Source organism: Dryobates pubescens, chromosome Z (genome assembly GCF_014839835.1).
Source record: "Dryobates pubescens isolate bDryPub1 chromosome Z, bDryPub1.pri, whole genome shotgun sequence".
Lineage (NCBI taxonomy): Eukaryota > Metazoa > Chordata > Aves > Piciformes > Picidae > Dryobates > Dryobates pubescens.
This window is the reverse complement of record NC_071657.1, coordinates 134,610,662-134,682,750: the sequence shown is the minus strand read 5'-3', so window position 1 is coordinate 134,682,750 and position 72,089 is coordinate 134,610,662. Positions and strand designations below refer to the sequence as shown.

Here is a 72,089-nt window from a genome sequence, read left to right as displayed (position 1 = left end):
TTATCTGTGTGTATGTCCTCACTCTGCTGGCTTTGGAAAGTTATGTTTTAAGGGGTTTACATTGTGGTTGCCTCCTGTTTAATCTTTACTTTCATCTTATTTTATGCTAAACCACACTGAAATTGATTCCTCTCTCAGATCTAACAAAAGCTGTCTGAGGCCACAGGAAAGAGAAGGCAGGAATTGCCTGCTCTGTCCTGGGATGTAACGGGCAGTGGATTGTGTGATGCTGCTGCCTTTCACTCATATAAGATTATGTGTCAGGAGAAAAACTGCAGCAGCACAATTTGGTTGTGAGACTCATAATCATCTACCTTGTGAGCCAAGCATCTGCCAGCCTACCAACTTCTGCATAAATCACATTGGGACTTCAACTACCAGAGGCAACTCCTCATACCTAAGCCTGCCTGACTGCATCAGGCAGATGGGATCATGGAGCAGGGAAGTGTCAGAATGCAATACTAATGCTGTTACAGGGAAACTTGAAAGTGAAGGAAGAGTGGGATAAGTAATCCCTGATAGGAAGCTAGGCAAAGAGTGGAACAAGTTATCCCTAATAGGAAGCTAGGCAAAGATCTTCAGTGTCTGTCATCTGGGCTAACAGTGCTCAAATTAACAGACTTCAGTTTAGGTAGTTTAGCTTAGTTTAGCTTATCTTAGCTTAGCTTAGCTTAGCTTAGCTTGTTTTAGTTTAGTTTAGTCTAAGCTGAGGGGAGATCTCATTGCTCTCCACAACTACCTGAAAGGATGTTATGGAAAGGCTGGTGCTGGTCTCTTCTCACAGGTAATTAGTGATAGAACAAGAGGGAATGGCCTTAAGCTATGACTAGGTAGGCTTAGACTGGACTTTAGGAAAAGATATTTGCTGCCCAGGGAGGTGGTTGAGACACCAAGCCTGGATGTGTTTGAAGGTGGTTTGGATGGGGAGCTTGGGGATACAGTTTAGGGGGATGAACTTTGTAGAGTTTTCAGTCGAACTTGGTAAGCCTGAGGCTCTTTTCCAACCTGTGTTTCTGTGATGTTTCCACACTCTTTCAAAAAGAGAAGAGAGGAGACTCGAGGAGAGGAGACTCGAGGAGAGGAGAAGAGACTTGAGGAGACTCGAGGAGAGGAGAGGAGAGGAGACTCGAGGAGAGGAGACTCGAGGAGAGGAGACTCGAGGAGAGGTTCGGAGAGGAGAGGAGAGGTTCGGAGAGGAGAGGAGAGGTTCGGAGAGGAGAGGTTCGGAGAGGAGAGGAGAGGAGAGGAGAGGTTCGGAGAGGAGAGGTTCGGAGAGGAGAGGAGAGGAGAGGTTCGGAGAGGAGAGGAGAGGTTCGGAGAGGAGAGGTTCGGAGAGGAGAGGTTCGGAGAGGAGAGGAGAGGAGAGGAGAGGAGAGGAGAGGAGAGGAGAGGAGAGGAGAGGAGAGGAGAGGAGAGGAGAGGAGAGGAGAGGAGAGGAGAGGAGAGGAGTGGAGAGGAGACTCGAGGAGAGGAGACTCGAGGAGAGGAGACTCGAGGAGAGGAGAGGAGACTCGAGGAGAGGAGAGGAGAGGAGAGGAGAGGAGACTCGAGGAGAGGAGAGGAGAGGAGAGGAGAGGAGACTCGAGGAGAGGAGACTCGAGGAGACTCGAGGAGACTCGAGGAGACTCGAGGAGACTCGAGGAGAGGAGACTCGAGGAGACTCGAGGAGAGGAGACTCGAGGAGAGGAGAGGAGAGGAGAGGAGACTCGAGGAGAGGAGACTCGAGGAGAGGAGACTCGAGGAGAGGAGAGGAGAGGAGAGGAGAGGAGAGGAGAGGAGAGGAGAGGAGAGGAGAGGAGAGGAGAGGAGAGGAGAGGAGAGGAGAGGAGAGGAGAGGAGAGGAGAGGAGAGGAGAGGAGAGGAGGCTCGAGGAGAGGAGAGGAGAGGAGAGGAGAGGAGAGGAGAGGAGAGGAGAGGAGAGGAGAGGAGAGGAGAGGAGAGGAGAGGAGAGGAGAGGAGAGGAGAGGAGAGGAGAGGAGAGGAGAGGAGAGGAGAGGAGAGGAGAGGAGAGGAGAGGAGAGGAGAGGAGAGGAGAGGAGAGGAGAGGAGAGGAGAGGAGAGGAGAGGAGAGGAGAGGAGAGGAGAGGAGAGGAGAGGAGAGGAGAGGAGAGGAGAGGAGAGGAGAGGAGAGGAGAGGAGAGGAGAGGTCCAATTCCTCTCACAACAAGATCCTACAGGCAGCATTTCCTTATGCTGTTTATGTGCTGGTGATTTCCCATTCTCAATGTCAATCTATACAGTAACTGGCAAAGTTAAAACTCATATATTTCACATTAAAAAATCATATATTTGCCTTTTGAATACACATTTCAAAGTATGAATAAAAAATCTTTCTCGGTTTAGTAGCTGCACTAGCAAACTGAAGTGGCTAAAGCTGTGTGTACTCATAATGTGCCAAGGACTCTTTGGAAGGACTTGTAGAGATAGGGTGAGGGGCAGTGGTTTGAAACTGGAGCAGGGGATATTAAGGTTGGACATAAGGAAGAAGTTCTTTACAGTGGGAGTGGTAAAATACTGGAACAGATTGCCCAGGGATATGGTTGAGGTCCTGTCCCTGGAGACATTCAAGGTCAGACTTGATGCTGCCTTTGGCAGCCTGATCTAGCTGGAGATGTCCCTGCTGACTGCAGGGAAGTTGGACAAGATGAAATTTGAGGGTCCCTACCAACACAATGCTACCTGGGGAAAGTCAGACTAAAAAGAAGGACACTGTCCACTAGATCAGGTTGCCCAGAGGCACATACGGTCTGGCCTTAAAAAACTTCCAGGGATGAGGCTTCCACCACCTCCCTGGGCAACCTGTGCCAGTGTCTCACCACCCTCATGGAGAAGAACATCTTCTAAGCTCTAATCTAAATCTCCTCTCCTCCAGCTTATGTCCATTCTCCCTAGTCCTATCACTACCTGACACCCTAAAAAGTCCCTCCCCAGCTCTCTTGTAGCCCCCTTCAGATACTGGAAGGCCACAATAAGGTCTCCTTGGAGCCTTTTCTTCTCCAAACTGAACAGCCCCAACTCCCTCAGTCTGCCCTCATAGGGGAGGAGCTCCAGCCCTCTGCTCATCCTTGTGGCCCTTCTCTGGACATTCCAGCACCTCCAGATCTTTCTTGTAGTAGAGACTCCAGAACTGGATGCAATACTCCAGGTAGGGTCTCACCAGAGCAGAGTAGAGGGGGAGAATCACCTCCCTCAACCTGCTGGCTCTGCTTCTCCTGATGCAGCCCAGGATGGGATTGGCTTTCTGGGCTGCAAGTGCACACTGCTGGCTCATGTTGAGCTTCTCATCCACCAGCACCCCCAGGTCCTTTTCTTCAGGGCTGCTCTCAAGCCACTCACTGCCCAGCCTATATCAGTGCCTGGGACTGTCCCAGGAAGAACAGGAAGTTTATTTTCCACCCCTCTCCTGGTGAAGGCAGAGTCCCACACGATCATAAAATTGAAGAAATTAGATTATCAGGATATTGTAGTTCATAAAAGCATTATTTTGACATCTTCACCAAGGTGAAGTTGTAGAACACTCCTGTTACATCAGACACTGCAAGATGGCTCTGCTTCCACTCCATAGTCATGTATATACAAACAGTTTCTCCTTTCTGAGTCTTGTGGAATTTTACAGCAGTTAAACAGTTACACAAGTAGAGGACTTGGCCTTTCTCTGAAAGCCTGTTGCATAGCTCAAATATTGACTTAACTACAAGCACTCTCAGCCTGTAATTTTAGACATCCAACCCAAATATATGAAATATGTCATCGAAAAGAACACTGAGGGCAGCAGTAGTATGAAAGTGACTAATCTGTAAAGAAAAGGAATAGTGAAAAGAAAAGAAAAGAAAAGAAAAGAAAAGAAAAGAAAAGAAAAGAAAAGAAAAGAAAAGAAAAGAAAAGAAAAGAAAAGAAAAGAAAAGAAAAGAAAAGAAAAGAAAAGAAAAGAAAAGAAAAGGAAGAGAAGAGAAGAGAAGAGAAGAGAAGAGAAGAGAGAAGAGAGAAGAGAAGAGAAGAGAGAAGAGAAGAGAAGAGAAGAGAAGAGAAGAGAAGAGAAGAGAAGAGAAGAGAAGAGAAGAGAAGAGAAGAGAAGAGAAGAGAAGAGAAGAGAAGAGAAGAGAAGAGAAGAGAAGAGAAGAGAAGAGAAGAGAAGAGAAGAGAAGAGAGGAGAGGAGAGGAGAGGAGAGGAGAGGAGAGGAGAGGAGAGGAGAGGAGAGGAGAGGAGAGGAGAGGAGAGGAGGGGAGGGGAGGGGAAGGGAAGGGAAGGGAAGGGAAGGGAAGGGAAGGGAAGGGAAGGGAAGGGAAGGGAAGGGAAGGGAAGGGAAGGGAAGGGAAGGGAAGGGAAGGGAAGGGAAGGGAAGGGAAGGGAAGGGAAGGGAAGGGAAGGGAAGGGAAGGGAAGGGAAGGGAAGGGAAGGGAAGGGAAGGGAAGGGAAGGGAAGGGAAGGGAAAAACAGTGGAAATAAAGCAAATAACAACAGTAAAATAGTACTTAAAAGAATGAAAGAAAAGAAAAAGAAAACCAGAGGAAAGAAAGCAAATAACATCACTCCACTTGTGCTAAAAAAAAGAGGAAAAAAAAAAGGCAAGCCAGGTAAAGATCAACTTGTTAAAACAAAGTCCTCCACAAAGAAAGGGAGGCTTCGAATCTACAGAAGAAACAAAGAATAAATCTCTTGCATAGTAAAATCCTCATCCAGATGGCAAAAATAAGCAATGCTGAAAATGGTAAATGTTCAAGAGGGGTCATCGTCAGTAGCAGTTTCATAACAGCTCTCCCAAGCTTTCAGCCTGCAGCATGCCACAACAGTTTGAGTGAACATTAGCTACTCTGTGGATTGCTAATCTCTTATTCCAGAAATGTGTGACTGTGTAATAGAGGCCTGGGTTTATGATTGACCTGGCCCTGTTTAACATGGAAATACCAGCAAAGAAATATGGGTTCAGAATTCTTTTTGTTTTTTCTTCTTCTTCTTCTTTTTTTTATAACTCCTCTGCTGTCAGAATTCAATGCAACTATAAATAAGGTAGGAAATATTTTACTCAAGACATTCCTATGTTATATAAAAGCATATTCTGAGCCATTTCATTATGGGTTTTTTTTCTTTCCATACATAAAGGAGAGGAAAATTAAGGGCAATTTACTACACGCAAACATGATTCTGCCACTCTGCTCTGCTCTGGTGAGACCTCACCTGGAGTACTGTGTACAGGTCTGGAGCCCTCAGTATAGGAAGGATATGGAGCTGATGGAGAGGGTCCAGAGGAGGGCCATGAAAATGATCAGGGGGTTGGAGCATCTCTGCTACAAGGAGAGGCTGAGGGACCTGGAGGTGTTCAGCCTGGAGAAGAGTAGGCTCTGGAGAGACGTAATAGCTACCTTCCAGTACCTGAAGGGAGCTATAATATGAATCATAGAATCAATAAGGTTGGAAAAGACCTCAAAGATCATCAAGTCCAACCTGTCACCCAATACCTCATGACTACTAAACCATGGCACCAAGTGCCACATCCAATCCCCTCTTCAACAGTTCCAGGGACGGTGACTCCACCACCTCCCTGGGCAGCACATTCCAATGGCCAACAACTCTCTCAGTGAAGAACTTTCTCCTCACCTCAAGCCTAAACCTCCCCTGGCACAGCTTGAGACTGTGTCCTCTTGTTCTGTGATGGCTGCCTGGGAGAAGAGACCAACCCCCACCTGGCTACAACCTCCTTTCAGGTAGTTGTAGACAGCAATGAGGTCTCCCCTGAGCCTCCTCTTCTCCAGGCTAAACAACCCCAGCTCCCTCAGCCTCTCCTCACAGGGCTGTGCTCCAAACCCCTCCCCAGCTTTGTTGCCCTTCTCTGGACACCTTCCAGCAACTCAACATCTTTCCTAAATTGAAGGGCCCAGAACTGGACACAGGACTCAAGGTGTGGCCTAACCAGTGCTGAGCACAGGGGCATAATGACTTCCCTGCTCCTGCTGGCCACACTATTTCTGATGCAGGCCAGGATGTCATTGGCCTTCTCTGCCACCTGGGCACACTGCTGCCTCATGTTCAGCCTACTGTCAATCAGTACCCCCAGGTCCCTTTCTACCTGGCTGCTCTCCAGCCACTCCAACCCCAGCCTGTAGCGCTGCATGGGGCTACAATCTTCAGCTTACAATGAATACATGCATTGAGAAATAAGAACTTGAAATATAGCTGGCCTGAAGCAAATCAGGAATGAAGAGAAGCCAAAAGTTTATGATATTTTATGTTGGAAGAAATTCTGAAAAGAATCTGGTCTAACCACAGAGTAACTCAAAAAAACAACTAAGTGCAGATATGAAGGTACTGGAAGTTGCATGGAGATGCAAATGCATCAGATTGGTAATTGTTTAGGTAAAGTGTGAGTCACATCACAATCAGGGAAAAGGGTCAGATGAGCTTTGCATTAACACAGCCTGTGGCAACCTGCAAAAGCACTGGAATTACCGTGAACAGTGAGTATTTTCTGTCCCTGTAGTCTAACACAAAAGGAATCCACACTGCTTTCTAGGTCATGAATAACAGAAGCTCTCTAAAATCAAAAGGTCCCTCTCTGTGCCTAGTGAAAAAGAACTGAATATAGACAGAAAGGAATTAACAGCTACTTCCCCATGCAAATAACTCTCTCCCAGCATCTGTAACAGAGTTGCTGACATGCGGTATTCTCAGGAAGGTATTGAAGTGCTCAGATACTTTTCTATCCTGTGTACTCCTCAAATAGTTGAGAACAACACAACTTTTTTATCATAGCAAGTTACTCTATGACTTTCTCCATAGTTAATATAAGATCATTGGGCAGCATTCTGCACCTGGGCTGGAACAGTCCTCACTATCAATACAGACTGGGGGATGAGGTGATAGAAAGCAGCCCTGTGGAAAAGGACTTGGGGGTGCTGATGGATGAGAAGCTGGACATGAGCAGGCAGTGTGAGCTTGCAGCACAGAAGGCAAAGCACATTCTGGACTGCATCAAAAGATGTGTTGCCAGCAGTTCCAGAAAGCTGATTCTGCCACTGCTCTGCTGAGACCTCACCTGGAGTACTGTGTACAGGTCTGGAGCCCTCAATATAGGAAGGACATGGACCTGATGGAGAGGGTCCAGAGGAGGGACACAAAAATGATCAAGGGCTTGGAGCACCTGCTATGAGGACAGGCTGAGGGAGCCTGGGGTGTTCAGCCTGGAGAAGAGGAAGCTCTGGGGAGACTTAATAGCAGCCTGCCAGTATCTGAAGGGATCCTACATGAGTGCTGCAGAGAGATTGTTTGCAAAGGCCTGCAGTGACAGGACGAGGGGCAATGGCTTTAAGCTGGAGAAGAGCAGATTTAGATTGGATGTTAGGAAAAAGTTCTTTACTATGTGGGTGGTGGAACACTGAAACAGGTTGCCCAGGGAGGTGGTTGGGGCCCCATGCCTCCAGAGCCTGGAGAGGGCTCTGGGCAACCTGATCTATTTGAGGATGCCCCTGCTGACTGCAGAGGGGGTTGGACTGGATGACCTTTGAAGGTCCCTTCCAACCCAGAGCATTCTATGATTCTATCATGCATCCAACTTCAATACTTCATAGCATTAAACTGAATTTATAGCTGACAGTGTACCAGCTAGCCTTTTGACTTTGTCTTAACTGGATCCTAACAAGCTGATCCCTGCACGGTTCTTAACAAAGCAATTCCTTTCTCACCAGAAAGCATTATGATCTCCTGTAAAAGGGATACCAGTGAATGGATTGAACATCACAAGTTCATTTTTTCTAATATTTAGGTGAATTAAAACCTCAATCAACAGGCTAGACAAGCAAAATAGGCACAGAGTCATTGCATAAGTAAAAACTTGTGTTTACATGCACAAAGGCTGTGTCTTCCCACCCTTATGTGGGGTTCAGCTGAAAATCTAGTGCAGTCAACAAGTTCTTTCTGCAAATAGTTTTCAAAATAGGCTGATTGTTTGGTTTTTTCTGTATGAATCATTGATGCAAACCCCCTCAAATGCCAGATGAATAAGATGGAAAACTTGTAGGCACTCTTGTCACAAACTGAAGGTCCTTATTTGGGAATGTTTCCTGAATTAAACCTGGAGGCTTGTAAAACATTATGAACAGCTCCCTTTGAAGTTAGTGCCTGGATTCCAGTTGCACTTGATCTGTCAGAAATCATAGAAAGATAGAATTATTTGCTTCGGATGGGACTTCCAAAGGTCATCTGGTCCAACCCCCTTGAAGTCAGCAGGGACATCTTCCACCAGGTCAGGTTGCTCAGAGCCTTGTTGAGCCTGATCTTGAATATCTCCAGGGATGGGGCCTCAACCACCTCCCTGAGCAAACTGTTGCAGTGTTCCACCACCCTGATGGTAAAAAATTTCTTCATAAACCCCAATGTAAATCTACTCTTCTCTCATATCAAACCATTTTCCTTTTTCTATCACTCCAGGCCTTTGCAAACTGTACGTCTGCAGCCTTCTTGGAGACCTCCTTCAGGTACTGGAAGGCTGCTATTAGGTCTCCTCAGAGCCCTCTCTTCTCCTGTTAGGTCTCCTCAGAATCCCAGAATCACCAAGGTTGGAAGAGACCTCAAAGATCATCCAGTCCAACCTGTCACCACAGACCTCATGACTAAACCATGGCACCAAGTGCTATGTCCAATCCCCTCTTGAACACCTCCAGGGATGGGGACTCCACCACCTCCCTGGGCAGCACACTCCAATGGCTAACGACTCTCTCAGTGAAGAACTTTCTCCTCACCTCTTCTCCAAGCCACAAATCTGATTCTATAAAATTCAGACTGTAACCATTTCTCTGAACAGCCATAGTTGGTGTGAGGCATATTAAATAAATATTAGTATCTGATAAGTATTAGAAAGACAATCTGGATGCCTGTGTTTTATATACCAGCAGTCCTCTATTTGGAAGATAATTTCATTCCTGGACAATTTCATTTTAGAAAGGACTATGAGATTTTTAAGGCCAGGCTGGATGTGGCTCTGGGCAACCTGATCTAGTGGAGGGTGTTCCTGCCTATGGTAGGGAGACTGGAACTAGATGATCCTTGAGGTCCCTTCCAACCCTGTCAATTCTATGATTCTATGATTTTTCACAAATTATAATATATTCTGAGTTCCTTCATAAATGAAAAGCAAAAACCCAACCAAACACAAGTTCTTCACCTTGAGGGTAGTGGAACACCGGAGCAGGCTGCCTAGGGAGGTGGTTGAGGCCCCATCCCTGGAAATATTCAAGGTGAGGCTTGACAGGGCTCTAAGCAACCTGATCTAGTTGAGGATGCCTCTGGATAATGCAGAGGAGGCTGGACTAGATGATCTTTGGAGGTCCCTTCCAACCCACACCATTCTATGGGGCTTCAGCTACCACCCTGAGCAACCTGTTCCAACTAGGCAATGTGAAATGGAAATTAGATGATTTTGGAGCAGCGCTTGTTCCATTACATCTATTTCTGCCTTTGCACAGTTGGAAATCTGCAGAAACAAATAAGGATTCTGGGCATGTAGAGAAATGCAAAGCCTATTAATCTCAGGAGCCTATAGCTGCAAGTTGAAACCCTCACTTATGTGCATTTCAAACTGTCAGTATCATACAATCTGATACCCTGTGTGTGCAGGTATGGAGCATGAGACAGCTGCCAGCCAGGAAAAGAATCCCTCAATGCACAACCTGAAGCTAAATAATCTGCAAATCCAAAGTGACAAATGTTTCTGGAGGATTGCTCAGTTTTGCAGGGAGAGGAGAGGGAGAGGGAGACTCAAGGAGAGGAGACTCAAGGAGAGGAGAGGAGACTCAAGGAGAGGAGACTCAAGGAGAGGAGAGGAGACTCAAGGAGAGGAGACTCAAGGAGAGGAGAGGAGAGGAGAGGAGAGGAGAGGAGAGGAGAGGAGAGGAGAGGAGAGGAGAAGGACAAAAAGAAAAAAAATACAAGAAAAGACAAAATCTAAAAGAAAAAAACAAACAAGGAGAAAAGAAAAGAGAAAATAAGAGAAAATAAGAGAAAAGGAAAGAAAAGGAAAGAAAAGGAAAGAAAATAAAAGAAAAGAGAAAAGAAAAGAGAAAAGAGAAGAAAAGAGAAGAAAAGAGAAGAAAAGAGAAGAAAAGACAAGAAAAGAGAAGAAAAGAGAAGAAAAGAGAAGAAAAGAAAAGAAAAGAAAAGAAAAGAAAAGAAAAGAAAAGAAAAGAAAAGAAAAGAAAAGAAAAGAAAAGAAAAGAAAAGAAAAAAGAAAAGAGAGAAAAGAAAAAAAAAAGCAGTAATTCTATAATTACAGGGTAATTTTAAAGAACATAAATGGATGGTAAATACTGTGAGTTTATATATAGCCAAATGATAACTATGTTTTATATTTGAAAGAGTCATCAAGGAACTGAAGCACATAATTAACCTTCAGCAAATTTGTAAAAGTACCTAATAAAGTCAGGCAGAAACATGAATTTGGGGTATATGCTGCCTTCTGTGGAAATTCATAGATTCAAAGAATGGTTTAGGTTAGAAGGGACCTTGAATATCATGTAGTTCCAACCCCCCTCCCATGAGCAGGGACACCTTCCACTAGACCACGTTGCTCAAGGCCTCATCAAGGTTGAACACCCCCTGGGAGGGGCTATCCTTTTCCAGTGTCTCACCACCCTCACCCTAAAGAATTTCTTCCTGACATCCAGGCTAAATCTGCCCTCCTCAAGTTTAAAGCTAATCCCTTTTGTCCTATCACTACAAGCCCTTGTAGAGAAGTCCCTTCCCATTTTTCTTGTAGTCCCTCTTCAGGTACTGGAAGGCTGCACTAAGGTCTCCCCAGAGCCTTCTCTTCTCCAGACTGAACAACCCCAATTCTCACAGCCTGTCCCCACAGGGGAGGTTCTCCAGCCCGCTGATCATCTTTGTGGCCCTCCTCTGGACCCACTCCAGCAGTTTGGTGTCATTCTTATTCCTTGGCACCCTAACCAGATGTAGTATTACAGATGGGGGTCTCATGAGAGCAGAGTAGAGGGGCAGAATCACCTCCCTCATCCTGCTGGTCACACCTTTGATACAGCCCAGGACACAGTTGGCCTTCTGGGCTGCAAGCAGACATTGCTAGGTCATGTTGAGCACTGGAGTTGTATTTGTTATAAATATGGATGTGAAACTGTGTAGCTACATAGAATCCAAAGAATTGGACAGGCAAGTCACAGAATCACAGAAACATTCAGCTTGGAAAAGACCCTCAGGATCACCAAGCCCAATCATTAACCCCACTCTACAAGATTCACCCCTAAACCATAGCCCCAAGCACCACATCCAAACCACCTTGAAACACAGCCAGGCTTGAGGACTCAACCACCTCCCTGGGCAGCACATTCCAAAACCTGACCACTCCTGCCCTGAAAAACTGTTTCCTAATGTCCAGTCTAAACTTCCCAAAGTCAGTGGCAGCTTGAGGTCATTCACTCTTCTTCTATCACTAATTACCTGTTAGAAGAGACCAGCACCAGCCTCTCCACAATGTCCTTTCAGGTAGTTGTAGACAGCAATGAGGTCTCCCTTCAGCCTCCCCTTTTCCAAACTAAACTAAACTAAACTAAACTAAACTAAACTAAACCACACTAAACTAAACTAAACTAAACTAAATTAAACTAAACTAAACTAAACTAAACTAAAACTAAACTCTGTTCATTTCAGCACTGTTAGCCCAGATGACAGCCACTGAAGATCTCTGCCTAGCTTCCTGTCAGGGATAACTTATTCCACTCCATAACAACCACATTACAGGCTGAGACTGGTACCATGGTGTTTCTCTCACTCTGCAATAATAACTGTCTTTCTGTCCAAACCACCTTTTACAGATGACTGCAATGGACCAGATTTCCCTTCATTTCACTCTGACATTTCATATTTCCCTTCCCTAAGTAGAGCTTTTCTCTCCTCTCATGCAGGACTGGTTTTGATCTTCCCATTTGTCAGTAAGTAAAACACAGCTGATGGAAAATTTCATAAAATAGAACAAAAATGTAAAGAGAGAAAGGGAACTGGCTTAAAAGAAAGGACAAGAAATGAGCCCAAGGTTTTGGTTGTGCATTTCCCTATGGATCCCGGGGATCAGTGTTGGGCTGATCCTATTCAATATCTTTATTGATGATCTGGATGGGGATTGAGTCCACTAAGTTTGCAGATGACACCAAGCTGGGGGAAGGTGTTGATCTGTTAGAGGGTAGGAGGGCTCTGCAGAGGGACCTTGACAGGCTGGACAGATGGGCAGAGTCCAACAGGATGGCATTTAACAAGTCCAAGCGCCAGGTGCTGCACTTTGGCCACAACAACTCCATGCAGTGCTACAGGCTGGGGTAGGAGTGGCTGGAGAGCAGGCAGAAAGGGACCTAGGGGTGCTGATTGACAGCCAGCTCAACATGAGCCAGCAGTGTGCCTAGGTGGCCAAGAAGGCCAGTGGCATTCTGGCCTGCATCAGAAATAGTGTGGCCAGCAGGAGCAGGGAAGTCATTCTGCCCCTGGACTCAGCACTGGTTAGGCACACCTTGAGTCCTGTGTCCAGTTCTGGGCTCCTTAGTTTAAGAAGGACATTGAGACACTTGAACATGTCCACAGAAGGGCAATGAGGCTGGGAAGAGGCCTCGAGCACAGCCCTGTGAGAAGAGGCTGAGGGAGCTGGGGTTGTTTAGCCTGAAGAGGACGCTCAGGGAAGACCTTATTGGTCTCTACAACTACCTGAAGGGAGGTTGTAGCCAGGTGGGGGTTGGTCTCTTCTCCCAGGCAACCAGCACCAGAACAAGAGGACACAGGCTCAAGCTGTGCCAGGGGAGGTTTAGGCTGAATGTTAGAAAGAAATTCTTAACAGAAAGAGAGATTGGCCATTGGAATGTGCTGTCTAGGGAGGTGGTGGAGTCACCATCATTGGAGGTATTCAAGAGGGGATTAGAGGTGGCACTTGGTGCCAGCATAATCATACTTAATTCAGGTCTTCTAGAAGGGTGCTGGAGTCACCATCCCTGGAGGTGTTCACAGAAGGATTGGATGTGGCACTTAAAGCCATGGTTCATTTGTCATGAGGTGTTAGGTATTAGGTAATAGGTTGGACTTGATGATCTCTGAGGTCTTTTCCAACCTGGCTGATTCTGTGATTCTATGAATTATAATCATAGAGAGTTGAGACCAATGAAGAGCAGTTAAGGAAGGAGCATAGAGGTTCATACAATGCAACTTATTAGCATCCTAGAACCAGGTTGAACACACACACACACACATGAAAAGCGCAGAGGCAGAGCAACAGTGGAAGATCTCACACAGTCTTTAATCATCTTGTACACTCATCTAAGTTCTGTCAGGAACAAGTTTGTGAAAATATCAAAGGAGAAGCGCTGGATCTTTGCATATTATTTTATTTTATTTTATTAAAAGAAATACTCTCTCCCAACCTAATTTTTTTAAACTATTTTCTTCTTAAAACACAGTTAAACACTCTTAAGACCTACACATTGCAGGGGATGCATTCATCAGCCACATAATGGGACTAAAGATCAGCTCTGAGAGCCAGCACAAGTCCCCTGTGAGTGAAATAAATCTGACAAAGGATGAGGGGAAATTAGTTCCACCCCCCCACCCCCTCCCCCCATGGTTCTCGTGCCAGCCACCAGAGCTGCGAAGATTATTCTGTTTGAATTCTTCATCCCCTATTTTATATATATATGTATATATATAAAAACCCATGACTCATTAGAAATAACTGTTAGCTAAATTCACTAGAGCTCACAGAATACATTAGCCTACCCTCAACACGCAGAGCTCTCTGCTGATTGCTTGTCAGGAGCGATCCCACAGAGTTCAAGCGACGCTGAGCTGCATTAAATAAATTATGACAAAGAGAAGCGCTTTGCATTTCCATCAGGAGAGGATGAGTCTAAATACGACGTATTATTAATGAAGGCCTCACATAACACAACACAACGTACATTTAAGGCAGCTTAGCACACTTTCCTGCAACAGAACCTATTTGGAATATCCAGCATAAAAGAAAAAACCAACCAAACCAACAACTTAAAAAACCAAAACCAAACCCAAAAGCAACAAAACCTCACCAAAAATCGCCTTCTCTTAAGTAAAACAAACAAAAAGAAGGCCTTTTGTTTGGTTTTCTTTCCTTCTGTTGTTGTTTTCTCTATTGTTTTTCCTGCATCAGGTATGTCCTAATGAGCAGTCCTAACACTGTGGTCAGCTTAGGAAACAGAGAAGAAAAACCCAGCAAAGGAAAGCAGTGTATCTGAACCTATTTTATACATTTATGCCTTCTAAGTACTGCTTGTTTGTTTGCTTTGCAGACTTTTTGCATTCCACAAGCTGTTGGAATTTTTTGCCAGAGCTAAACTTCGTTTGGAAACACAGCAACTCTTTTTACACCCCCCACTCCAGCCATTTAATCAAAAGGGTTAAAACGAGATTGATCTACAACGCATAAAACCGTGGCAACCCAGAACTCAACTCTTGTAGTCTCCGCTACTGGAGCCTAACTCAAGAGCTAAAAATCGTGCTTGGCAACTGAGCTGAGAACACCTCAGCTTTACACCTTTGCTTTGGATTCTCAGCAAAGTGCTGGAGAAGGATTGGAGATCGACTACAGCATCCTAAGTGAAATCATTTGACTTAACCACGTAGCTGTTAAGATTCTCATGTTTTGTATTGTCTCTTTCTCCTTTTTCTCCTGGGCTTCGGTATTTACTTAGTTATATAAAGTAGATCAGCTTTAGCTGTATCTCAAAGTCCTCACTCCCCCCCTAAAAATATATATATATATATATATATATATATATATATATATATATATATATATATAAAAATACAATTTACAGGTCCATATTCCTGTTCCAAAACAGCACGAGAAGGGATTTGACAACCTACCTGCTATGTGAAAATAGTAACTACGTGACTGCTGGGAAACAGTGTCTAGCCAGAGCCAAAAATGTCTGGTTCCTGCCTGTCCCTTCTGTTATGCTTTATTTGGTAGTCATGATCTGAGGGAGGTCTAAAACACTGGATCTGACTGGGGAGATAAGCAAGAGAAAGCCTTGCTGAAAATGCCCCTGGGGTTAGGCGTGAGCCTGGGATCTGAGCGTCTCGCACAAGCAGGACGTAAGCAGTTCTGACATGCCCGCTGGCAGGGACTATGTGGACTTAAGCATCACTGGGGCAACTGCAGGGTAACAGCAGATAAGTAGGGGGTGTTTTAAGGATCTTCAAAGCAGTTAAACGCTGCTGAAAGCAAAGGGAGATTAAAAATCTCTGCGTGTAAGGCTTTTTGGTTTTCTTTTTCAAAAGAGACTTTGGGTTGGTTCTTGAAAATATCATTCTGATAAGTCAAACCCAAACCAATCTAAATACACAGCATAAATGCAACTGCCTTTTGTTTTTTCTTCTCCTACAATATTAAAAAGAAACAAACCAAACCACTATTTTTTAACAGATTACATACTTGATTATCTAATCCTTTGCAGCAGCTTCATGGCAGGGAAATTCCATCTGAATAAAGCTAATGTAACAGAGCCAAAAAAAAAAAACCAACCCAAAATCAGGCTCTCCGTCATCTAGTTTTGCTATAACCTCCAATTCACAGTCCTAAATAGTCAGAGAGATGCAGAAGTGAACCCAAAAGTTATGGGATGTCAAATCTCCTGACTTTCAGTCCAAGCCAGTCAGAACGCTCCTGTTTTCACACCGTATCAGTATTACAGGTTCTAAACAGTCTTCTCCTGATTTAGCAAAGCCAACAACCTTGCACCTATTAGCAGTTAACCAAGGAGACTGCCCACACATTGAAGCACAAGTATGCTATAAACACATAAAAAGACCCTGTTTGCTTTGCTAAAGAGGTGCCACAGCTTTAACGTCTCCCAAGGGCTGAACTTTCAAGACAACAAGGTTTACTACCTCTTATAAATATCCTCCAAAAGTATGAACTTTCCCTAAACGTGTGACTGCTTTTGACTATGTCGACAACAGCACCAAGTCCCCTGAAGCTATTTCAGAGTCCTGGCTGTGCGTGGAGCTGATTCCAGTGTCTGAGTCTGTATCATTTATGTCCAGAGCAGTTGTCACTCTATGAACAAAGTCGGGAACAGCAGTGCTGCTACTGGAGATGTCACTGCCCTTGGATGGCTCTTCATTTGATGGAAGCCTAGTTTCAATGTTGTCTTTGACATGCAGCAAATTAAACTCTTCTGTGAGAAGTTCGTATTCTTTTTCCTTCTTTTGAAGCAGCGAGTCCCTGTACGTAAGTTCCTTCTGAATGCAGCTAAGGTAGGAGTTGATTCTCAGGCCATCTTTCATGCTTTTTTCCAGCTCATATTTCACACTCTCCAAATTTGAGGTTTCCAGTTCAGCAGTAGCAGCTCCTTCCGTGCGGCCATCGTCTCCGATTTTTTCTGTGCATATGCCGTGTACCTCTCTCTCAATTTCAGCACAGAGCTTCTCTATTAATTGCTTGTGATGTTTCAGTCTCTCTTCAACCTGTAACATTCCCTCACTTTTGCTCAAATAGTCGTGCATCTCTTTTTGATCATCTGGCCTGCCCCCTTGCTGCTCAGCCTCGCTTGGATAGATCATTAAATAGGAGTCCTGCACGTAATTTTCTCCGTCATTGGCCACGCGATCCAGATGGAATCTTGCTTCACATCTTTCAATCTCCATGTCTAGCTCCTTCATTCTGAGGACTTGCTGATGAATGGTGTGATCTTGAGAAATGATCAGATGAATCAGTGTTTCCATATTATCCCTCTCTTGCTGGACACTGTCCTGTTTCAGCTTGGCCAGCTTCCGGAAAGTCTTCCTCACGATTTTCTTTTGCTTGTCTATCGGCAACATCTTCATGTAATTTGCTGGACTGAGCTCCCATTGTTTTTCTACGTTCTGCACCACCTTGGCTTCAGCTGTCTTCCATAATGGAAACGAGAGGAAAGCATCTGACTTGACCAACACAAAATGCAAATTACATTGCTCTTCCCCCCAGGCCTTCCACAGCCGCAGAATCTTGGTCAGCGGAGGGAGCACTCGCTCCGAGCCTCTCCATTTCTCTACGATGCAGTAATCACTGTGCTTTCCAAAGAGGACTTTTTTCTCCCCAAACGTTGTCTGATGCTCCTCGAGCAGCGCCTGAACCACTTCCGCGCAGGTTGTGCGCTTTGTCAGGCCACACACAATCTTCTCTTCCTGGCAAACCCAGACCACAATCTCTCTTTCATTTGAAGCCATGTCCTTGTTGGGAGACCTGGAAAAGAAGAGACCAGATATACATTACATATCAATAGCACAGACGGCATGAAGAAGCACTATAGGTGTTGAGCTGTTAGAGGGTAGGAGAGCTCTGCAGAGGGACATTGCCAGGCTGGGCACATGGGCAGAGCCCAACAGCATGAGATTGAACACATCTAAGTGCTGCGTTCTACACATTGGCTACAACAACCACATACAGTGCTACAGGCCGGGGTCAGAGTGGCTGGAGAGCAGCCAGACAGAAATGGACCTGGGGGAACTGGTTGATAGTAGCCAGCTGAACATGAGCCAGCAGTGTACCCAGGCAGCACAGAATGCCAATAGCATCCTGGCCTGTATCAGGAACAGTGGGGCCAGCAGGAGCAGGGAGGTCATTCTGCCCCTGTACTCAGCACTGCTTAGGCCACACCTTGAGTCCTGTGTCCAGTTCTGGGCCCCTCAGTTTAGGAAAGATGTTGAGTTGCTGGAAGGTGTCCAGAGAAGGGCAACAAAGCTGGGGAGGAGTTTGGAGCACAGCCCTGTGAGGAGAGGCTGAGGGAGCTGGGGTTGCTTAGCCTGCAGAAGAGGAGGCTCAGGGGAGACCTCATTGCTGTCTACAACTACCTGAAGGGAGGTTGTAGCCAGGTGGGGGTTGGTCTCTTCTCCCAGGCAGCCAGCACCAGAACAAGAGGACAGAGGCTCAAGCTGTGTCAGGGGAGGTTTAGGCTGGATGCTAGAAAGAAATTCTTCACAGAAAGAGAGATTTGCCACTGGAATGTGCTGCCCAGGGAGGTGGTGGAGTCACCATCACTGGAGGTGTTTAGGAAGAGACTGGATGGGGCACTTGGTGCTGTGGTTTAGTTGATTAGATAGTATTGATGACGGGTTGGACTCAATGATCTCAAGGGTCTCTTCCAACCTGATTAATTCTATTATGACTTGTTAGGAACAAATTTTCTACACCATGAGGCTAAGAGGAACACTGGAATAGGTTGCCCAAGGAGGTGGTTGAGGTCCCCATCCCTGGGGATACTCAAGGTCAGGCTAGGCAGGGCTCTGGGCAACCTGATCTAGTTGAGGATGTCCCTGCTGAGTGCAGGGGGGTTGGTCTAAATGACCTTTGGAGGTCCTTTCCAGCCCAGACCATCCTATGATTCTATGATTCTGTCTTGAGAAATTCCTGGTTTATTGTACAAGAAAATCACCTGAAGAAATACCTTTGATTAAGTAACAGAAAAATGTACCCATTTCAACTCCTGCTTTAATATTATTCCTTGTCCAGCAGGAAGGGAATCTCAAACAAAAATGTCCTTTGTTAAATTTAAGCTTCATGCATGTCAGTGTGTACTAACAACAACTGATAAGGTTTGGCAATCTCCAGTACATTTCCAGACTGGCCTAGGACAATGTAACTTTCAGATTTGCATATCTATATCTTTTCCCATCACACAGCTATTTCACAAACATTTGTAAGCTCTTCATATCACTGAGGCTTCCCAAAGGGAGAATCACACCTCCAAATATGCACTGAATGTAGATGGACACCAGGTAAGTGAAAGGACCTTGATGGTGGGACAAATCTATAGCTCTTTTGCCACCTCTGCACCCACACAAGCATGAACACCATGGTCTTCCACTATGAATTTTCACTAACAGGTCTCAAGAAAGTTGTTTCTTTTACTGAAGTATCAAGTAGCCTGAATTACAGTCAGTTGTGAGGAAATACCAACTGTGAGAGAATGCATAGATAGGTCTCTGTTTTATAACCTTTGTAATACAGACTACAGAATTAACCAGGTTGGAAAAGACCTTCAAGATTATCAAGTCCAACCCATCACCCAACACCATCTGAACAACTAAACCATGGCACCAAGTGCCTCATCAATGCCAGAAAACATTGCAAGTTTAATTTGTCTTTAGTTAGTTAGTTACTAGTTCCAGTGAATGTGTTATTGACATGACATTAGCATCTGGGACTTCCTTGTACATCAAGACACCTAATTTCAGGTGTCTAAGATCCCATTATGGCTACCATAGCTGTCTAATTAATGCAATCAATGGACACCAGAGAGTGATTCAGCTGACCAAATGTAGAAATTCACTTTGCAGTTAACTCTTAAGTTGGACTGAGCAGCCTTAGACTGTGATGTGCCTACAATCTATCTTAAGGAGGCCTACAAGAAAGCTGGGGAGGGACTTTTTGGGTGTCAGGGAATGATATGACTAGGGGGAATGAAGCAAAACCAGAAGTGGGTAGATTCAGATTGGACATTAGGAAGAAGTTCTTCCCCATGAGGGTGGTGAGACACTGGCACTGGATGCCCAGGGAGGTGGTGGAAGCCTCATCCCTGGAGGTTTTAAGGCCAGGCTGGATGTGGCTTTGGGCAACCTGCTCTAGTGTGAAGTGTCCCTGCCCAAGGCAGGGGGCTTGGAACTAGATGATCCTTGAGGTCCCTTCCAGCCCTAACAATTCTCAGTGTCCTTGTGGAACCTGTCTACTATATTCCCATCCTCTAGTCTTCACAGGCATAATTTGCTTCCTGCCCAGACCTGGTGATTTGGCCTCTTGCCTAAAATGATAAAACAATAAATTCCCTGAGGAAAGACACATTTCTTTATTTGATGAGGACATCACTTCCAGTTCCTGGAACACCTCTTCTATGAGAAGAGGCTGAGGCAGCTGGGGCTGTTCAGCCTGCAGAAGAGAAGGGTCCAGGAAGGCCTTAAGCATGGCTTTCCAATACATGAGGAGGGCCTCCAAGTGGCTGGACAAGGGGCAATGGTTTGAAGTTAGAAAAGAGTAGACTGGGTGTTAGGAAGAAGTTTGTTAGCATGAGGGTGGTGGAACAGGTTGCCCAAGGAGTTGGTTGAGGCCTCATCCCTGGAGATACCCAAGGTCAGGCTAGACAGGGCTCTGGGCAACCTGATCTAGTGGAGGATGAACGTGCTGACTGTAGAGGGGGTTGGACTAGATGACCTTTAGAGGTCTCTTCCAACTCAAACCATTCTGAGATTCTATAATTCCTTTGAATGAATGAATTTTAACCCAGCCTAGCAGAGGAATCCTGAAATTTAAAATGGTGGTTCAGACAACATTCAAAGAGCTTTATACAACATTTCTTTCTATCTGGGGTTATTCATTTGCAGTACTCTTTTGTCTTCCAAGCTGTAGCAGAAATAAAGTTTTGCTTGGCTTAATTAGGGTTATGCCCTATGACTATTAAAGCAATACAGTATTTATTTTTCCTTCTTAATTATCACAGAGCTTCACAGACACACTGCAATCCAATAAAGTGAACTATGACTGACTCAGCTCTAGCAGCCAGGAGGACAACCAGGAGGTAACAATCCTCAAAAGACAGGAGACTGCAAATGAATACTAAAATTACCTACAGGAATGAGTTTATTAACTCATCACACAGGAGACCTCTGTCCAGTTAGGTTGGCTGAATGTGAACATGCTGGCTGAATGTGGGCCAGCAGTGTGTCCAGGTGGCCAAGAAGACCAATGGCATCCTGCCCTGGATCAAAGTCATTGTGTCCAGCAGGGGTAGAGAAGGCCACAGCTTCGGTGCTTGGTTCAGTTCTGGGTGCCACAGAATAGGAAAGACATTGAGGTCCTGGAACTTGTCCAGAGAATAGCAACAAGGCTAGTGAGGGGTTTGGAGGGCATCATACAAGGAGTGGCTGAGGGAGCTGGGGTGGTTTAGTCTGGAGGAGTAAAGGCTAAGGGGAGATCTTATTGAGGGGAGATCTTACTGCTCTCTACAACTGCCTGAAAGGAGGTTGGAGCAAGGGTGGTGGTGGTTTCTTCTCCCAAGTAACTAGTGACAGAAGGAGAGGGAATGGGTTTAAGTTGTGCCAAGGGAGGTTTAGATTGGACATTTGGAATAACTTCTTTAGTGAGAGAGTGGTGAGGAGTTGGAACAGGCTGCCTAGGGAAGTGGTGGAGTCACCATCCCTGGAGGTGTACAAGAAGTGTGTAGATGTGGTGCTTCAGGATATAGTTTAGTGGTCAGAGTAGAATAGAATTAACCAGGTTGGAAGAGACCTTTGAGATCAAGTCCAAGCTATTACTCAACACCACCTAAGCAACTAAACCATGGCACTAAGCACCCCATCCAGTCTCTTCCTAAACACCTCCAGTGCTGGTGACTCCACCACCTCCCTGGGCAGCACATTCCAATGGCCAATCTCTCCTTCTGTGAAGAACTTCTTCCTCAAATCCAGCCTAAACCTCCCCTGGCACAGCTTGAGACTGTGTTGGCCTCCAGTTGGACTCAATGATCTTGGAGGTCTTTGCCAACCTTTGTGATTCTAAGATTGCTCCAGGTCTTAGAACATTCCTCTGCAAAATCTGTGTTTTGGTTGATTATCCATTTCAATAGCTCCCTCTTACAGACCAATATTTGACAGCTTTATTTTAATAATGAAGGTCAGTTTTTATGGGGTTGTTTTGGAAATCATATGTCACAAAGCAAAATGGCACAAAGAAACAGAAACATTTAAGTTTAAATGGGAGGGGAGGGAAGGAAAGACAACAACAGATTGAATGGCATTAATGTTAAGTACATCACAAGCCAAAAAGTCAGCACCTGTAAGAAGGTTTATGCTTACAGAGTACAGAATGCTGTAGAAATGTCTTTGTTGACAGACTGGTAGTTAACTGAAACTTATATAATTACAATGTAAGTCATATGTGACTGTAAGATAACTCAGTATTTGTTTTGCATTAAAAAAAAAAAGAATAAACCTTTTTTTTTTCAAGAGAAAAAAACCCAAACAAACTACAGAGCTGTTAAGCACAGGATGAATTATCCAAAAAAAAAAAGGGTCTCAAACTATGTTCACTACTGATAAATAAATAATTGACCTGGAGAACATGGGGTGCTGGGGGATGAGAAGCTCAACATGAGCCAGCAGTGTGAACTTTGCAGCCCAGAAAGCAAATCCCATCCTGGGCTACATCAAGAGAAGCATAGCCAGGAGGTCGAGGGAGGTGATTCTCCCCCTCTACTCTGCTCTGGTGAGACCCCACCTGGAGTAGTGTCCAGTTCTGGAGTCTCTATTACAGGAAGGATCTGGAGGTGCTGGAAGGTGTCCAGAGTATGATCTATGAGGATGATCACAGGGCTGGAGCTGCTCTCCTATGAGGACAGACTGAGGGAGTTGGGGATATTCAGTCTGGAGAAGAGAAGGCTCTGAGGAGACCTAATTGTGGCCTTCCAGTATCTGAAGGGGGCTACAAGAAAGCTGGGGAGGGACATTTTAAGGTGTCAGGGAGTGATAGGACTAGGGGGAATGGAAAAAACATAGAAGTGGGTAGATTCAGATTGGGTGTTAGGAAAAAGTTTTCCACCATGAGGGTGGTGAGACACTGGAACAAGTTGCCCAGGGTGGTGGTGGAAGCCTCATCCCTGGAGGTTTTAAGGCCAGGCTGGATGTGGCTTTGGGCAACTTGCTCTAGTGTGAGGTGTCCCTGCCCATGGCAGGGGGGTTGGAACTATATGATCCTTGAAGTCCCTTCCAACCCTAATAATTCTGTGATTCTATGACCTCGAAATAAAAGGAAAGTAGCAGTCATTGAATTTCAGTTTATACAGGCCATAAAATATACGAGATACCACATTAGAATTCTGAGACAGTAAATTCCTAGTGTGTCTTTGCTTGGATTTTTGTAATCAATAAATACATTTCAGGTATTGAGTATTATCTCATTATCACTGGAGGGGTTTAAGAATAGACTGGATGAGGCACTTGGTGCCATGGTTTAGTTGCTTCGATGGTGCTGGATGATAGGTTGGACTCGATGATCTCAAAGGTCTTTTCCAACCTGGTTAATTCTATTCTATTCTATTCTACTCCTATTCCTATTCCTATTCCTATTCCTATTCCTATTCCTATTCCTATTCCTATTCCTATGCTATGCTATGCTATCCTATCCTATCCTATCCTATCCTATCCTAATCTCACTCTCAGAGCATTCTCCTGAGAGTCTCATGCAGTTTGTTTGCAGAACTCTTGCTGTTTGATTGCCACATTTTCTCCTAGCCCTCATTTCCAGCATGTAACAGATGATGGGAGTTAAGCAGAGCCTTACTGCCTCTTTTCCTCCTGGCTCCTTTAAACTTCCCTATGAAGCCAGTTTCTTAGCTGTGATACTCATAAATCTTCAAACAGATTGGAAAGCCCCTAGGTACCCCATAATATTAGCCTACTGATAAAATACTTTTTTGCTGTACCCATCCTTCACATGGGCTTCCCACAGCGTTCAGCAGGAGTTGAGCAAGCTTCTGATGGCAAAAAAACATTGTTCACCTTAAAGCAATCTCTACAGGATCACTGCAAACAATATGGACACAAAACAACATTTTTAAATTGCTGTTTTCAATCATTTTTGGCTGATTCTCACCCCCCTGGTGTTGTTGTTTTTTCAGTTATGATGCACCTGTCTGCCCAGACTTTACATTGATGTATGTTTTTTCTGGTAGAAGGCTTTTCTATAGCATATTTAACATATTCACAGTATCACTAATGTTGGAAGAGACCTCGAAGATCATCGAGTCCAACCTGTCACCACAGACTTCATGACTAAACCATGGCACCAAGTGCCACATCCAATCCCCTCTTCAACAGTTCCAGGGACGGTGACTCCACCACCTCCCTGGGCAGCACATTCCAATGACGAACGACTCGCTCAGTGAAGAACTTTCTCCTCACCTCCAGCCTAAACTTCCCCTGGCACAGCTTGAGACTGTGTCCTCTTATTCTGGGGCTGGTTGCCTGGGAGAAGAGACCAACCCCCTCCTGGCTACAACCTCCCTTCAGGTAGCTGTAGACAGCAAGAAGGTCTCCCCTGAGCCTCCTCTTCTCCAGGCTAAGCAACCCCAGCTCCCTCAGCCTCTCCTCACAGGGCTGTACTCAAGGCCTCTCCCCAGCCTTGTTGCCCTTCTCTGGACACGTTCAAGTGTCTTGATGTCCTTCTTAAACTGAGGGGCCCAGAACTATTGAGAATTATAATATTCAAGGCCATCCACCTGGGGAGGTGGTGGAGTCATCATCATTGGAGGTGTTCAGGAGGAGATTTGATGGGGTGCTTGGTGCCATGGCTTAGTTGATTAGGTGGGTTGGATTGGTTGATGGGTTGGACGCGATGATCTTGAAGGTCTCTTCCAACCTGGTTAATTCTATTCTATTCTATTCTATTCTATTCTATTCTATTCTATTCTATTCTATTCTATTCTATTCTATTCTATTCTATAATATTCTAGTCTATTCTATAATATTCTATAATATTCTATTCTATTCTACTTCTATTCTACTTCTATTCTATTCTATTCTATTCTATTCTTAAAAGCAGAATTGCAGGCATTGATAATGCATGCATGGGTAGGGATCTCACAAAGAGATCAAGCAGCTTATACCTGAAAATACCTACTTATAAATACCTATATAGGCCTGGGTAGTACATACAAGATGCACCTTGTAATTACATTGCCAACTTTTACAGGAAAGAAGACAACAAAAAGATATTCTGAACATCACTGTAATTAATGGATCAAACAGAACTCTCAAGTGCAAATTCTTTCATTATTTTTTTTTCCATGTGTTTGGCACAGGCTACATTATCTTCAGGTTTTATTCAGCAGCCTCATTAAATTGTGGATTTTTCTTTTTGATCAAGAAAAGAATTAGCAAGTCTTTTATAAGCTTATAGTTCCATGGAATTCCAATGCGTTCTAAAACATCAAAAGTGTTCTTGGCTGTTTTCCACTAAAAAAAATAGTAAACTGATGTGGCCTACCATGGACCATTTTAAGGGCAACAAAGCTGGTGCCTGACCACTCTTTCCATGACAAAAATTTCCTGATGTCCAGTCTAAGCCTGCCCAGTCACAGCTTGAGGCCATTCCCTCTTGTTCTACCACTAATTACCTGGGAGAAGAGACCAGCACCAGCTTTGATTTTGGGCAGTGGGCAGTTCTCACTTAGCTGATCAATGAAGATGGCACTGGTACTTTTTATCTACCACAAGAACTTTTCTGGATGCATTTAGGAAAGATGTTGAGTTGCTGGAAGGTGTCCAGAGAAGGGCACCAAAGCTGGAGAGAGGTCTGGAGCACAGCCCTGTGAGGAGAGGCTGAGGGAGCTGGGGTTGCTTAGCCTGCAGAAGAGGAGGCTCAGGGGAGACCTTCTTGCTCTCTACAACTAACTGAAGGGAGGTTGTAGCCAGGTGGGGGTTGGTCTCTTCTCCCAGGCAACCAGCACCAGAACAAGAGGACACAGTCTCAAGCTGCGCCAGGGGAGGTTTAGGCTGGCTGAGAGGAAGAAATTCTTCCCAGAAAGAAGTGAAGTGTTTAGGAAGAGACTGGATGGGGTGCTTGGTGCCATGGTTGAGTTGGTTAGATGGTGTTGGGTGATAGGTTGGACTTGATGATCTCAAAGGCCTTTTCCAACCTGGTTAATGCTATTCTATTCTATTCTATTCTATTCTACTCTACTCTACTCTACTCTACTCTATACTATTCTAAAACCCTATTGTTTAATTCTTTAATCACAATTAATTCAGGTAGTGTCAAACAAAAACGAAGGGCATGGACCTGACGGAATGGGTCCAGAGGAGGACGACAAAGGTTACTGAGGCCCTGGAACACCCTTCCTATGAAGACAGGCTGAGGGAGCTGTGGTTGTTCAGCCTGGAGAAGAGGTGCCTTTGGAAACACCTAATAGCAGCCTTCCAGCACCTGAAGGAGGCCTCCAAGAAGGCTGCATAGGGACTCTTTGCAAAGGCCTGCAGTGCCAGGACCAGGAGCAATGGTTTCAAATAAGAGAAGAATAGATTTAGGTTGGGTTTTATGAATAAGTTGTTTAGAATGAGGGTAGTGGAACACTGGAACTGGTTGCTCAGGGAGGCAGTTAAAGCCCCATCCTGGAGATATTCAAGGTGATGCCAGACAAGGCTCTGAGCAGCCTGATCTAGTGAAGGATGTCCCTGCTCACTGCAGGGAGGTTGGACTATGTGACATTTGGAAGTGCCTTCCAACCTAAACCATTCTGTGTCAGTCACAGCATAAAAACTATTAAAGACTTGATTACAGAATGCAAGGAGATATTACCACAGAATCACAGAATCATTTACATTGGAAAAGACCTTCAAGATTATCAAGTCCAAGCATTAACTCTGCCAAGTCCAACACTTAAGTGATATCCCCAAGTACCACATCAACACAACTTTTAAATGCATCCAGGGATGGTGACCCCACCACCTCCTGGGCAGCCTCTTCCAATGCCTAAAAACTCTCTCAGTGAAAAATCTTTTCCTAATGTCCAGTTGAAACGTCCCCTGGTGCAGCTCAAGGCCTTTCCCTCTTGTTCTTTTACTAGTTAATTGGAAAGAGAGACCAGCATCCATGCCACTACAACCTCCTTTTAGAGAGCAACTGGATCTCCCCTCAGCCTCATTTTTTTCAGACTAAACAAACCCACTTCCTTCATCTGCTTCTTATTAAGACTTGTTCTCTAAGCCCTTCTTCAGGTTAGTTGCTCTTTTCTGGACTCACTCAAGCACCTCAATGTCTTCTTTGTACTGAGATGCTCAAAACTGAACACAATATTCAAGGTGTGGCCTCACCAATGCAGAGTAGAGAGGGATTACCACCTTCCTGGTCCTGCTTGCCACACTATTTTTAATACAAGCCAGGATGCCCTTGGCTTTCTTGGCCACCTGGGCACACTGCTTGTTCATATTCAGCCACCTGTCAATCAGTACCCCCATGTCCCATTCCACTGGGCAGCTTTCCATCTTGAAGGTCTCTTCCAACCTGGTCTATTCTATTCTATTCTATTCTATTCTATTCTATTCTTTCCCAGGCCTGTAGCATTACCTGGGGTTTTTGCATCCCAAGTGCAGGACCCAACACCTGGCTTTGTTGAAGTGCATAGAGCTGAACTCAGCCCATCAATCCAGTCTGTCCAAGTCCATCTGTAGAGCCTCCCTACCCTCAAGCAGGTCAGCACTCCCACTCAACTTGCTGTCATCCACAAATGTACTGAGGGCACACCCTATCTCCTCATCAAGATCACTGATAAAGATGTTCAGCAGAAGCGCTCCCAACACTGAGCCCTGAGGAACACCACTTGTGACAGGCTGCCAGCTGGGCTTAACTCCATTCACCACCACTCCTTTGGCCTGCCAGTGCCCATCCAAGCCATTTTTTTCATGAGAGTGCCATGAGAAACACTGTCCAGGTACATGACAGCCACAGCCTTCCCCTCATCCACTAGGCGGGTCATCTTGTCATAGAGTGTCATCAGGCTCGTCAAGCAGGACCTGCCTTTCATAAGCCCATGCTGACTGGGCCTGATTGCCTGGTTGTCCTATATATGGTGCATAATTACGCTCAAGATGATCTGCTCCATGACCTCCCCTGGCACTGAGGTCAGACTCTTACTAGGAAACATCTCTCTTTAAGCTGTGCTTTTCTCATAGAAAGTGGAGAGTAGGTTCTGCATACACAAAGTGGAATTCTCCTCACTTAAGCATCTGAAAGTTAAGATTTCATTATAAACCCACGATCAAAGTGCCTCTCTGTCATGAGAGCAGACACCCAAGCAGAAAGTCTTCACAGCATAAACCATCGCTGCTTGCTCTGATGAGTCCCCAAATGAAGCAATTTCTCTCTTTCATTAAATTCAAGAGCTCTATGTGGCCACCTTCAACTAATTAGACCATTTTCAAGTGGCTAAATACAGACTGGAGTAATCCAGTCAGGTTCTGGTTTGCTGTCTGAGAAATGTATACAAGAATGGTTCAGACCGCTGTCAATTCCATAAGGGTAACTAAATTTGGCACTTACACATTGCAATTTCACAGCTAAGTAGAAATGCTCCCTACTCCATTTACTATGTAATTTATTACTACCATTTTTTATATACATATATATATCAACCAAAATGCTGGACACAGCAACAGGCTGCCCAGAGAGGTTCTGGAGTCTCCTTCCCTGCAGACATTCAAAACCCACCTGGACACGGTCCTGTGTGACCTACTCTAGGTGACCCTGCCCTGATGATGATGATATTGTGAGGTCCCTTCCAACCCTTAACATTCTGTGATTCTGTGATGAGGAAATGGATTAAGACATTTCAATAGTAAGGAAGATGTAATGTAGTTTTTAAGTCCTCATCTTGAATAGATGTTCATCATCGACACTAAAATGCTCTACTTGTCCACCTCTGACTTTCAGGACTTGATGATAAGAGCAACATGCGTGTCTAGCTTTATTTTTTCAGCAAAGCCATTTGTTTCTCAGGAACAGATGGAAATTTAGGCTTCAGGCTGGTCAAAAGTAAATTTGCAATCTTTTGTTTGTTTGTTTTGATCGCTAGATTCAGGCCTTCTGCTCTTTGCTCCTCTTCATGACGACCCAAAAAAACATTCTAATCATCACATAGACCTCACACAGTGTCTTGATTGTGTCAGCACAAGCTGATTGTTGCATGTCAGATATTCACTTTGTTAGCTTGCTATTCAGGCCTAGGGGAAGAAAGGTAATGCATTCCAACAACCTATAGACAAAACAAAAACATGTACTTGCAATTGCACAAAGACAAAACATGAGGTAGTTTAAATGCTGGAAGGGAGCTTTGGATATTCCCTAACTTTAAAAGACACCTGACACCAAAACACACAGATCAAACATCATTTTTTACCTCCTTGAGAAACTGAACACTCATCCTAAACAGGCAATATAGACTTCTAGAACCAAGCATGCCAATCAAATACAGAGATCCTTCTGCTTCTTAGAATTTCACATTCATGTCTACAAGATGTTCATTTTTCCTCACTAACTACAGGAAATATTCTGTTGGGACTAGGTCACTAACATATCCTCTTGTTAGCAGCTTAGTAAAGTGGTTCACAGAATCACAGAATCATAGAATGACAGAATGTTAGGGGCCAGAAGGGAACGTGAAAGATCATCCAGTCCAACCCCCCTGCCAGAGCATGATCACCCAGATCAAATAACACAGGAACACATCCAGGCAGGTTTTGAGTATCTCTAGAGAGGGAGACTCCACAATCCCCCTGGGCAGCCTGTTCCAGTGTTGTGTCACCCTCACAGTGAACAAAATTTTCCTCCTGTTTCCATGGAACTTCCTAAGCCTCAGCTTCCACCCATTGCCCCTTGTCCTGTCATTGGGCATCACTGAGATGGGTCTCTGAAATGCTGGACGGCATAGCATAGCATAGCATAGCATAGCATAGAATAGAATAGAATAGAATAGAATAGAATAGAATAGAATAGAATAGAATAGAATAGAATAGAATAGAATAGAATTAACCAGGTTGGAAGAGACCTTTGAGATCATCATGTCCAACCTATCATCCAACACTACCCAATCAACTAAACCATACAACCAAGCATCCTGTCAAGCCTCGCCCTGAACACCCCCAGCGACGGCGACCCCACCACCTCCTCAGGCAGCCCATTCCAGTGGGCAATCACTCTCTCTGTGTAAAACTTCCTCCTAACCTCCAGCCTAAACCTCCCCTGATGCAGCCTGAGACTGTGTCCTTTTGTTCTGGTACTGGTTGCCTGGGAGAAGAGACCAACCTCCGTCTCACTACAACCCCCCTTCAGGTAGTTGTGGAGAGCAATAAGGTCACCCCTGAGTCTCCTCTTCTCCAGACTAAGCAACCCCAGCTCCCTCAATCTCTCCTCATAGGGCTTGTGCTACAAGCCCCTCACCAACCTTGTTGCCCTTTTCTGGACACGCTCCAGCAAGTCAACATCCTTCCTAAACTGAGGGGCCCAGAACTGGACACAATAGAATAGGATTGAATAAACCAGGTTGGAAAAAGCCTTTGAGATCATCAAGTCCAACCTATCACCCAACACCATCTAATCAACTCAACCATGGCACCAAGCAACCCATCCAAGTCTCTTCTTAAACACCTCCAGTGATGGTGACTCCACCACCTCCCTGGGCAGCACATTCCAATGGCCAATCTCTCTGGGAAGAATTTCTTCCTCTCATCCAGCTTAAACTTCCCCTGGCACAGCCTGAGACTGTGTCCTCTTGTTCTGGTGGTGCTTGCCTGGGAGAAGAGACCAACCCCCACCTGGCTACAACCTCCCTTCAGGTAGTTGTAGAGAGCAAGAAGGTCTCCCCTGAGCCTCCTCTTCTCCAGGCTAAGCAACCCCAGCTTCCTCAGCCTCTCCTCACAGGGCTGTGCTCCAAACCCCTCCCCAGCTTTGTTGCCCTTCTCTGGACACGTTCCAGCAACCCAACAGTGAAAATATCACTGACACTAAAAGATTGCTTTGGATATATTTTTTTGGAGAATTAAAAAGATAGCAAAACCTCCTCCCTCCCTTCACTGTGGCAATTTCTTTGTAGACATTCACAGAAAGATAGAATGCAATCCCTTTCTCAACATTACCATATTTCTTGATGTGCAATCCCCAAGGGGAAAAAAAAAAAATCAAACTGAGTAACTAAAAAAATACCAAGATAATTGCTGGAAATTTCACAGCCATTTTGTGAACCCCTTGCTAGCTTCCAGCTTTACTAATTGTGATTCAGCATGAACAACTGAACCGCTTTCAAGCTGACAGGAGCAACCAACTGCAAGGTTTTTGCACTAGGAAAGGAATTCAAAACTTGAGATTATGGTCAGGACCAAAACTGTTAGGATTTGTCATCTTCTAGGCATTGAGGGGATATATATAGAATCAAAAATCTGCTGGGACAAAGAAATAGAATAGAATAGAATAGAATAGAATAGAATAGAATAGAATAGAATAGAATAGACCAGGTTGGAAGAGACCCTCAAGATCGTCGCGTCCAACCCATCAACCAATCCAACCCACCTAAACAACTAACCCATGGCACCAAGCACCCCATCAAGTCTCCTCCTGAACACCCTCAATGATGGTGACTCCACCACCTCCCTGGGCAGCCCATTCCAACGGGCAATCACTCTTTCTATGAAGAACTTCTTCCTAACATCCAACCTAAACCTCCCCTGGCACAGCCTGAGACTGTGTCCTCTTGTTCTGATACTGGCTGCCTGGAAGAGATCAACATCAGCCTGTCTACAACCTCCCTTCAGGTAGCTGTAGAGAGTAATAAAGTCACCCCTGAGTCTCCTCTTCTCCAGGCTAAGCAATCCAGCTCCCTCAGTCTCTCCTCACAGGGCTTGTATATTATATGGCACACAAAGGAACACATTAGAGAGGTTCTTCTCCCTCTCTGCTCTGATCTGTTGAGAACAGATCCGGCATACTGTGTCCAGTTTTGGGCTCCCTAGTTCAAAAGACACAGAAACCTGCTGGAGAGGATTGAAAGGAAGGTTGTGAGACTGGAATATCTCTCCTGTGAAGAAAGACTGAGAGACCTGGGGCTGTTTAGTCTGGAGAGGAAAAGGCTGAAGGGGAAACTTATCATCATCTATAAATGCCAGCAGGGAATTGGTCTCTTCTCTCAAGCAACCAGCACCAGAACAAGAGGACACAGTCTCAAGCTGTGCCAGGGGAAGTTTAGGCTGGAGGTGAGGAGAAAGTTCTTCACTGAGAGAGTTGTTAGCCATTGGAATGTGCTGCCCAGGGAGGTGGTGGAGCCACCATGCCTGGAGGGGTTCAAGAGGGGATTGGATGTGGCACTTGGTGCCATGGTCTAGTCATGAGGTCTGTGGTGACAGGTTGGACTTGATGATCTTTGAGGTCTCTTCCAACCTTGGTGATACTGTAGTACTATCTATAAATACCTAAGGCTGGGTGTCAAGAGGAAGGTACGGGGCTCTTTTCGGCAAGGTCCAGAGATAGGACAAGGAACAATAGGTATGAGCTGGAGCACAGGAGGTTCCACTTCAGTATGAGGAGACACTTTATAATGAGGGTGAGAGAGCACTGGAACAGGCTGCCCAGAGAGGTTGTGGAGTCTCTTTCTCTGCAGACTTTCAAAACCTGCCTGGATGCATTCCTGTGCAGACTACCCTAAGTGATCCTGCTTTAGCAGAGGGGTTGGACTCAATGAGCTCTGGAGGTCCCTTCTGACCCCTAACATGCTGTGATTCTGTGATTAATCCTTTCCTTGAAAATATATGCATCTGTTAATAATTAATCAATTGCCATCAAAGAGTCTGTGTATCTTCAAGTGCTACATAATCTATAATTAATGATTTTTTATGTCAGGACTGTTTCTAGTATTATGCTAACAGGTTGTATAACTAATTCAGTGCATTTCAGATCAGAAAATGAATCCAGATTTGTACTTTTGAGATCTTTTCTTCTCTTCACCTATCTTTTTTATTTTAGATGCAGTGCTTGCCTAAATACATTTCAGCATACAGAATCACAGATAGAATTGTTAGGGTTGGGAGGGACCTCAAGGATCATCTAGTTCCAACCCCACTGCCATGGGCAGGGACACCTCACACTAGAGCAGGTTGCTCAGAGCCACATCCAGCCTGGCCTTCAAAACCTCCAGGGATGAGGCTTCCACCACCCCCCTGGGCAACCTGTGCCAGTGTCTCACCACCCTCATGGGGAAGAACTTCTTCCTAACATCCAATCTCAATCTGCCCATTTCTAGTTTTTCTCCAGCCCCCTAATCCTATCACTCCCTGACACCCTCAAAAGTCCCTCCCCAGCTTTCTTGTAGCCCCCTTCAGATACTGGAAGGCCACAATTAGGTCTTCTTGGAGCCTTCCCTTCTCCAGACTGAACAACCCCAAGTCCTTCAGTCTATCCTCATAGCAGAGGAGCTCGTGGCCTCGTGGCCCTTCTCTGGACATGTTCCTTCACCTCCAGATCCTTCCTGTACTACTGGCTCCAGAACTGGAGGCAGTACTCCAGGTGGGGTCTCACCAGAGCAGAGTAGAGAGAGAGAATCACCTCCCTGGCCCTGCTGGCTATGCTTCTCTTGATGCAGCCCAGGACAGGATTGGCTTTCTGGGCTTCAAGTACACTGCTGGCTCATGTTGAGCTTCTCATCCATCAGCACCCCCAAATCCTTTTTTTTCAGGGCTGCTCTCAAGCCAGTCCCTGCCCAGCCTGTATCAGTGCTTGGGATTGCCCTGACCCAGATGCAGGACCTTGCATTTGGTCTTGCTGAGCCTGATGAGGTTGTCATGGGCTCACCTCTCCATCCTGTCAAGGAAAATGTCCTTGGGAAACAAAAGACATCTGCCACAAGAGCATTTGATAAAAGTGTGTGTTCAAGGGGATGGTCTTTGAGCATGCTGCTGGGGCATGGAGATCTGCCCAGCTGGATTTTGGCAAGCCTGCATCTGTGCTGAGGTCTTCTGTTTGTTCTGCAGCCATAAATGTTGCCTCCACGTGCAAGGGCCCTAACAACCTTGTTATCTCTGTGTCTCACATCCAAGCCATAACCACCTATTAAAGAAACCTTATGGCTTTTAATTATATTTACCTGCTGGAAATAAGGAGAGGCCAAGATTACAGGAGTACCTGCTTGAGACAAACAGTCTGCATCTGTAGCACAGGACACATGCTACATGTCATTTGTGAGCTTCTCATACCAGTGACATTTACATCTCAGGGTATATAAGGGCTAATTAGATTATCAGTCACCACATTCCACATAAAAAATTGCAATTATCAAACCACAGAATGGTCTGGGTTGCAAGGGACCTCCAAAGGTCATCTAGACCAACCCCCTCTGTAGTCAGCAGGGACATCCTCAACTAGATCAGGTTGCCCAGAGCCTTGTCCAGCCTGACCTTGAATATCTCCAGGGATGGGCCTCAACCACCTCCCCTGGCAACCTGTTCCAGTGTTCCACTACCCTCACAGTACAGAACTTGTTCCTAACATCCAAATACTATTACTTTTGTTATTTATTTTTCCCAAACTCTACAGGTTAGTATATCTATATAGAGAGATTATATATAGGTTAGGCCACACCTTGTGTCCAGTTCTGGGCCCCTCAGTTTAGGAAAGATATTGAGTTGCTGGAAGGTGTCCAGAGAAGGGCAACAAAGCTGGGGAGGGGTTTGGAGCACAGCCCTGTGAGGAGAGGCTGAGGGAGCTGGGGTTGCTTAGCCTGGAGAAGAGGAGGCTCAGGGGACACCTTCTTGCTCTCTATGAGTCCCTGAAGGGCGGTTGTAGCCAGGTGGGGGTTGGTCTCTTCTCCCAGGCAGCCAGCACAAGAACAAGAGGACACAGGCTCAAGCTGTGCCAGGGGGGTTTAGGCTGGATGGAGATTGGCCATTGGAATGTGCTGCCCAGGGAGGTGGTGGAGTCACCATCACTGGAAGTGTTTAAAAGGAGACTGGATGAGGCACTTGGTGCCTTGATTTAGTTGATTAGATGGTGTTGAGTGATAGGTTGGACTCAATGATATCAAAGGTCTTTTCCAACCTGGTTAATTCTGCTTTCTGAGATATATATATATAGATAGTTATCCATGTAACTAAAAGCATGCATGAGACAGTGGCTGATCATTTTGACAGGGGAGAAAAAACCAAAACCAAACCATATTTTGGCCCTGTGAGATTTTCATCTGTGAAATTTGCAAAAACACTAAGCTATTGATGCCATGTGTTGCAGCCCTTGCCTGGAAGAAACTCTTAACTTAATTTGATCTAACCAGATATTTGACAGTGAGTTAAAGCTGCAAAGAACACAAAGCCCATATAAAACTTAAGGTTAGAGGTGTTTCCAACTTCCAGGCACAAGTGGATCATATTATAAGTTCATTCAGACTATCCACATTTAATCCACTTTTTTTTCCCTTGACTTTCTGTCATCCCCTGTAAAGTCATTCAAAAAAGCAATGAAGGCCAGCATGGCTCCTGCCTAAGTAGATTACATGCTTCTGAGTTTCCTGAGGGCAGCAGTGAAGAAGTATCTACTCTCTCACCACCCAGTGGAGCTGGAATTACTCCAAAGCTGTAGGGATTCGTGGCAGCCTATTAACTAACTTCTTTCCCATTCCCCATCAACTATCCCTAAAAAAACAATATTAATGGAGGCACAGTTAGTGGCCATATAGAGTAGAGTAGAGTAGAGTAGAGTAGAGTAGAGTAGAATAGAATAGAATAGAATAGAATAGAATAGAATAGACCAGACCAGACCATGTTGGGAAAGACCTTTGAGATCATCAAGTCCAACCTATCACTCAACACCATCTAAGCAACTAAACCATGGCACGAAGCACCCCATCCAGTCTCTTCCTAAACACCTCCAGTGATGGTGACTCCACCACCTCCCTGGGCAGCCCATTCCAATGGCCACTCTTTATGGGAAGAACTTCTTCCTAACATCCAGCCTAAACCTCCCCTGACATAATGTAAGAGATAGAAATTCCATACACAATGTGTTAGAAACTTGGTCCTTCTTCCCTTCTGCATCACATGAAAGTCAGGGCAATGTCTAGCTTGTGGCAAGGTAGGATTGCTACTGTAACTACAAGAAGAATAAAAATCCCTTGGTACAGATCACAGAATCATAGTCTGGGTGGGAGGGGACCTCCAATGGTCATCCAGTCTGACCTCCCTGCAGTCAGCAGGGACATCCCCAACTAGATCAGGTTGCCCAGGGCCTCGTCGAGCCTCACCTTGAATATCTCCAGCCCCAACCACCTCCCTTGGCAACTTGTTATTCAAGTTAGGCCAAATACTGCAGGAAGACTTGGAAAGGACACCACAGAACTTGTGAAAACAAAACAATTCTTTCAGAAGAAATAACTTCAATTTCTCTCTCCCATCTGTTTCTGTATCCGTTTCATGTGGCTTTATGAAAAAGCTTCTTCCTGTACAGAGATGTACAGAGGAGCTTGTTAAAAATAAGGTAAATGCTGCATCAAGCTATTCCTGTGACTCTTCTCAAACCTACACATAACAGTTTGGATCTCCTAATTGAAATATTTCTGACATTTGAAGCAGCAAACCAGTTTAAACAAAGCCTATTTTAACGAGCTGTGCACCACACGTTTTCTCCTGCTGTAAGATTTGTGCTCATTTTGTAGTTCCTTTTTTTTTTTCCTTTTCTATGCATGAATTTTTAACTCAGCAAGATCCCCATCCTGTCAGGAAGCCTTTCTCAAACATTTTAATTAGTTAACAGCTGTTGAAAAGTATGTCCTGTGTCAATTATCATTTGAAAACTACAGCTAGTTCCTCAACTTCTGCAAAGGAATGCCTTTCCAGTCACCATCACTGGAGGTGTTTAGGGAGAGACTGGATAGGGTGCTTGGTGCCATGGTTTAGTTGATTAGATAGTGTTGGGTGATAGGTTGGACTTGATGATCTAAGATCTTTTCCAACCTGGTTAATTCTATTCTATGCTATTCCATTCCATTCCATTCCATTCCATTCCATTCCATTCCATTCCATTCCATTCCATTCCATTCCATTCCATTGCTATTCTATTCTATTCTATTCCATTCCATTCCATTCCATTCCATTCCAGTCTACTCCATTCCCTTCCTCTTCTCTTCTCTTCTCTTCTCTTCTCTTCTCTTCTCTTCTCTTCTCTTCTCTTCTCTTCTCTTCTCTTCTCTTCTCTTCTCTTCTCTTCACTTCACTTCACTTCACTTCTTCTTCTCTTCTTCTTCTTCTCTTCTCTTCTCTTCTCTTCTCTTCTCTTCTCTTCTCTTCTCTTCTCTTCTCTTCTCTTCTCTTCTCTTCTCTTCTCTTCTCTTCTCTTCTCTTCATGTGGAAACATCACAGAAACACAGGTTGGAAAAGAGCCTCAGGCTTACCAAGTTCGACTGAAAACTCTACAAAGTTCATCCCCCTTCTCATCCCCCTCTTCTCTTCTCTTCCTATCCCATTCCATTCCATTCCTATTCTATTCTACCTCAGTTTTCTAGGGCATAAATTTGCATCCATCACAATTCAGCAACGATCTATGGCTGAAATTTCTGCTTTTCCAACCAATTTGCACTGTACTAGTGAAAAAACTTCTGTCCAATAGTTCTGAACTGGAATGTGACAGTCCTATTTTCTCCTAGGACAAACAGCATGAAAGGTGTTAAGAGTTAATAAATAGATAAATAAATATTTCTCTATGATCATTCTTTTATTGCAAATAAGTCATAGTCTTTTTCTTCCATTAATTGATTGCTGTCATTCTCTCCCTGAATGATTTTTCATCGTTTTTGTATTTACTGATCACTCAATTTTGGTAAAATAGATGCAAAATAAACTCTCTTTAGAATCATAGAATGGTCTTTGTTGGAAAGGGTTGCCAAAGGTCATCCAGTCCAATCCAGCTGCAGTCAGCAGGGACATCCTCAACTAGATTAGTTTGCCCAGAGCCCTGTCAAGCCTGACCCTGAATATCTCCAAGGATGGGGTTTCAACTGCCTCCCTGGGCAACCCGTTCCAGTGTTCCACTACCCTCATAGTAAAGAACTTATTCCTAACATCCAGTCTAAATCTGCTCTTCTCCAGCTTAAAGCCATTCACCCCAGAGTTCTTGCTGGCTTGACAGGACCTTCTGTAAGAGGAATTATACACTTCACTCTCTAGGTAGGAGTGACAGTCAAGACAGATTATCCTGAATATCCTCCTGGCTGCCCATTTAACAATGGTAGCCCTGTGTCATCACCCCACTGGCTGAAACTGCTTTGCAAAATCTCATTTGCAAAGTCCAAGTGCAGATTCCCAGCAAAGATGGCCAAAAGGCTACTAAGTCCTTCCCTTCACGTGCTCTGTCTGCCCCATACCATATTTACCTTCTTAATAGAATAGAATAGAATTAACCATGTTGGAAAAGACCTTGGAGATCATCATGTCTAACCTATCACCCAACACTATCTAATCAACTAAACCATGGCACCAAGCACCCCATTAAGTCTCCTCCTAAACACCTCCAGTGATGGTGACTCCACCACCTCCCTGGGCAGCACATTCCCAAGGCCAATCTCTCTTGCTGGGAAGAACTTCTTGCTAACATCCAGCCTAAACTTCCCCTGGTGCAGTTTGAGACTGTGTCCTCTTGTTCTGGTGCTGCTTGCCTGGGAGAAGAGACCAACCCCCACCTGGCTACAACCTCCCTTCAGGGAGTTGCAGAGAGCAAGAAGGTCTCCCCTGAGCCTCCTCTTCTCCAGGCTAAGCAACCCCAGCTCCCTCAGCCTCTCCTCACGGGGCTGTGCTCCAAACCCCTCAACAGACAGGCAAGTGCAAAGGCTGCAGTCTCAATTCAGAAACAGACTGTGTCTGCCCCTGCCCTTTTCTCCTGTCTTACCTCTGAAATGATTCCTCTCCCCCTCAGGCTACACATTCTCTGTAAATGACACTAACGCTTTCAGTCTCCCTTCCTGTCAGACAAATCATCATTTCTGCATTGTGGATTCAAAGCCATAAGGTTGGGAGATAAAAAACACACACACCCCCAAACAACAACAACAAAACAACAACCGTGGAATTACAGTGAGCAACATCAACAAATGTGCTGCGTACACAAAATGCTGTGGCAGATAACACATCCTTTGTATCAGGTCTGTATTTGTGCCAGTGAAGATCTGAGAACAGCAGAGAGCTATCTGTCCACCCAAATATTTTCCAAGATGGGAAACAATAACATTAACAATTTGCTTTACTGGGAAAATGTTCTTTGATGTGCAGCTTGCAACTGCTGCTGAGGAAGCAGCTGTGATACAGGAATGAAAAATCCAGGAAAACACTCCAGAGACAAAACCTACCACTGGCATATTCAGTGCCAGTACTTTTTCAGACTGGGATGTGGGGGGAATGGGAATATTGGACATTTTCAAATTCCTCACTGTTGGTAAGCAACTGTTGAGAGTGACAGAGCCCTGGAGCAGGCTGCCCAGTGAGGTTCTGGAGTTTCCTTCTCTGGAGACTTTCAAACCCCTGTGTTCCTGTGTGGCCTGCCCTAGGTGATCCTTCTTTGGCAGAGGGTTTGGACTCAATGATCTGCCCAGGGAGGTGGTGGAGTCACCATCACTGGAGGTGTTTAGGAAGAAACTGGATGGGGTGCTTGGTGCCATGGTTTAGTTGATTAGATGGTGTTGGGTGATAGGCTGGACTCGATGATCTCAAAGGTCTCTTCCAACCTGGTCAATTCTATTCTATTCTATTCTATTCTATTCCATTCCATTCCATTCCATTCCATTCCATTCCATTCCATTCCATTCCATTTCTGTTCCATTCTAATTCACTCTATTGTTCCAGCATCTATTTAAGTGCCTGTGTATATTCAAGCACTGGTTACACTCTACAAGCTTTATGGGGCTCCTATTAATTCTGTACAGAATGTGTCTAAAATCCCATCACTTTCAGTTACACAGAGGAAGCAGAACCATTTATAGCTGAATTAGAACACAGGTTTCTAAACAATCAAGTTAGAGCTGCTATTTCAGCTAATAGAAATGTGGGTTATCTAGCTTATCCCATTAGAATTTTTGCTCACTGCCCTTGAAAAGCACACTGGTTGTTTATAACCTTTGGAGATCAAAGAAGTGAGGGGAATTCCAAGGGTTGAAAGCACGGGTTTTGTTGTTATTGTTCCATGAAATTCAGTTCAGCTTTTGCTGGAAGTCAAAGGTGTACTATTTCCCTCCCCTGGGTTTGTTGACATCTTGCCCAGCGAAAAAATAAACACAAAGCATTCTGAGGTTGGGTCTGAACTGTCAAAACATGAACAAAGTACACTGTATGTAGTCCAGGGATCATAAAGGAAAGCTGAACAAAGAAGCAAGATACAGACAAGGAAATAATAAGGTTTCATGCCACCTTTCCAACACTCCCTGAGCTAAAGGAGGCTGAGATGGTTACCTTCTTTGGAACCCTTGCACACAACACATGGCTCAAACAGTTCACAGGGCCACAGGATGTTAGGGGTTGGAAGGGATCTCTGGAGATCATCAAGCTCAACCCCCCTGCCAGAGCAGTACCATAGAATCTAGCACAGGTCACACAGGAATGCATCCAGGAGGGTTCTGAACGTCTCCAGAGAAGGAGACTCCACAACCTCTCTGCGGAGCCTGTTCCAGTGCTCTGTCACCCTCCCCATGAAGAAGTTCCTCTCTTCTCCTAGGGGGCCACCCTATGAGGCAGATCCTAACCTCATTTACAATGAAAGGGAAAAAATAGTCCAGATGGATTTGGTTTCTTTTCACCAATCCCCAAGCTGGACTCAGGTCAGCAAAGCATTTCTTATTTCCTTACAGTCTTTTCCTGATGGCTACCTACTGTGACTAGCTCTGAAGCTGCTCTACCAGCAGCCTCTCATCAATTTCACAGTTTGGACATTGTACTTTGTGAATCTGAAAAGGAATATTGTAGGAATAAGTGTTTTTCTCTTCTGGGTTTTAAACACCCCAACACTCCCCCAGATCCATCCCCAAAATACACAGAAACATTTACAAGATAACTACTTCAGGGAAGTGATTATCCTAAATCCTATTTATGCTGCTAAAACTAGTCTAATAGGTTATCAACTGCATGACTTAAAATATCATGAGGTAATTTAGTCAATTTATTTCCACCTGACATTTCCATCTCCTTGCTTGTGCCACCTTGAACATAGAAGATTTCACCTCAACGTGAGGAGAAACTTCTTTACAGTGAGGGTGACAGAGAACTGGAACAGGTTGTAGAGGCTCCTTCTCTGGAGACTTTCAAAACCCACCTGGATGCATGCCTGTGTGGACTTCCCTAGGTGATCCTGCTTTTGGCAGGGGGGATTGGACTGGATGATCTCTGGAGATCCCTTCCAACCTCTAATGTCCTGTGATGCCGTGATACCTCTTCTAGTATAACCAAAGGGTTGCCAGGTCACAGGATCACAGGATATCAGGGGTTGGAAGGGACCCAAAGACATCATCGAGTCCAACCCCCCTGACAGAGCAGGACCATACAGTCTAGCTCAGGTCACACAGGAACACATCCAGATGGGCCTTGAAAGTCTCCAGAGAAGGAGACTCCACAACTTCTCTGGGCAGCCTGTTCCAGTGCTCTGTGACCCTTACAGTAAAGAAGTTCCCCCTTGTGTTGAGGTGGAACCTGCTGTGCTGCAGCTCACATTCATTGCTCCTTGTCCTATCACAGGGAGCAAGTGAGCAGAGCCTGTCCCCTCCTTCCTGACCTCCAGCCCTCAGATATTTATAAACATTTATTAAATCCCCTCTGAGTCTTCTCTTTTCCAGGTCCCTCAGCCTCTCCTCATCAGACAGTGCTCCTGTCCTCTGATCATCCTTCTAGCCCTTTGCTGGGACCCTCTTCAGCAGATTCCTGTCCCTCTTGAACTGGGCAGCCCAAAATTGAATGGCAAATGCATTATTATTATTATTATTGTTGTTGTTGCTGCTATTACTATTATTATTTCATATATAGTATATGTAATTACATATACTATTATAATTACTGCTACTACTACTACTAATAATAATAATAACAACCATTTTATTTTTGAGTAGTGCTCCCTGAATTGAGTTCCTTGAGAATAGCATCAGTGCAAAGGAAATGGCAGAGAGTGGCCAGGAGCCTGGAAAGCTGCCCCTTCGTGCAACTTCAAGCCTTTAGACCTGTTGAGCCCCTTCATCAAATTTTGCTCTTGCTTAACTTTTTTATCTCTAATGGTTTCTCAAAATAAGAGGGTTTGTTTTGGTTTTGCAGCCTGGTTAATTCTATTCTATTTGGTATTTCAGTGCCCTGTGGATCCCCACATGGATTATAATCCATACCAGTTGTAGCAGTTCCACTGTGGGTCCCATCTTTGTGTTTATGTACAAAATCAGGTGTCAAAAATCACCCATTTCTCTGTCACAGAATCACAGAATGAAAGTTGAGCCTCAAAAGATCATCCAGTCCAACCCCCTTGCCAGAGCTGGATCACCTCTACCAGATCACCCAGGAATGCATCCAGGAGGGTTGATAGGTTGGACTCGATGATCTCAAAGGTCTTTTCCAACCTGGTTAATTTGTTCTGTATTTGTTCTGTTCTGTGTTCTGGTTTGGTTTGGTTTGGTTTTTATCTATCATAAAATCTAGTTTCAGTATCTCCTCCCAGTTTATCAGGAGTGAGAAAGGCAGGATGTGCTTCCATTTTCTTCTCTCTCTATTGCAATAAATCTTGCAAAGAGTGAACCACCACCCCCCTACACACACAGGGAGCACACTGCGATGGGTTAAGAACTGGCTGGAGGGCTGAGCCCAGAGAGTGGTGGTGAATGGTGCCACATCCAGCTGGCAGCCAGGCACTAGTGGTGTGCCCCAAGGATCAGTGCTGGGCCCCATGCTCTTTAACATCTTTATTGATGATCTGGACGAGGGCATCGAGTCCATCATCAGTAAATTTGCTGACGACACCAAGCTGGGCGCAGGAGTTGATCTGCTGGAGGGTAGAGAGGCTCTGCAGAGGGACCTCGACAGGCTGGGCAGATGGGCAGAGTCCAACGGCATGAGATTGAACACATCCAAGTGCTGGGTTCTGCACATTGGCCACAGCAACCCCATGCAGAGCTACAGGCTGGGGTCAGAGTGGCTGGAGAGCAGTCAGGCTGAGAGGGACCTGGGGGTGCTGGTTGATGGCAGGCTGAACATGAGCCTGCAGGCATGCCAGGAGGGCCAATGGCATCCTGGCCTGCATCAGGAACAGAATGGCCAGCAGGAACAGGGAGGTCATTCTACCCCTGTACACTGCACTGGTTAGGCCACACCTGGAGTCCTGTGTCCAGTTCTGAGCCACTCAGTTTAAGAAAGATGTTGAGTTGCTGGAGCGTGTCCAGAGAAGGGCAACAAAGTTGGTGAGGGGTTTGGAGCACAGCCCTGTGAGGAGAGGCTGAGGGAGCTGGGGTTGCTTAGCCTGGAGAAGAGGAGACTCAGGGGAGGCCTTATTGCTCTCTACAACTACCTTAAGGGGGGTTGTAGACAGGCAGAGGTTGGTCTCTTCTCCCAGGCAACCAGTACCAGAACAAGAGGACACAGTCTCTAGCTGCACCAGGGGAGGTTTAGGCTGGAGGTTAGGAGGAAGTTTTACACAGAGAGAGTGATTGCCCACTGGAATGGGCTGCCTGGGGAGGTGGTGGAGTCACTATCACTGGAGGTCTTCAGGAGGAGACTTGATAGGGTGCTTGGTTGCATGGTTTAGCTCATTAGGTGGTGTTGGACAATAGGTTGGACACGATGATCATGAAGGTCTCTTCCAGCCTGGTCTATTCTATTCTATTCTATTCTATTCTATTCTATTCTATTCTATTCTATTCTATTCTATTCTATTCTGCACCATCTTCCCCATTTCATTTGCTTTCACTAAATTACATTGCATGTGTCACCTCAAAAGAGGTTCCATCAAGACCTCATTTAAAAACCAATTATTTCAATTTTTTTTTATATACATATTTTTAATTTCTCTCTCAAACTTTCTGGAAGAAAATTCAGTGGCAAATGTGTTCCATTACTTACAGTACTTGAAGAGCTAGAGGGGAAGGAACAAAAAAAAAAAAGGATGAGATGATGAAGTGGGCTCTTCTATGAATTTCCACCCTGAAGAGCTAAATTGAGTACTAGATACACAATTAAGCTAACAAGAAGAGTGGACATTAAGGAAAAAAAAAAGAAACCTGAAGCATTTTAGTATCCACTGACAATCTGGGAGACTTGTGCAGATTATGCTTTCAGGTAATTTTCTACAATTGCCTGTCAATGAATGCTTCAATATGTAGTTAGTCAGATGCAGGCTGATAGGGTCTCTGAAATATCACCATGTCCCCTTCTGAAGCAGCTACTGAGCAAATGAAGCGGATTGTTAACCTTGCCAACCGTGCTCTGCCATAGCGATGGATATGCTAAAGAGGGCACAGAAGCTTGCAAAACTAGCTCTGAGCAATGGGAGTAGGGAAAGCAAGAAAGGAGGAATTGCTTTCTGAAAGCAATGTTAATGCTGGATCATAAAGATCAAGAGAAATGGGAAACACATTGGATTAGGGTAAAGAAGAAAGTGTGGGCAACAGAGGGATACAAGGAATGGTTTCCAGTAGCACACATACACAGGTTTTAGCTCTGAAGTGCTGAAAGAAGCTGACTGCAGAGGACAGGCATTCCATGATTCAGGTAAAAAGCCATGTGAATCCTAAAATATTTGAATGACCATGACTTAAGCCCAAAAGCTGTTCTAGAGCAGAGATAATGAGTACAGATAATGAGTTTCCAGCCAGAGTCACCTGAAAAGGATCATGGGCATGTCAGTTGTCCATCACAACCCTCCAGCTGCTTGTCTGACCTCTGAACCATCAGTCATGATCAATTAGACCATAACATTAAGGCCTTCTTAAACCTTCTGAGACAGCATAGCTCTACTATGTGTGATTGAACAATTTAGGGGGGGGATGGAAATCACACAAAAAAATGATGATAATCCCTGGCAAAAGATTTGTGATGAATTCTGACAGCAGATGTGGGCCAAGAAACCTCAAATGGGTACAGCTGAAGCCCAGCAAGGCCACGTGACCCTGGCCAAAGACCAAGGCAGGCCCAAGACATAATGGGACTGGTTTGGTGAGACTCCTCTCTGGCTGGATAGGGCTGTGACACCAGAAGGACATTGCAAACTACCTTGTTGTGTTTGCTTCACAGAAAGCCAGACTGAGTCAAGGTGGAAATTAAGTCACTGTTTGTTTCTTTCACATCTCCCAATGTCTTTGCAGGTGGAGATCCTTTCAACACATGAGCAATTCAGATGACTGCATAGCTCAGGGAGGATAAAAAAGCAGTTTCCTTCTAAGAAGGCACTTCATGAGCTGAACAGATACAGCAGTGACAGCTGAATGAAGGCATTCGTCCTTCTGCCATGCGAATAACTCTGTGATGTTTGGGAAAACATGCATATTTATCATTCTTCCATGACATGTTTGCATTCTGTTTGTAACTTCTGACTGCCACAGAACCCTTGGATGTATCCAGTTTTGTAATATGTAGGTACATACACACGCCTGAGTGCTGGGTTCTACACATTGGCCACAACAACCCCACGCAGCGCTACGGGCTGGGGTCGGAGTGGCTGAAGAGCAGCCAGGCAGAAAGGGACTTGGGGGTATTGGTTGACAGCAGCTGAACATGAGCCAGCAGTGTGCCCAGGTGGCCAAGAAGGCCAATGGCATCCTGGCCTGGATCAGGAACAGAGTAGCCAGCAAGAGAAGGGAAGTCATTTTGCCCTGGACTCAGCATTGGTTAAGGTCACACCTTGAGTCCTGTGTCCAGTTCTGGGCCCCTCAGTGTAGGAAAGATGTTGAGTTGCTGGAAGGTGTCCAGAGAAGGGCAACAAAGCTGGGGAGGGGTCTGGAGCACAGCCCTGTGAGGAGAGGCTGAGGGAGCTGGGGTTGCTTAGCCTGGAGAAGAGGAGGCTCAGGGGAGACCTTCTTGCTCTCTACAACTACCTGAAGGGAGGTTGTAGCCAGGTGGGGCTTGGTCTCTTCTCCCAGGCAACCAGCACCAGAACAAGAGGACACAGTCTCAAGCTGCACCAGGGCAGTTTAGGCTTGATCTTAGAAAGAAGGTCTTCCCAGCAAGAGAGACTGGCCATTGGAATGGGCTGCCCAGGGAGGTGGTAGGATTGATGTCCCTGGAGGTGTTTAAGAAGAGACTGAATAAAGGCACTTACTGCCATGGTCTGTTGATTAGTTAGGGTTGGGTGATCAGTTGGACTTGATGATCTTAGAGGTCTCTCCCCACCTGGTTGATTCTGTGATTCTGTAACCTACAGAAATGGCTGTTTCTGAACATGTTGTTTATGTATCAAATAATTTGGGGGTTGAAATAGATTTGGTTTATGTTAGACGTAGATTATACAGGTTAGATCTATAAGATGTGTCACAGTATCTCTTATGTGCCATGTATATCTGTTATAGGATCTGTACACAACATGAACTGTCACAGATATATTTCTCTACTGACTAGGTGCCTACCATGCACAAATGCTATAGCAGAAAGAAATAGGTTTGAGCTGCAGTCAAGCACACAAAAACTTTAAGCACTGGTGTTAAAGTTTTCCATGACATTTGGAAGGCTGGAGAGGGACTAAGGGTGTCTAGCAATAGGAAAAGGGAGAATGGTTTGAAGCTGAGGGAGAATAGGTTTAGACTGGATCTTAGGAAGAAGGTCCTCAGTACGAGGGTGGTTGAGACACTGGAATAGGTTGCTCTGGGAGGTTGTGAATGCCTCCTCCCTGGGGGTGTTCAAGGCCAGGCTGGATGAGGCCTTGAGCAGCTGAGTCTAGTTAGGATAGGATAGGATAGGATAGGATAGGATAGGATAGGATAGGATAGGATAGGATAGGATAGGATAGGATAGGATAGGATAGGATGGAATAGAATAGAATAGACCAGGTTGGAAGAGACCTTCAATATCATCGTGTCCAACCTATCATTCAACACCATCTAATCAACCAAACCATGGCACCAAGCGCCCCATCAAGTCTCCTCCTAAACACCTCCAGTGATGGGGACTCCACCACCTCCCTGGGCAGCTCATTCCAAAGGGCAATCATTGATGCCTCTCAACTATGCCTCTCAACTCCATGCACATGGTGGGGAGGTCAGACGAGATATCTCTAATGTCCCTTCCAACCTAAGCCTTCGAAGGAGTCTATGATGATTCTATGATTCTGTGTAGCTATAGCAAGGTGCATTCTCTCAAATGCATCAAGACTCCTACCTCACTTAAATGCATACAGTTTTGCCAGAGCCACAGAAGGTACTGAGGTCTTGTACAGACTGGGTGTTACCACTTTCAGGTGTCTTGTTTGCTACTGAAATTCATAATTCCTGCTTGGCCATCCAAACATCAACAAAAAGTGCTGTGGAAGAGTTCAGCTGCTGACAACAGGACTTGCTGACACCATCAAGTCCAGCAGGAACTGACCTACAGTAGTCACAAATATGAACAAAAGGGCAGGAACCAGGTCCTTTTTGACTACATTCAGGCATTCACTGCACAAAAAATACAACACTAATTAGAACAGCAACCAAAAGGTTGATCTCCTTCTGCTACTGAAGCCTTCAACACGGAAGGAAATGGACTTCTATTCTGGCAAGCTCCTCATGGGAGTGTTGGATGAGACCTTGAGAACCCTGGTGCAGTGGAGGGTGTCCCTGCCCACAGTGGCAGGATTGGAACTAGGTGATCGACGTGAACTAGGTCCATTCCAAACCAAACCGTTCTATGAATCTTTGCCTTTTTCTGGGTTATGGTAACTTCTGTAAGCCAGCACAAAAATGGAGTAATTTCAACAGCAAATGCCAAGAGAATTTTACTTTAGAATAACTTGGCAAGACTTTTCTGACCAAGACATGTTGAGGACACCAGCATGGGCACCTCGTGGGATGTCTGGTGGCACTTCTGTTGTTGCTGCGCATGCTCTGAGACGGGCTATTAGAGGAGACCTCATGGCTGAAAAAGCTGAAAGACTTCCTTTTTGTTCATTCTGAGCAAGTTTTGAGGTGGTCACATAAACTGCAGGGTTTTCAGAGACATGATAGGAGTATAGGTGACTAGGGAGCTCTGCCAGTCAAAGCTCAGGATTTAATGATAGCGCTGTCAACACCGGAGGTAGAGGTTCTTAAAGCTTGTCTTAGGTGACTACAATGGCATTCAAGTACTAAAGCCTCCTTCAATCTAAACATTTGGTCAGTATATGTCCACATAAGTAAGTATATTCTATCTTCTCTCCTACAAACAGTACTACCATTCACAGAAGACAGATTTTTTAATGCAATTTTCTGCTATATTCCTTTCATCACCAGATATTCAACTGCTTCACAAGCTGACACATTAGTGAATTCATCTCCACATACTCTTGTAGGGAGTGAACTCCCTTTCACCAAGCAAAGCCCAAAATTATTTAGGCCAAAGCTATCCACCCATTTGAAGTTCCTGCTCCGGCCAGCTGAACTGACAGCTATAGGGATGTCCAAAGCAGGACATTCATAAACCTCCTTTGCTCAGCCCTCGTGCAAAACAGACTTCAGGACACTGAATTAGCACATGGGGAACGTGCAGTGAGTAACCACCTTTGTCAACCGTGGCTTATGTGACCTGATCAACATCACGTAGGAATTCTGTGGCAGCGGCAGGGAAGACATCCATTGTATTGGATCGTTCTCCCATAACCATACATTATCCACCTATAATTCACCTTTCCACTCACTATTCCCTTTTTGATTTCCAAAATGAATGGTTCAAAAGATCGTTAATTAGGTGCTCATCAGCGTCTGAGCATGCTCCACGAAGACCTTCCCTTTGAAAGTGACTGGGGTGGAGCGAATTTCATCTACCTTAAGCCATTTAGAATATTGATGTGTAGACAAAGATAATTTTCATTCCTTCCTCTGTAATCAGTGACATGAGATAGGCACCTCCACAAGGGTGACTAATCCTGTACTGAAAGCTTGTCTAAAGCTGAATGAGTTGCCCTCTGGAGGTGTTTAGATGTACCCATTAACTACAAAGAGCACCTAGATGACTAGATACCTCCATCTGCAATGGCTCAAGTTGAGTAAGATGAAGCTCTGCATTTGTGCTGTACTGTGTGCCTGAATCTTACAAACAGTATGAGAGTCAGTAAAAGTACTGCAAACATCCACACCTGCAGTTCCAAAGATAACTGAGATACTGCCTGACACCAGCAGTGGCCTTCAGGAGTAAACAAACATGATTAGTTATCCACCCAGACCTTAAAGTATCAGAAGTCTGGGAAAGTGAACTCAAGTCAATACCAACCCTACATTTTTGTTGGAAAACTGGCTTTGCACAGAGCTCTTTGATACTCACAACAAAGTGGCAATAATCAAGTTAAACAAGTCTACTTAGTGCCTCAGCAATCAGCACTGAGGGAGTCTGTCAACAAGTTAAACGTCCAAGTAAAACAATGGTTCAGCAGATCAGTTTACCTATTGTGAAGCCAAAAGAAACAAGACCAGCATATGGTTATACATTTCTAAATATCACTAAGCCACTCTTGGGTTAGTGAGCAGGTAACTCCCTGGGAGAAATGAGGGGTATTTTTGGTTGTTAAAGCAGTGCCCCAAGTGTTGCTCTGAAAAATCTGGTAGTTTAGAAGTGCCTCTGCAGTGGAAACTGCCCTCTGTCAAAATAATCTTCCCGAGCTGGGAGAAGGCTGGGGCAAGCAGTGTGTTCCACATGGATGAAGGAATCTGTTAATACAGAGCAAATTGCAGGTTCACAACCCAAGGGCAGACTCTTAAAAATTATTAGTCTTCACTCAGCTGCATTATTCCACTGAGGTCATGCATCCTTACAAGCTAGACTAAGGTAAACATATTCATACCTGAGCAAAACAAAACTTAGCCTAATATGCTATTACCTTACCATGAACTTGACTTTGTCCCCGAAAATAAGAACGTTATGCTGCTGCATATTTGCTCTGAGCTTTTTTGGCCTTGTGTTGTTAAAGAGGACAAAATAAATATGCTAGTTGAGAAAAGTGGTCCTATTTTCCATTATGATGGGAAATTCGTAGCTCAGAATTCTTTACATCAGTGACTAGGAACATATGAATCAGTTTGACAGTTTGGATCCTCACAATAGACAAATTATATTGGGGTGTTTTATTCACAAGCAATTGCCTACCCTCTTCATACCAGTATTTGCCTTCTCTGAAGAAGACTAATGAATGTGAAAAAAGAAACACCCAAACAAAACAAACCAAAAAACAAACAACAAAACCAAGTGCTGGGCCCCATGCTCTTTAACATCTTTATCGATGACCTGGATGAGGGGATTGAGTCCATCATCAGTAAGTTTGCAGACAACACCAAGCTGGGGGCAGGTGTTGATCTGTTAGAGAGTAGGAGAGCTCTGCAGAGGGACCTTGACAGGCTGGACAGATGAGCAGAGTCCAAGGGCATGAGACTGAACACATCCAAGTGCCAGGTTCTGCACACTGGCCACAACAACCCCATGCAGTGCTATAGGCTGGGGTCAGAGTGGCTGGAGAGCAGCCAGGCAGAAAGGGACCTAGGGGTACTGGTTGATAGTAGGCTGAACATGAGCCAGCAGTGTGCCCAGGTGGCCAAGAAGGCCAATGGCATCCTGGCCTGCATCAGGAACAGTGTGGCCAGCAGGAGCAGGGAGGTCATTCTGCCCCTGTACTCAGCACTGGTTAGGCCACACCTTGACTCCTGAGTCCAGTTCTGGGCCCCTCAGTTTAGGAAAGATGTTGAGTTGCTGGAAGGTGTCCAGAGAAGGGCAACAAAGCTGGGGAGGGGTTTGGAGCACAGCCCTGTGAGGAGAGGCTGAGGGAGCTGGGGTTGCTTAGCCTGGAGAAGAGAAGGCTCAGGGGAGACCTTCTTGCTCTCTACAACTACCTGAAGGGAGGTTGTAGCCAGGTGGGGCTTGGTCTCTTCTCCCAGGCAACCAGCACCAGAACAAGAGGACACAGTCTCAAGCTGTGCCAGGAGAGGTTTAGGCTGGATGTTAGGAAGAAGTTCTTCCCAGCAAGAGAGATTGGCCATTGGAATATGCTGCCCAGGGAGGTGGTGAAGTCACCATCACTGGAAGTGTTTAGGAAGAGACTGGATGGAGTGCTTGGTGCCATGGTTTAGTTGATTAGATAGTGTTGGATGATGGGTTGAACACGATGATATCAAAAGTCTCTTCCAACCTGGTTAATTCTATTCTATTCTATTCAAACAACAAACAAACCAACCCAGACAGGCACAACCAACCCAAAAAATATAAAACCACCCCACAACCCCAACCCAGGAAAACAAGAGGTTTACATCACCTCCAAGTTTACAACATAAGAAATAAGTTGATAGCCTGGCTTCTTCTAATGCTAATCCTCAAAAAATCCATGTCTAGCAACCATCTAAACTACAAATTAACTGGTTCACATTGGCAGACTCAGGCAGACAGGAGTGAGAGTGAATCAGGACAAAGCTGGTGAAAGAGAAACACAGCTTCAAATAAAGTGCATTTGAGAGGTGTACAGAACTAGAACTGGAAAATTTGGTTTGAAGTTTAGTGGGTTTTATTCCTCCCCACATAGTACCTGGCCTTCTAGTCCTCTCTGGACTTAGCTCTCATTAAAAATACAATTACCTAACATTAAAAATACAGTGACACAACAAGTTTATCATAATTTCCAGTGGAAGAAATAAATCTTCCTTTCTGATCTTTTTACTTCAAAGGTTAACTTTCTTCCCTCACGTTCACCTCATAAAGCCACCTCAAAATCTGTTAAAAATATATATGACCTTTTTTTTTTCCCCCTTTATTTCCCTTGCTGTAACGTTACAGCCATCCTCACAAGTGATTGTGAACGTGAAAACACTTGGGCCATTGAAAATTCCTCAGTGAATCACCGAAAGCCAAACCTAAACAATCCACAGCGTGTTCTCGCTTCTTTGCACGGCAGCCAACGCCTGGGACTGTACAAGAACTGGAAACAAGGAACTTCTAGATGTAATTTATACATCTCCCACTAACTGGCTTTCACACTCTGCTCTCCCAGCAGATTTTACACTGTCTAGTCATGCCTTCCTTATTTTCCTGAGGCATGTAAATATTATCACCTAAATTACAGCTAAGGAAAGCTGAGTATGCTTATCAGTTGTCTGAGGTCACAAGTTGGTATCGTTATCACTATTACAGCACGTGCACCTCAAGTGCCTTTCTGGATAGGCCAGGGCAGGAAAAGGCAACAAGTACAGAATACAGAATTAACCAGCTTGGAAAAGACCTTCGAGATCCAGTCCAACCTATCACCCAATACCATCTAATCAACTAAACCATGACACTAAGTGCCTCATCCAGTCTCTTTTTAAACACCTCCAGTGATGGTGACTCCACCACCTCCCTGCAAAGCCCATTCCAACGGCCAATCTCTCTTGCTGGGAAGAACTTCTTCCTAACATCCAGCCTAAACCTCCCCTGGTGCAGCTTGAGACTGTGTCCTCCTGTTCTGGTGGTGGTTGCCTGGGAGAAGAGACCAACCCCCACCTGGCTACAACCTCCCTTCAGGGAGTTGTAGAGAGCAAGAAGGTCTCCCCTGAGCCTCCTCTTCTCCAGGCTAAGCAACCCCAGCTCCCTCAGCCTCTCCTCACAGGGCTGTGCTCCAAACCCCTCCCCAGCTTTGTTGCCTTTCTCTGGACACCTTCCAGCATCTCAACATCTTTCCTGAACTGAGTGGCCCAGAACTGGACACAGGACTTAAGGTGTGGCCTAACCAGTGCTGAGTACAGGGCAGAATGACCTCCCTGCTCCTGCTAGTGACGCTATTCCTGCCAGATGAGGATGCCATTGGCAGTAGGACATTATGGTACCTGTTTGAAGCCAAGATTCATAAAGGTGTTCCAAAAACTTTTCCTTTGGACAAAGCTCCCCTAATAATGCAACTTTTGAAATCACTACTTAGTTCTTGACTTTTCTATTTGTGTGCAACACAGAATAATGAGAAGTGATTTAAGAACACTTGTCATTTTTATCACCAAAATTTTGCATGCCCATGGAAAACTTATGGCCCCAGAAAGCAAAATGCCACCATCAGAGTTGGTATGAACCCTGCTCTGCAGTCAGTTCTAAGTCATTTTTTCCTAACTGGAGACATATAGCATAGAACAGTTCATTTAAAAACAAACAAACAAAGAAAGAAACAAAAACAACCCCAAACAAACAAAACCTATGAAACCAAACACAAAACCAAATACAAACAAACTATTCCTGTATCGAGAACAGTGTTGCCAGCAGGAGCAGGGAGGTCATTCTTACCCTGTACTCGGCACTGCTTAGGCCACACCTTGAGTGCTACGTACAATTCCAGGCTCCTCAGTTTAGGAAAGATGCTGAGTTGCTGGAAGATGTCCAGAGAAGGGCAACAAAGCTGGGGAGGGGTCTGGAGCACAGCCCTATGAGGAGAGGCAGAGGGAGCTGGGGTTGCTTAGCCTGGAGAAGAGGAGGCTCAGGGGAGACCTTCTTGCTCTCTACAACTACCTGAAGGGAGACTGTAGACAAGAGAGGGTTGGTCTCTTCTCTCAAGCAACCTGTGACAGATCAAGAGGACACAGTCTCAAGCTGTACCAGGGGAGGTTTAGGCTGGATGTTAGGAAGAAGTTCTTCATAGAAAGAGAGATTGGCCATTGGAATATGCTGCCCAGGGAGGTGGTGGAGTCACCATCACTGGAGGTGTTTAGGAACAGACTGGATGGGGTGCTTGGTGCCATGGTTTACTTGATTAGATAGTGTTGGATGACAGGTTGGACACGATGATACCAAAGGTCTTTTCCAACCTGGTTAATTCTATTCTATTCTTAAAAAAGCCCACACCACAACATACCAACAACAAAATCCAAACCAACCAACCAAAAAGACCAGTTGTAAACATATCTAACAGGAATTTCCAGGGAACTCTAAATGCTGCAACACCTCTGCTATGAGGATAGGCTGAGTGAGATGGGGTTCAGCCTAGAGAAGACTCCAGAGGAACCTTAGAGCTGCCTTTTAATACCTTAAGGGATTCTACAGGAAGGCTGGAGAGGGACTCTTCATAAGGGCATCTAGCACAGGACAAGGGGAAACATTTTGACTGGAGGGACAGTAGGTTCCAACTGGAACTTAGGAAGACGTTCCTCAGTACGAGCATGGTGAGACTCTGGAACAGACTGCACAGGGAGATTGTGGTTGCCTCCTCCCTAGGGGTGCTCAAGGCCAGGCTGGATGAAGTGTTTAGCAGCTGAGTACAGCTGAGATGCATCCTTGAACATGGCATGAGGATGACTGCTAAGGTCCCTTCCAACCTAAGCCACTCTGTGATTCTATGATTTTTACCTGTAACACAGTACCTTGCCTACATGAAAATCACACTGAACTGTATTTGTTTAGTACCTACATTCCATAAGGATGATTCTGGCCTTTGTTACACACAGAAGTATAGTAATTTCTTTTCCCCTCTAATCCTGGTTGTTGGCAGCTCTTTCTTTCTCTTCATCCAGAAACCATTTGACTCTTATCTATGTGATACTTGGGTAACTGCTAGCACAGTAACACTGCAAAAGAAAACAGAGTTATAGTCCTGCTCTGGCAGGGGGGTTGGACTCAATGTGATGGAAGCCTACAAGGAAGCTGGTGAGGGACTTTTTAGGGTGTCAGGGAGTGATAGGACTAGGGGGGGATGGAGCAAACTAGGGGAGGGGAGATTTAGATTAGATGTTAGGAAGAAGTTCTTCCCTATGAGGGTGGTGAGACACTGGAACAGGTTGCCCAGGGAGGTGGTGGAAGCCTCATCCCTGGAGGTTTTTAAGGCCAGGCTGGATGTGGCTGTGAGCAATCTGATCTAGTGTGAGGTGTCCCTGCCCATGGCAGGGGGGTTGGAACTAGATGATCTTTGAGATCCCTTCCAACCCTAATAATTCTATGATTCTATGATCTCCAGAGGCTCCCTTCCAACCCCTAACATCCTCTGTTCCCTTGAAAGTTACCATATTGAGAGTACGATGACACATAAAAGCAACAACAGCAGTGACAATAATAGCTCAGTTACCTATGCACACGACTGGGGACCAGTGTGCCCTGTATTTAGTTCAAGGCTTTACTTAGTGTGTGGTCTTAAAAAAACACTTTATCTTGCATCATCCTTTCTGTCACCATTAATAAAGATTTATCTCCATACTAAACATGGGAGTTCAATGAACTAATTAATGCTTGTACAGCATGCCTGCAAATAATAGCGTTTGAGACCATAATGTTGAATTATTATTCATCACATAAAACAAACAAAACAAAACAAAATTAGAGATTTTCTGAGTGTAGGTCAATCAAGAGGCCCTAGCCTGTGATTAGCACTGATTTTCATAGAAGTTATTGGGTTATTGATTTTTTAATACTCATTGTTGAAAACTTAAGTTGCTCTCCTGGAATCACTATAGACTTAGCAGCATGTCTGAGTATTTTCCTTTCACAGAATCACCAAGGTTGGAAGAGACCTCAAAGATCACTGAGTCCAACCTGTCACCACAGACCTCATGGCTAAACCATGGCACCGAGTGCCATGTCCAGTCCTCTCTGGAACACCTCCCTGGGCACCCCATTCCAATGGCTAACAACTCTCTCTGTGAAGAACTTTCTCCTCACATCGAGCCTAAACCTCCCCTGGTGCAGCTTGAGACTGTGTCCTCTCGTTCTGGTGCTGGTTGCCTGGGAGAAGAGACCAACCCCCACCTGGCTACAACCTCCCTTCAGGTAGTTGTAGACAGCAATAAGGTCTCCCCTGAGCCTCCTCTTCTCCAGGCTAAACAATCCCAGCTCCCTCAGCCTTTCCTCGCAGGGCTTGTGCTCAATTTTTCATCAGTAAAACAAGCAATTGGCACTGACCAGCAAGTTTTTTCCTCTGTGTTACCAAAAAAAAAAAAAAAAGTAGTAATGAAATCAATAAATGCTGCTTTGTCTGGAATGCATCTTCTCAGCCTGCTTCTACACTGTGGTAGTGTTTCAAATTAGATTCAGCTTAAGCTAAGTAATGCTCTTCCCTTAGACGGTGTAGTATTACACACATCTATTACTCATTTTATTTACTCCTTTGGAATGAAATTGCTTTCTGCCCTCCTGGAACTGTAGATAATTAACTCTTTAGAAATCAGCTTAGCATATTGCCAGACAAAACCAAACCAAAAAGGCTCTTCCGGAAAGTGAAGTGAACAAATATGTACCAAGATTACCAGAAAATGGATGCAACAGTTCTGACCCCTGAGACAAAAGCCAGCTCAGGAGAAAAAAGAAACCCCACATAAACTATAATGGATGAACTCTGGCTCAAAAAAAAGAGGAACAACTGCTTTGATAGTCCACCAACACATCTGACACTCCAGAAGAAGGAAAAATATGGAGAGGAATTTATTCCACCCTTACAAATCTAAATTAACAGAGATAGCACCATCAACTTGAAAGCAGCTTTGATCAACCCCCTCCAACATACATACCAAGTGCCTGGTAATCTTGAAGCAAAATGCCCCTTTATAGCTTCACATGGACTTTTCTCTGGCTATGCTCATCCAAGAGGAGCAGCATTAGACAACTTGCATGATCCCATGAGACTGAACAGCGTGGATCATACACAGTTCATTCAGATTAGCAGCTGATCTCCAAGAGCTCTTCCAGTCCAAGCTCAAGTTCTGACTATTTTCAGTTTTCCTCCACCAAGGCTTAAAATGCACAGCAGTCCATGCAAGTGCAGAGCTGTAGAGATGTTGAGAGTAATACTCAAATCACTGTGCTAACTAGGTGTGATGAGAAACTACTAGAGGAAGGGAGGGAACATGGTAATGGTAGGTCAGTATCAGATAGATGAAGTCTCTAATCTAATTCATTACCCTGCACTGTAATACAAAACCTGAGAGAATAATTGAATGTTTCTCTCACTGGGGAGGGGCCTCTGACTGTCAGGACAGGAAGAACTCCCTCCATATCTGTATAAATGAATGAATATATATGGTCTTTCTTCCTAGCTCTGAATCAGAGAGTAGCTGATTAAAAAGAGATAGACATAAAAGAGTAGGCAAAGTAAATCTTTGCCTCCTGTACAGAAACACTATGCTAACTGCTGTGGCACTGGAGCATTGACAGGAAAACGTAGGGGGGGGGGGGAAACAGGAAGGAAAAGCAAAAAGCAATAAATACATGTAAATAATAAGAGATTTGTAACACAACTGTTTCAGCATCAAACAGTAGTTGGAGTTCAGATGTGTTGTATGTCAACAGAGCACATAGGTGATTGCAGTAAACTTTGGACCAGCATGAACTACACTGACATAAAGTCGTTCTCAAGCTATTTGTGCCTAACAGGACAGCACTGAAGCATCAAGAACAACTATGTGAAGGAGGCAGAGGACCTGCATGCTGTCCCTCTGAGTTTGCTACTTCCCTAGCTACAACTTGCATGGAATGGGAAAGCTTCAACAAGGTTTATGTGACAAATCCAAACCTCAGTGGAAGAGAGCTAACAATGGAATCAGGTTTCTTGATATGAGATCACTGGGTAGATAAGACAGTGGTAGAGCCAGGTATCTGTAAGGTGATGAGTAACACCTGAAGTATTTGAGTTAACCTAAGGACCTATTCTCAGATGTGACCAAAATGTAGCACTGAGAGCACAGAAGTCCTATCTTACAGAAAATCAGTGAGGCATGGATTATTGTTCTATTTAGCAAGCAGGAAACCCACAACACAATGTGAAACCCTGGTACATAAACACTCCAAGTATAACATGCTTTGTATTTGTCTCTCAGATTTGGATAGGGAGCTGCTCTGTCTCTGTGCAGTGCAATGTGTTAGATCATAGAATCATAGAACTGTTAGGGTTGGAAGGGACCTCAAGGATCATCCAGTTCCAACCCCACTGCCATGGGCAGGGACACCTCACAATAGATCAGGTTGCCCAGGGCCACATCCAGCCTGGCCTTCAAAACCTCCAGGGATGAGGCTTCCACCACCTCCCTGGGCAACCTGTGCCAGTCTCTCACCAGCCTCCTAACATCCAGTCTGAATCTACCCATTTCTAGTTTTGTTCCACTCCCCCTAGTCCTATCACTCCCTCACACCCTGAAAAGTCCCTCCCCAGCTTTCTTGTAGCCCCCTTCAGATACTGGAAGGCCACAATTCTCTTCTCCAGACTGAACAGCCCCAACTCCCTCAGTCTATCCTCATAGGAGAGGAGTTCCAGCCCTGTAATCATCCTCCTGGCCCTTCTCTGGACACATTCCAGCACCTCCAGATCCTTCCTGTAATAGGGGCTCCAGAACTGGACACAGTACTCCAGGTGGGGTCTCACCAGAGCAGAGCAGAGGGGGAGAATCACCTCATCTGCAAACATTTCAGTCTCCTCTCTTTTGCTCTGTCTTTGGCTGAGCACTTCCTCACATCACCGCGCTTCCAAAGCATGGTGAGCGCTGTGTGTTCCTCATGCTTCCTAGGAATACCATATTTAACATTTGCATTAAAAAAACACCATTCCCCTTGAGTTCATTCATGGTACAGAGCTAAGCCCTGGAGAAAACTGTCCTCTTCCCTTTCTTGCCTAAGAGTGTACAGCCTGTCCCTGCTGTGCACATTTGGATCTGCAGGTGGGTGGGGCATGGCCTCGCTGTCTTTTGGATGCATTGTTCTCCAGGAGACACAGTGCCAAGCACACACACGCTCTGGGGACTACCATTATTTCTGGATGTCACAGGAGGGCGAAGAACCCTTGATAAAGATATCAAGATGTCACTCTTTTTTCTAGAACTCTATTGGGGCCACACTTCTAGCAGCCGCTGCTCTGAAATCCAAGCAGAGCTTACCGTGACCTAATGCCTACCTGGGCCTTGTGCTGCCTCCCTGCATTAGCAAGCTTTCAGCAGCCCAGCAGAGGAACACTGACTGAAGATCTTTCAAATACTAGAAGCAGTTCACGGGTTTTGTCTTCCTGAGCATCAAATCTCAGTTGCTTTCCCCAAAAGTTTGCGGCACCACAGCCAACATCCCCTTGCCTCTTGCTCAGGCATCTCAAACACGCATGGAACAGTTAGAGTAACCTCTTTGTTTAAATTCTAAGGTGCTAGGGGTAGAGACTGACATTTCACAATCTGGATGTGAAGAGTCTGCAATGAAACCAGGCCCTGATCTGGGACCTGTGGGCAATGCTGCAAGACAAGCACTAATTACAGACGTGTCATCTTGTTATCTGAGCAAATGACTATAACGCCTTCATTTTCCTTCTGGCTCTTCTTCCAACTACCTTTATTACCTTGATTTAGCTTCATGTCTTTCTCCTGTAAACATAAATTTCATCCCTCATTTGCTTATCTTCCAACTCTCAGGAGTCACATTTGCATGGAGCAAACGATCATTAAATCTTACAGTGAAAAAGGCCAAGAAAAAGCCCAAACCCAAACCAAACAAACCCAAACAACAACAACAAAAAAACCCCACTCCTGAGCTTCTCAAATGATGGCAAAGCAGTAAACTTAATACACAGAGCAGCAGATTCAATATACACACAGTTGTACATCTCTTTTTAGTCCCTCTTTACAAGCAAGCAAAATCAAACTGAGTAATGACCCACAAGTCCTGACTCCCCGACTACTGCTCTAAACACAGTTAAGGATTTTAAGACTGCTTGACTTCCTCTTCAAGGTTTCAAATGAGTTCACAAAGATGTAATTATCATGGAGAAGAAAAGAGAGAAAATAAAGAGTTCTCACTTAGCTCTCCAACCATACTGCAAGACCCTTTCACCAATCACGTACAGCAAAGTTTAACTCTGAAAATTCCCTATCAGAAGTGAACATTAAACACACAGAGATTTCAATGTTTGAATAGATAATAACACTTCTGAAGAACTATGTAGTTTTCTTTGTTCTTGAGCCTCTCCTCCCCCTCCCCATTTCTGTAGTCACAAGACTTTCAGCCCCTTCCTACTGCCACATTTCTCTGCCATTAAAAGCATTTCTTTCCTTCTTTCCTTCCTCCTCCCTCCCTCCCTTTCTTCCTTCATTTCTTCCTTCCTCTCTTTCTCTTTTCTTCCTCCTCCCTCCCTCCATTTCTTTGTTCCTTCCTTCTCTCTCTTTCCTTCCTCCTCCCTCTTTCTTTCTTCCTTCCCTTTCTTCCTTTCTTTCTCTCTTTCCTTCTTTCTTTCCTTCCTCCTCCCTTCCTGTTTCTTTTCTTCCTTCCTTTTTCTTTCTTCCTTCTCTCTCTTCCTTTCCTCCCTTTTTTCTTTCCTTGTTTCTTTCTCTTTCTTCCTTCCTTCTTTCTCTCTTCCTTTCCTCCCTTTTTTTCTTTTTCTCTTTTTCTTTCTTTCTCCCTTCCCTCCCTTTCTTTTTTTTTCTTTCCTTCTTTTTCTTTCCTTCTTCCTTCCTTTCTTTCCTTCTTCCTTTCCCTTCTTTCCTTCTTCCTTTCCCTTCTTTCCTTCTTCCTTTCTCTTCTTTCCTTCTTCCTTTCTCTCTCTCTCTTTCTTTCTCTCTCTCTTTCTTTCTCTTTCTCTCTTTTTCTTTCTTTCTTTCTTTCTCTCTTTTTCTTTTTCTTTCTTTCTCTCTCTTTCTTTCTTTTTCTTTCTTTCTTTCTTTCCCTTTCTTTCCTTCTTTCTTTTCTTTCCAGGGGGAAGGGGAGGGTGAGATCACAAGAAAGTGCTCAATGTTCACAGTAATGGTTCCTTTGGTGTTTTAATTTTTATTGCCTGCTTAAAGCCTTGGATTATGACTTTCTTTTTCCCCAGGAACAAAATGCCACATCAGCGAATACTGTGAGATTGATGCAATTAATATGAAGCTATTTTAAACGTCCAAAAGAGAAACAGATTCATGTTAAACAGAGTGGAACTGAGCTTTGTAATTTAACAGCTACTCAGGTAATTGGTGCCAGTAGGGAAACTTCTATTTTGGTAGTAATATATTAACAGCTCTATGTAAAAGCAAGTTCATGTAAAAGTTTATGTCAACCTTTCTAAACCTTCCAAGCACAAAATGGCCACATGAGAAGCGCAGCAAAGTTTTGCTGTTTCCCCACACACATTAGCAAGACACACTCTTGAACTGGCAATCCACAGTGTTAGTAATTCTCCAATAGTATTCCATTTTCTAAACCTTGACTGTTACACTCCTCCTGATTTCTATTTCACGTAACACACAACCAAATACAATCCTCCCATAGCAGCTTTCAGTGCACAGAATGGGAGAATCTAAAGCCGAAGCTGGAACTAAACCTGGACGTTTTTTACAAGACTTTTTAGGGTCAAATAATACCACCTCTGGAAAATGTTTTCCCTTGAATATCCTTAATTGCTAACTAAATTTCAATGGAGAGCACCAGCCAAAGCAGGGAAGAATTTTTTTTGCTCTCTCACTAAGCCCAAATTTCAGCAATCAGTTTCTGTGGAGTCTTAGCCAGATGGGTTCAGCCGTTGTAAACTCCATGGGGTCCAAGCTAATTTACTCCACTCCAGGCACATTTACTCTTAAAGTAATCTAGTGCCATCCTAGCACTTAAAATGATTATGTAACTCTTTCCCTTCTTTTTATGGTTGGTGTGCGTGGCATGTGGAAGCACGCACACCATGAGGGGCAAAGCACCTAGAAAGAAACTTTTCAAGAGTCAACCCACGGACCACATCTGTCCCCTTGCAATATTCTCCTAGGCAATAGAAACCATAGGCAGTCAAGTCCAGCTCAGACTAAAAGCTAACCATGAAAAGCATCCCTCCTCCCTCCGCTGGAAGATCGATGCTCTCCTGCCTCCCAGCATTATATCCAGCGGACCAGTTAAGGGATGGGACTGATCCTGGGGGGGGGAGCGGGTCGCAGGCTGCGACTCTCTCTCCCAAAGGGATGGGAAGAAGGAGGTCGGAGAGGGACTTGAGCTTGGGCCCGCCGCAGCCCTCCCGTGAGAAGCTCGGCGAGTTTTAACCCGAGCGGCTGAGGGGCTCCAGGGCCCCTCCGGTTGTCGGCACTGGCTGCCGCAGGCAGGACCTGCGAGCCGGGGTCTCCAGCCCTTCCTCACAGTCCCGCCTGAGTCTCACCTTGCTTACACGGGGGACTTCCAATGTTCGCCTCGGTTTAGGCGGGGGAGGTTCAAAGTCAGGAAGACCTATCTTCCCCTCACCGAAAATGTTGCCCAGGAATCAAAAGAGGCAGAGCGAAGTGGGGAGAGCCAGGTCGGACGGGGGGAGAGAGGGAGGAGGGAGCGAAGCCTCTTCCCACCGCACACTCCAACCCGCTCCCAAGGTGAGCCCCCAAGTTACAGCTCCCGGGAGCAGAACGGGTCCGGAGCAGCACATCCTCCCCGCAGAACAACCACAACAGCAAAAAAAGGAATAAAAGATACCCACCCCATACCGCCCTCCCTTTTCTTCCACGCTCCCAAGCACTTTACCTGTTTTTATGCCGAGTTTTTAATAAATTCCTTCCAAAGGGAGCCATGATCCCAGCGGCAGAAGCATAACATCAACGATCCCCAAACAGTTCGAGGGTGTTCCCTTCTACCCTCTTTTTTCCCTGACCGCCTTCCAGCTTGTTAATAGTCACTGAGCGTAGCGATGAGCTAGAAGTTGTGCAATTTACTGCTAACTTTGAACTCCGGCTTGTTGCTGCTGCTGCACCTTTGGAGTCCTGCCCAGCTGCAAACTTGAAGGAGGCGTTTAGGAGCAGGGGAAAAAAAAAGAAAGGAAGGGGGGGGATGGTGGAAATACGCACTTGCTCCTGTGATGTGAAGCTATGCACCGAACTTGCTAAACTCTCAGCCTCGTCACCCTCGGGGCACCAGTCAGCAAATGGGAAAGAAGGGGTTTTGCTCCGGTGGGGAACTCTGGAACTGAAAAAAAATAAAACACACAAAACAAAAGGGCTGAAAACTTTCCCTGGGAGGTTCCAGCTACTTCAGGTCAAGTCGTTCAGCTAAACACCAGCGTTAATGAAGGGCAAGCAACAGTTGCCACACCAGTTCTCAGCACATAATAAGCTGCCTTTTTACAAGGTGTTGGACAAGTAATGGAAAGATGAAGGGGGGGGCACCAAACAAAAACCAGACTCCTGTGGCCCCTCGGCCACCCTGGAATTTTAAGTAAACGAACCGCTTGCATGAAACATTTCCAAGGCTAAAAAACCACCCGCGTAAAACTCTTAAAGCATGACGCAGCAGAGAACGAGTGAGAGACTGCAGCACGAAAGGCTCAGGTCGTATTGTGATGTCCCGGGACCTTTTTTTTGCTATTATTCTTAAGCTGGCATCGCCAGAAGGGAAATGAACGCACACTACATACAGTTCCTGTTTGCTGGAGCCCCCCTGGGAAGGAGCGATTTGGAGTAAAGATTCAGAAAGGAAAACTTATTAAAACTTCAGAAAGGGTGGGGAGGGGAACCTTTTGGGTTTTGTTTGTTTGTTTGTGGTATTTTTGTTTGGGGTTTTTGGTCGATTTTACCTTGGTTGGGTTGGTTTGGTTGGGGGGGGGGTTGCCTTTTTTGTGGTTTTGGGTTGGGGGTTAGGGGGTTTTGGGGAGTTTTGTTTGGTTTGGGGTTTTTGGTTTGGTTTGGGGTTTTTTTGGGTGGTGGTGGTTGGTGGGTTGGTTTTTTTCCCCCTCTTCTCTCCTTCAATTTGGAGCAGATCAAGAAAAAGCAGACCACTGCTCCCCAAAGGCATTGACGCCGATGGGTGAAGGTCTGTTGGGCAGGTGGGAAGTTGGCAGTACAGCTTTACCTCACCATAACTCTTTGCTTTCCACAGTTAATTTAACAGGTACATATTAGATGTAAATCATTCTCTCTTTTTTTTTCCCCCCCTTTTCTTTTTCTTGTTTCTCACATATGAGAGGGCAAATTCTTTATGTGGCCGCCCAAAGGTGCAGCACAATAGGGAATTGTTTTATTAACCAGGGGAGATGATTAAATAGAAGCCTAGCAGAGTAAGGGCTTATCTGGGGAGGGAAAAAAAAAAGGCTTTTTCTAAAATTCCCCTTTCCTCCCTTAGTTAAGATAGTCACAGCAGCCTGAACAAAACAAAGCAAAGGCCTATTCCATGGGTTACCTATTACTGGCAGCTCTGGGAATACCCCACATATTTTCAGTTCAGTCCCACGCCTCTAAACTCTCTGAGCTGTAACTACAAAGAGAGGGACCAGAGTCTCTGAAAAGCCTTGTTTGGGTAATCATCCAAATAACACAACAAGAGGGAATCTAAAATGAAGCAGCTTTCAGATTTTTTTCTCTCCTGCTGCCAGGGTAGACTTTGAGCAGTGTGATTTTGGCGTTATGAAGATGAGCCCAAACACATTAAGTTCGTAGAAGTCTTTCCTTTTTGCTTTGCGTCAGGTTATACACGACACAAAAAAGGTATTTTCTTACATCTGAAAAAACCAGGGGAACATTTTTTTTCAGTCCCTAAGAGATGTTCAAGGGCATATTTGGCTTAGAAATTCATTTGGTGTAGAATTTCCTGAGGAATAATTCATATTCAAATGACTGTTTTTATTGGCAGAGGTAAAAAATGAACTAACTTTATCCACGGCACAATATTCACTTTTCCCCATGAGGAAAATAAATGGGAACTCAAGGGTATCTGTAGCAGTGGTTTAGAACTTCTGAATAGTCATCTCACCATTTTAATTTAGTCAAATATTAAAATGCCATGGAAATTCTTCCTCCTCTACTAGGAGATGCAAAGCAATTTTCAGCTAAAGATACGTAATGTGGGAACCGGATCCCACGACACAAGTAAATCAAATGCTTGTTACCTTGATGTAGCTATGCAAAACTCCAGCATAACAAGCAGACATTTTCTCCCACAGCTGAGGGGCAGGAGAAGGCTTTCAGTCTATGCACTTTCACTATTAGGCTAAGCCAAACCAGGAAGAAAGTTCAGTGAGTGTGTGGTAAAGTCTTGCAAATAAAGGAGAGAATCCTAAGAACGAGGAAGGCCGATCTTTGCTGAAAGCAAGAGCACAGAACATTTAGTGCATGATAAAGAGCTGAAGGCATGCTGCTTCACTTGGGGTTCAGTATAGAGCATGGTCAAAAGTATCAAAAGGGGCAAAAAAGTTTACTGAGTTTATATAAATATAGGTGGAAGCTGAGGCATAGGAAGTTCCATGGAAACAGGAGGAAGAAGTTTTTCCCTGTGAGGGTGACGGAACCCTGGAGCAGGCTGCCCGGGGGGTTGTGGAGTCTCCCTCTCTAGAGCTATTCAAGACCAGCCTGGATGCGTTCCTGTGTGATCTGCTCTAGGTGATCCTGCTCTGGCAGGAGGGTTGGGCTGGATGATCTTTCGAGGTCCCTTTCAGCTCCTAACATTCTGTGGTTCTGTGATACATGCATAAACCCAGAAAAATACATGGATATTTCTCTTAACAACAGAAGGGACAGAAGTTGCCATTCCTCAGCACAGAAATCAGCCTCTGAAGAGAGCAGAAATAGAAAGCAAAGCCTGTCAGAGGGACAGGTTAATTTTGTAGGCAGTGTTGACACAACAGTTCAGTTAGCTTTCCCTTAACCTTCCAAAGTGCCTCAAACTGTCTGTATCTGCATGTACATGTCCTTAGTTTTCTCTAAACTCTGGCTCTGATTTTCCAGGAATATTGGACCAACATTCCAGACCAGAGCTCTGGGGCTTCCCAGCATGCCATGTGGACCTAAAAACTACCATCACCCTAGTGATCATGACCCAGGATCAGAGGATCACATGATGCCAGGGGTTGGAAGGGACCCAAAGAGATCATTGAGTCCAACCCCCCTGCCAGAGCAGGACCATACAATCCAGCTCAGGTCACAGAGGAACACATCCAGATGGACCTTGAAAGTCTCCAGAGAAGGAGACTCCACAACGTCTCTGGGCAGCCTGTTCCAGTGCTCTGTCATCCTTACAGTAAAGAAGTTCCCCCTTGTGTGGAGGTGGAACATCCTGTGCTGCAGCTAACATTCAGTATGATCACCTTCTCATTATGTTTTCTTCATGCAAAAATACCAAAGGCAAACAGCTGGTAACGTCGAATCTTTTGCTCTTGAGCTGTTAAGCTCAGTCAAATTGATCTCCAATACAGTCTCTTCCCCCTAGAAGTATTGAATGAATGGCAGATAGTTCAGTCTGAAGGACTCATATATTTTGGTTTTAAAACACTCCATATAATACATATGTGCTGAGCTGGAGATCATCAGAATGACATGTCCACAATTCACTCTGGTATTTAAAGGAGGAAAGGGGATTTTAAACACAAGAGTTGCAGCTGCCACCTGGGTAAGCTCACTGAACAATTAATGTAGATGCAAGTCTTGAGTGCTTGAACAGAAAGCTTAGGTTCAATAGATTGAAATGCTTCATTTACCATCTTCCAAAGCAGCTCACACCGAGTGTTGCATGCATCTCTTTGGCAAAAATACTGCAGCACAGCAACGCTTTAAAGCACAGCTTTAATCCAGCTTTAAAACTCGGCTTTAACTGTGTCAAGTCTATGGGCATAGTTTCAAATTAACTTCCTACACGCAACAAGGAGCAGGTGTGCTACTGCTCTCTTCTTCTTCTCTTACCCACCCCTTGGTTCTGGTGTCTGTAGTCTCTGGGATCTCATCTGCTATCCTGGTAAGCTGACGTAACTCATTCAGATTCCAACCCAGTAACAAAAGTTTGTGCCTTCTGCTCTGGACTGATTGGTGAGGTGTCTTGGCTTACCTCATGATCAGACAAGATCAGTCAGACACTGTGATTTCCAGAGGTGATGCAAGGGAGGAGTTGAACTGTAAGCAGGACTAGAGAACAAAAGAGAGGAAGCAAAGTGAAACGAGGTCTCGGAAACAGGGTGAGGGAGCAAGACCTCCTCCTTTGGCTGTGTAGTAGGGCAGCCTGGCACCTCAGTGAAATCTGCTCCAAGAGTGAGTTTACACAAAATGACATCATCTAATCTAATCTAATGGCTTGCTGTCCATCAAACTGGGGAGTTCTCCTTCCTCTCCCACCAGCCAGACACTCCTGACCCTTTCCTTGTCCCCAAGCCTAGCTGTCAACAGGCTTTGTGCTGACGCTATTCAAGTTTTTACGTGGACGGAAATCAGGCTTGACACAGGAAAATGAATAAACAGCTGTTGTTGGCATAATTAGCTAAATTGGCTTATTGAGGTATTAGACAATTGGCAGGACTGGCATGTGAGGAGAGAAACAGGCCCGTGTGGCCAAGAGTGTGGGCAGAGAGATGTGGGAGGAAGATGTCTCACCTGAGCAGCCCTGAGCAGATGAATTGGCTTAGCCACGTTGTGTAACTTCATTCTGGCTGCAGCAGTGAGCAGCTGTGGTAGTTTTAGGCTGTGCCTAGGAAAATTTTCCATGGATTGAGTAGAAAAATGGCAGAATGTAAATAAATGACCATTGGATGTAAAGGGGGAAAAAAATGACAAGGTCTAAATAATCACATTGGCCTGATAATTAATATAAAGTTAGTTGTATAAACTAATTCTCTCTTTGGTTTCTTCACTCTAGCAGATTCTAGCTGGGTGTTTTTGCTTGGCTGTTGCTGACTTTGGCTACTTTCTTCATGTGGCTAAGTACTTCCAAGCTACTATCTGCTTTTCTCCTCTTTCTTTTCTCTTGTCCCATGTACAGGGCGGGGGAAGAGGAAGAAGCTATTGGTAACCCCCTGGTTTTGTCCAGGAGGGTTCTTGTGTTGTTTATAAATTGTAAATCCAAGTAAATATTGTATATTTTGTACATATTCATTGCATTCCATATGTTTAGATTTTTGTCTGCAGGTGAATACAGCTTCATGTGCTTTCCAACTGAGCTGGACTGGCAAATTTTGTTTTGGGGGTAATTTCAACCCACCACAGCAGCTCAATGGAGGCAGCAAAAGCTACCTTAGGAACAGGGCAAATTGCCCACTCCTTGCCCTAGGTTAATGTGCATAGGCTGCTTCTGGTACCTTGGCTGCTTCACTTTAAAGCATCATAAATATTTATGTCTGCAGCCAGGTATATGAATGCAAACTAAACTACTGATGGTCCAGCAGAGAAGAGATAAAGGTCAGTGTTGGCTTTATAACTGCTTAAAAGGCAAGAATCTGGGTGATCCATCTTCAGAGAGCCTGTGGATTTGTGCTGCTCAATTGACTCATTTCAGAAGATTTGCAGGAGGGACTGAGGAAGGAAGGAAGGAAGGAAGGAAGGAAGGAAGGAAGGAAGGAAGGAAGGAAAGGAAGGAAGGAAGGAAGGAAAGGAAGGAAGGAAGGAAGGAGGGAAGGAAGGGAAGGAGAAGGAAGGAAGGAAGGAGGGAGGGAAGGAAGGAAGGAAGGAAGGAAACCAAACAAAACAGAGAAAAATTAAAGAAAGAAAGAAAAAAGAGGAAAATTAATTGAGAAAGGAATACAGAACAAAATGGAAAAGCTCATTGTGACACTGTAAACTTTCATTCTGAGCCTACATTTTCAATATCCCACATACTCCATCTGAAAAGAGATATAGGAGGGAGAGCTAATGGCAGTAGGAGGGTTTTAGTACACAGAATAGCTCAATATGTGAGGAGAAATTGTTAGAGACAGAGACTCTTGAATATGAAAACAAAAGTACATATCTGATTATTTAATAGAAGTCCATAATAGTCTGTATCATGGAGAAAATAAGCAGGTTATTTCTCACACTTTTAATACACAAGCAACAGAAATTGGAGCACCTCTCACATGAGGACAGGCTGAGGGAGTTGGGGTTGTTCAGTCTGGAGAAGAGAAGGCTCTGAGGAGACCTTATTGTGGCTTTCCAGTATCTAAAGGGGGCTGCAAGAAAGCTGGGGAGGGACTTTTTAGGCTGTCAGGAGTGATAGGATTAGGGGGCTGGAGAAAAACTAGAAATGGGCAGATTGAGATTGGATGTTAGGAAGAAGTTCTTCCCCATGAGGGTGGTGAGACACTGGCACAGGTTGCCCAGGGAGGTGGTGGAAGCCTCATCCCTGGAGGTCTTTAAGGCCAGGTCTGAGCAACCTAATGTAGTGTGAGGTCTCCCTGCCCATGACAAGGGGGTTGGAACTAGATGATCCTTCAGGTCACTTCCAATCCAATGAGTGTCTGCTCTCACTGACAGGTCTGTGATTCTGTGTACTTGTAAGCAAATGACACAACTGCCTTCTGACTGCAAATGTCAAGCAGAACAAAAAATATGAATAAGTTAAAGAAAAGAAAAAGAAAAAGAAAAAAGAAAAAGAAAAAGGAAAAAAAGAGAGAGATGTAGCAGAACCATGAAGCATGTAGCCAATATTGTTCATAATAGTCACCGGGTTCTTGAGTCTTTCCCAACTCAGTCCAGCTGTTTCTCAAATTTCTTTTGGTCTTCATTTGTTTCCCCTGTATCTCATCAGCTGCTTACACCACAGCCCTAAGTACAGTAATCCTCACAGGTTACTTTTGACTTGCAGATTTGGTCCAGATGTAGCATCATCTCAGCTACTGTGACCTCTCTAGAGGACTTCCATTTAAGGATTTCATGGAATCAGCCAGGTTGGAAAAGACCTCAGAAATCATCAAGTCCAACATATTGCCTAGTACCTAACTCCTCAGGACAACTAAACCATGGCTCCAAGTGCCACATCCAATCCTTTTTTGAACACCAATCTCTCTTTCTGGGAAGAATTTCTACCTAACATCCAGCCTAAACCTCCCCTGGTGCAGCTTGAGACTGTGTCCTCTTGTTCTGGTGCTGGTTGCCCGGGAGAAGAGACCAACCCCCACCTGGCTACAACCTCCCTTCAGGTAGTTGCAGACAGCAAGAAGGTCTCCCCTGAGTCTCCTCTTCTGTAGGCTAAGCAACCCCACCTCCCTCAGCCTCTCCTCACAGGGCTGTGCTCCAGACCTCTTCCCAGCCTTGTTGCCTTTCTCTGGGCACCTTCCAGCAACTCAATGTCCTTCTTCAATTGAGGAGCCCAGAACTGGACACAGCACTCAAGGTGTGGCCTAACCAGTGCTGCTTGCCTCTCTGCAAGCAAATTTTTATTCAGCATGGCAGATACAGACCCTTTTTTTTTAAAGTATATTCTACAAGTCCCAAGTACTCTTAAGGATAGGCAAGGAGCAACTCCCCAGATGTGGAGGCAAGTTCTTTGTCTGTACATGACTGTCCCAGTCAGCACATTCTTTTTTCAGCCCCAAATCTCTTTCACTCCTTGTTTTCATTAGGCACTAAGACAACCTCCTGTGACTGAATTTCCCATTTTCTCCTCTCTTATGTGCTCCCACTCTTTCTGTAATGCTGTAAATGTTTGCCTGTTAGATACTTTGAGAGTCTGCAATACAGAGGCTGAAGCAAAGTAAGTGGGCATCAAGGTTTATAAAAGAGCATCCTTCTGTCTCTCACAGGGACTAATAAATATAATGGTCCATATAAGCTTTCAGCTCTGAAAAATACTTGAACAGCTAATTTCCTGATGCTGGGAGCAAAGAGTCTACTTCATATTTGCCTTGCTTTTGTCCTCTTCCCTGAGCATCTGCTAGTGCTCACTGTCAGATACAGGATATGATGCTAGCAAGGCATTTGATGTGATCTAGTAGAGCAGCTCTTCTGCTAATGATTCAATGTAACATGACAATTACTTCTTTCCTGGTGTCTTTTCTCCAGCTCTCTCTAAAGATACTTTTTTTCCCCCCACCCTCCACTCTGAAATTCTGATTAAAATGTGTTAAGATACATGAACTAAATTCTCAGCTCCTCCAGATTTGCACAGTGATCATGGAAACAGCAGACAGGGTTGTATGATCTATTTAATACCCTGCTTTATTTTATTGGTTCTTATATCTTCATATGAAACATACCATAATTCTCCTAACAGTTTTTGCAGCAGTATGATGCAGTAGTATTTTGTGCTTATATTCTTTGGTGTATGTGAGACACTGGCACAGGTTGCCCAGGGGGGTGGTGGAAGCCTCATCCCTGGAGATTTTTAAGGCCAGGCTGGATGTGGCTGTGAGCAACCTGATCTAGTGTGAGGTATCCCTGCCCATAGCAGGGGAGTTGGAACTGGATGATCCTTGAGGTCCCTTCCAACCCTAACAATTCTATGATTCTATGATTCTAAGTGCCTGACTTAATAATAGCTGTGACTATTGTGGCATCTAAGGCAAAGAGAGCAGTATAGATGAGCTGCTGTGTCCCAAGCTTTGTGTCTTAAGTTGTGCTGGGGGAGGTTCAGGCTGGATATTAGGAAGAAGTTCTTCACAGAGAGAGTGATTTGCCATTGGAATGGGCTGCCCAGGGAAGTGGTGGAGTCACCATCCATGGAGATCTTCAAGAAAAGCCTGGATGAGGCACTTAGTGCCATGGTCTAGTTGATTGGATAAGGCTGGGTGATAGGTTGGACTGGATGATCTTGGAGGTCTCTTCCATCCTGGCTGATTCTATGATTCTAAGCTGCTATACCCTGAATAGAGTAGAGTAGAGTAGAGTAGAGTAGAGTAGAGTAGAGTAGAGTAGAGTAGAGTAGAATGGAATGGAATGGAATGGAATGGAATGGAATGGAATGGAATGGAATGGAATGGAATGGAATGGAATGGAATGGAATGGAATAGAATAGAATTAACCAGGTTGGAAAAGATCTCAGAGATCATCAAGTCCAACCTATTACCCAATACCTCATGACAACTAAACCATGGCTTCAAGTGCCACATCCAATCCCTTTTAGAACACCTCCAGGGACGGTGACTCCACCACCTCCCTGGGCAGCACATTCCAATGGCAAACAACTCTCTCTGTGAAGAACTTTCTCCTCACCTCAAGTCCAAACTTCCCCCGGTGCAGTTTGAGACTGTGTCCTGTTGCTCATCATGGAAGATGCCCTGGAAACACACCAGGTACACCAAGAACGCTTTCCTATTACTGCAAGGGCCTGGAAGTTGAAGAAAAGTGGCAGAAAGGAAATAATTTCCCTTGTTTAAACACTGTGACAAAACCACTTTCCTGATACAAATGCAAGATTCCAGATACCTTTCAGGAAACTTAAATGCTGCACAGCATTTTCTTTTTCTCTTTCAAAAGTCACACACCAGACTTACATAATGTCTATAGCCTACTTTCACATCCTGAAAAACACTTCTCGTGCTGCCTACATCCACGGATAAGCAATGACAATTCTTGCAGGACTGAAATGAGGGGAAAGAAAAAAAATATCAGCAGATGATTTGCAGATAAGGAACTGAGAGCATTCATTACAGTGGTTTCAATACTTTCAAGCACATGGAAAGCAAAGGAATGCAAGGGGAAATATTCTCAGGGCAGTCCCCCTGATTTTAAACCTCCATTAATTATATGCTTCTGGACTGCACTTTGTGGCTAATAAAGGGAATATTAGGTGAATGTCTGCAGTGATACTGGCCCATTTATTTCACATTTCATGGGGTTTTTGAGGTTTACATTTAGTTAAGGCAAATTTTTTTTTCACAGTA

At 44.8% G+C, this 72,089-nt stretch overlaps 1 protein-coding gene across 1 annotated transcript; it reads right to left on the bottom strand.

The window, feature by feature from the left end:
- Positions 1-15,545: 15,545 nt before the first annotated feature.
- Positions 15,546-62,335, bottom strand: RASSF9 (Ras association domain family member 9). The gene is made up of 2 exons (XM_009901456.2): positions 62,072-62,335; positions 15,546-17,237 (listed from the first exon to the last, which is right to left on the bottom strand). The coding sequence occupies exons 1-2, from the start codon at positions 62,116-62,118 to the stop codon at positions 15,959-15,961; spliced, it is 1,326 nt and encodes a 441-aa protein (XP_009899758.2). The 5' UTR covers positions 62,119-62,335; the 3' UTR covers positions 15,546-15,958.
- Between the last annotated feature and the right edge of the window lie 9,754 nt (positions 62,336-72,089).

Bases quoted from the DNA above. Each gene is read 5' to 3' on its own strand.
- RASSF9 (XM_009901456.2), bottom strand. From the start codon at position 62,118: ATGGCTCCCTTTGGAAGGAATTTATTAAAAACTCGGCATAAAAACAG. The intron at 17,238-62,071 runs GTAAAGTGCTTG...CTTCTTTTCCAG, and splicing joins AAAACTCGGCATAAAAACAG to GTCTCCCAACAAGGACATGG.